Below are 71,076 nucleotides of genomic sequence, written 5' to 3'. Positions count from 1 at the left end.
ATTGCTGGGTCTTGAGGTAGGTTGTTTCCTAATTTTCTGAGAAATCACCATACTGATTTCCAAAGCAGCTGTACCAGTTTGCACACCCACCAGCAATGAAGGAATGTTCTCTTACCCCACATCCTCACCAGCATAAGCTGTCATCATTGGTTTTGATCTTGGCCATTCTTACAGATGTAAGATGGAATCTCAGAGCTGTTTTGATTTGTATTTCTCTGATGGCTGAGGATGTTGAGCATTTCCTTAAATGTCTTTCAGCCATTTTAGATTTGTCTATTGAGTTCTCTGTTTAGGTCTGTACCCTATTTTTTATTGAATTATTTGTTCTTTTGATGACAAATTTCTTGAGTTCTTTATATATTTTAGAGATCGGCTGTCTGTCCAATATGGGGTTGGTGAAGTTCTTTTCCCATTCTGTAGCCTGCTGTTCAAAGCTAGTTTTAATCTCTTAATACTAGTTTAAATATTTAATTATATTTTTTAAAAAACTTAAGTAGTTTTTTATCTAAGTTAATTTTCAAAGTTTGATATATTATAATTTACATTAGATCTTTAAGTTTTAATAGACTCTTTTACATATCTAGTCATATAAATATTGCCATATGAAAAGAGAGCAGTGAGCTGAAGGGCAAAGATAACCAAAGGACAAGATATTTATGTATGAAATGTTATTATGAGATCAATTATTTTGTCCAATTAATATATAATAAAAAAACAAATTGATATGGCTTTAATAGAATTCATATTTTACCTTTAATTTCAGCAGATTGTTCTGCACATTTTAGTCAAATATTGTATCAGGAAAACATTAGCTGATGCAATAACTTAAATGTTTGTGATTGGCCAAAATTCAAATGTGGATACTCTATTGCAATGGTCTTCCCAGAAGCAACTATAGGAGGAATATAGAGCCCTTGTGAATGGGGCTGGTACCCTACAAGAAAGTAGCAAAATTGGCTAGTTATTTTTTTAAGCACTACTTTTTTTTAAAATGTTTTTTTGAGGCAGGGTCTCTTACATTATGACTCAGGCTAACCTAGAATGAACTATGTAACCTAGGCTAGCCTCAAATTTTCTGCGGTCCTCTTGCCTCAGCCTCCTGAGTTCTGGGATCAAAGGCAGAACCTGTCATGCCCTACTCTTTCTGCCATCAGAATGTACAACCAAAAGTCAGTGGTCTGCAACCTGCATGAAGCCTTGCATGAGGCACCCTGACGAACCCTTGCATGGAGGCACCCTGATGAACCCTTGCATGGAGGCACCCTGATGAACCCTTGCATGAGGCACCCTGACGATCCCTTGCATGGAGGCACCCTGATGAACCCTTGCATGGAGGCACCCTGATGAACCCTTGCATGAGGCACCCTGACGATCCCTTGCATGGAGGCACCCTGATGAACCCTTGCATGGAGGCACTCTGATGAGCCCTTGCATGAGGTACCCTGACAAACCATTGTAAGAGGCACCCTGACGAACCCTTGTATGGATCTCAGACTTCAGGTTCCAGACTTGTGAGAATTAACTTCTGATGTTTTTAAGCCATGAGTCTGCAGGACTTTACTGAAGCCACCAACCTAAGATTAAGGCAGATTTATGCTTTTTCCCGTTCCATTCACTCACCTTTCTAGGATTCTTCCTGGGCCAGCAAACAGTAGAATGTTGGGCTATGGAGCTTCATCTTCAGCACCTCACTCAGCAGGAACTCATCCCCTCTTGGCTGAGGTGGGAGAAGATGAGCTGCTGCTTTAGTTTCTGTGTGTGCACTACTCAGTCCCTCACTTGTAATGATATTTCATCAAATTTTACTTTTAATAAATAAACTTCGCATGAAGATCAGAGAGTAAAACAGCCATACAAACCAAGCAGTGGTGACACACACCTTTAATCCACACTAGTTTGCCATAGAAACCAGGTGATAGTGGTGGCCTTTAATCCCAGCCTTAGCAAAGAATATAAAATGGGCGAAGACAGCTCTCAGTCTCATTCTGAGGATTCCTGGAGGCAGGATCACCATTTTTGAACTGAGATAGAGGTAAGAGCAAGTGGCTGGCTGTTTGGCTTTTCTGACCTTCAAGTTGAACTCCAATATCTGTCTCTGGGTTTTTATTAATTGTACTACATTAAAACATACTGAACATACGTTTCTAATCTTGTTCAAGGTATTGTACCTATACAGCTCATTTAATGTGACGCAAATTTCTAGTCTTGTAAAGTTATTATTACCAACTATTTAGGATAATAAGAAAATGCAGGTTAGTAATTAATCACCTATTATAATAGAACTCGTAGTCACATTAGGTATGCTTTCAAGGTCAAACAAAGATATATTTTAGATAGACAGGTCATCTTCAAACACTTCAGAGATCTATAGAATATGACATTTAAGGTATTTTATTACCATAGATTCTTTTTTACAGCAATGAGACATATCTGCTACCGGCAGCACCAATCTACTTCAGAGAAGATAATGGGCATCAAAAAATACTTCACACAGTTTACTTTTTTGTGGCAGTGTAAACCACTGGGCAAGAAAATGCCCTTGCCTTGACCGCTGACAGTATGCTGCCTTCATTGGACAAGCAGGATACAAAAGAAAGTAACTGCCAAACATTGTCAAGACAAGGAAGGATAACCCTTTAAAATATCCTGCTTCACAAAAAAGTCTGTCAAATATGCTAGGCCTGTAGACTGAAAATAGATGCCCCAATATTGAGAGGAAATTTGGGTGACTGTCCAGGCAGCCAACTGTTTCTGTCATTTCTCACATTTTTTTTGGAAGTCACTTGCTCACATTTCCTGCTTACTCAGCTAATATTATTTCTTTCTTGGGTCTCTGAGGGAGTCAAAGACTAGATAGTTATCCTTGTTTACCTGATGCAAAAAGCAAGTTATGATAGACAGTACAAGACTTTAGGTACAAGACTTTGAACTCCCAAGATAGAATAGATATGGAGTATTTTCTCTTAATTTGTCAAATACAAATGGACTAGAAATTGTTGATGTATTTATTGTCTGTATATATAGTGTATAGTCATTGTACTTATTGTATATAGTTCTCTTATATTAGATATATCCTTCTTTTTTTATTTTAGACAAAAAAGGAAAATGTAGTAATAGTTCATTTATATTTTAATAAATAAAGCTTGCCTGAAGATCAGAGAGTAAAACAGCCCCACTGGTCAGCTTTACAAACCAGGCAGTGATGACACACACCTTTAATCCCAGTAGACACACTAGTTTGCTATAGGAACCAGGCAGTAGAGGTGCATGCCTTTAATCATGCTACATTCGCTGTGTCTTATTTTGACCTTGGCCTTTTTACTAGTTTCTAACTATTTTGTTCCTGGTCCTGCCTTGACTGATGGCGTCAATCACTGTCCTCCTGGGTCAGGTCATTGCCAACCTTCTTAGGTTATCACTGCTAACTTTCTACCAAACGTCTCATGATAGCCATTGGCCTGGCTGCCTTGGTTTGAATGTTCTTCAAAGACCAAGGCTCGATTGGAGTAGTAGCTTGGTGTTAAAGAGTGTTAATGGCATTGCACAAGACCAGAATTCAATCCCTGGCACCCACTAAAGTCAACCCTGTGCCCTACCTCTCCCCAAAAATACAGACTGGCCTTCCTCACTCATTTCATATTTTATAATATAATATATATCATAATAGTTTTATTATGCATGTAATGGCCAATCATGATCATCAACTTGACAGGGTGTAGAATAATTTAGGAACAGACCTTTGAGCGTATCTATGAGGGAATTTCTAGACAGGGTTAAACAAGTTGGGGAGACCCATGCTAACTGTGGGTGGCAAAACCACACAGGGCTGGAACCCCCAAGTACATAAAAGAGAAATCATTATCTCTCCTTCCTTAGCACAGACTACTTACTGCTTTGGGTTCAGCCCTGCCTCTACTCCCATGCTGTCATGCCTTCCCAACCAGCAAGTGAGTAAATCTCAACCTGTCAGTCAAAAGAAACCACTCTTTTCTGATGTGACTGTCATTAGGTCCTTTGTCACAGCAGTGAGAAACATTAACAAGGCTGGCAGTGGTGGCACATGCCTTTAATACAGAGGTTCTCAACCTGGGGGCCATGACCCCTAGGGTTACAAATGGGGTGTTTACATTACGATTCATAACAGTAGCAAAATTAGAGCTATGACATGGCAACAAAGATACTTTTTTGGTTGGGGGTCACCACAGCCTGATGAGTTGTGTGGACTAAAGGGTCACAGCATTAGGAAGGCTGAGAACCACTGCTTTAATCCCAGCACTTGGGAGGCAGAAGCAAGGAGATCTCTGTGATTTAGAGGCCAGCCTGGTCTACATAGTGAGTTCCAGGACAGCCCAGGGCCACACAGAAAAACCCTGTCTCAAAAAAAAAAAAAAAAAAAAAAGGAAAAAGAAAGAAAGAAAAAAGGAAAAGTTAACTAATGCAATAAGCTCACCTTTCATTTCAGGGTAACATATAAATCATTAAACTAGAAAGAGGGGCAAACAAGATGGCTCAACAGATAAAGGCTTTTGCTAACAAACCTGAACACCTGAGTTAAATCCCTGGAAGCCGTGTGGTAGGAAGCACCAAGTCCTGCAAGTTTTCCTCTGATCTCCACACATATTGTGGCATGTGTACCTATACACACATAATACATATATGCACACAAAATAAACAGGTAGGATGGCATTGAAAAAAAAATTTAATCTAGAGAGGAGATTATCTAGTTCGACACATTCTTCTGACAACTGGGGAAACTGAGGCAAATGAAAGCAGATGGGTGACCCGCATCAGCCGGCAAGAAAAGTGAGTCAAGCTGCAGGCCTCAGGTTCCACATCACCCAGGGGGATAGCTGCAGCGTCCCACCCCAGGAAGTGTCTCCGAGCAGCCCACAAAACATTTGTCGTGAATTCGGGGTCACACACCGAGTGCTGGTGTGACAGGGAAAAGCACGAGAGAATGTTTCCTGTGTAAAGCTGAGCCACAGGGCTGCCGCTGCCCGCGTCTGCATGCCTTTCTGGAGACTAAACATTTTCATGGTTCCTTTGGCCCAAGAGCTATTTTCTTGTTGAAAAAGTGGGAGAAATTCCCCCATACAGATGGTAAGAAAAATAACTTCAGCTGGGCTAATCCAAAGACAAAGGCTTTTCTGAAGCAGAAGACAGATAGAAAGGTGGGTGGGCGGGTGGGAGAACAGCCGCTAATTTTAAATAAACACTGAAGGTCTCTTCTGGCTCTCATTCTATTTGCTCGTGCCTAAGAACTCCTACCTGGATGGGGGTGGGGCTGGGTGATCTGGGGCCTTTGTGGTGCTGGGTGGCCTGGAGCCTGCAGAAACAGCTCCAGCTCCCTGGGATCCCTCCCTGCTCTGCTAAGCTGCTGAGAGCTGTGCACCACAGGCCCTGATCTGAGGGGACGTTTGTCTTCTAGTAGAAGCCCTGTCTCAGAAAGATACTTCTAGTGATGAAGACAGTGGCAGACTGACCCTGTTTCTTATCTTCGAAATGCACCTTTGTCTGAACGAATGGGAGCTTCCTGGCACTGACATTTCTTCTGTTACAACTGTTTCTTGATTTCAAAATAATTTGTTAGCTAGGCATGGTGGTACATGGTTTTAATTTCAGTACTTGAAAGGCAGAGGTGGAAGGATTCCTATGAGTTAGAGGCCAGCCATAGCTTCATAGACTGTGTTTCAAATAATAATAATTTGTATATTTCATCCATTCATAATGCATGAACTTTTTATCTGAATTTTCACTTAGTTCTGGAGCTAAAAAAATTCCAGGTTAGAGCCAGAGAGAGAGTTCAAACCTGATGACCTGATAAAAGGAGAGAACCAACTCCTGAAAATGATCCTCTGACCTACACACACACACACACACACACACACACTCCATACACCCCCCCACACATACGCCTCATACATATACACCCCCACACACATACGCCCCATACACATACACACACCATACACACACCCATATACACACACCCATACACACATACACCCCATACACACATACACTTACACATACACTATATATACACACACACACCATACACACAAATAAATGTAATTAAAAATTTTGACTACCTTAGTAATAATGTTTATAATATTCACCCATGAGGCAAACTTAAAAAACAAGGTAACCTGAAAAATATCCATAGGTATCAAGCCACTTTTCTTCTTTGTGCTGAAGGGAGCCAGCTGCAAGTCCAGGGCACGCCTTTCTAGAGCCCGTGCTGCCTTGAAGGGATGCCTGCAACTGCACCACCCTGAGCAGCTGCGGGTGCTACCCAGAAGTGTATGGTTCTAGAGCTTGATTCTCTCAGATGGATGAAGCCACAAACAGGTGGTTTCACTTGGCAAAAAATGTTAGGAATTGAGCTGTAGATGTAGTTCAGTTGGTAGAGTCAAACCCCAGCCCTGTATGGTGACACAGGCCTGTAATCTCAGAACTGGGGAGGTAGAGGCAGAAGGATCAGAAGTTCATTCTCTACTACATAATGAATTGTGGCTATTCTGGGCTACATGAGAACTTTTCAATCAATCAATCAATAAATAGTAAGGAATTTCTCTGGAAGGCCTAGGGGTTCATAATAGTCTGGCCTGTAAACTGTGCAAGAGGGTTGGCTCAGCCTCCCAAGCATCCCTTCCAGATAGCAGATGCTCCGCTAATGAATGTAGACATGTGAACCCAGGCCCAGGCGTGATCACGTGATAAACAATGCCCAAAGTAAAGATGTCAGGGGTGGGTTGTGTGACCGTGAGCCAGGCTTTGCTGAAGGCGTGTGTCCTTGCTGTTTAAGGACTACTCTGAATTGAATTGGACTGGGAGTGGAAGCAAGCGCTTAAATCCCAGCCCTCTGGAGGTAGAGGCAGGTGAATCTCCACGATGAGCTCCAGACCAGCCAGAGCGACATAGTGAGACCCTGTCTTCAAAATAAGTTAACAAATAAATAAATGACATAAAAAAATAAAAGAGTGCTCTAAGTAGGTGTTGATTTTCTATAAGGCAGAAACCTTACAGAAGCTTAAATAACATAAAACATTTCTTGAGGCCGGGCAGTGGTGGTGCACGCCTTTAATCTCAGCACTCGGAAGGCAGAGGCAGTAGGATCTCTGTGAGTTCGAGGCTAGTCTGGTCTACAAAGCAAGTTCCAGGACAGCCAGGGCTGTTAAACAAGAGAAACCCTGTCTCAAAAAAACAAAAAACAAAAAAGCAAAAAAACACAAAAACACAAAAAACTAAGCCAAAACAAACAAGCAGAAAACAACACTCCTTGAAAGCACATTGTTCACTTGATTATATGCCCACTAAATATTTATTCAGCTGCTATGTGTGAAGCACCATTCCAGCACTGGACTAAGATAGTCTTACCATAGAGGCTCTAGGGCTAATCAAACAACCATCAAAGAGCCAGGATGGGACCCCCATGTCCCCTACACACCCTTACCTTCTGCAAAAGCTAGATACTCTCACAGGAAGAAACAAACTCCTTCGTAACAGGGCAGACTACCTGTAGGCTTGTGCTAACTACGTGTGTGTGTGTGTGTGTCTGTCTGTCTGTCTGTCTGTCTGGATCCCCTGGAACTACAGTTACCAATGGCTGTGAGCTACCATGTGGGTGCTGGCAATTAGATCCAGGTCCTCTGGAAGAGCAGCCAGTGCTCTTAACTACTGAGCCATCTCCCCAGCCCCTGTATTATCTGATTTTTAAAATAAATCGAAGACCTCGATTTTCCAGACATTCATTCCAAAAGTAAATTCTCCAAGAAAAAGTCAGTCAACTAAAGATCCTGCAAACTGGCCCTGTCGCTCCCCAGCAGCCTCCACCACCTGAGTCTCACCACGCATTGCTCGGGTACTAGGCATAAGAATGTAATGTTAGAACCTCATCCTCCTCCCACAGACGCTGACAGACACCCAACGAGGACATTGTGTCTGTGACTCCCAAGCCATCAGACCAGCTGATGACATGACATCTCTCACCTGGGAAGTGAGTTTGCATCAATGGGACGTCACATCCTGCTCTCTACTTCCTGCCCGGCTGCAGGCTCTTGCTGTGGACATCTCCCACCCTCAAATGCGTAAGAAAATCTACATCTCCTGCCGCAGAGGCCCTTCAGGGATGCTGCAATGTTGTCTGTCTCTGCTGCTAGGGTCTGAACTCTCCTCCAGAGTCTCTGCCGTACTGTTGCCCCTCTGTTCCTCTATCTCTGGTATTAACAACTCTTTTAATAAACTCCTCAGTCCCAATAATCCTCTTAAACCACTCAGACTATCCAAAACCTAACCCTAGTGTATCTCTACAGCACTGGTGTGAATCTTCCCATTCCACCTGAGCTATAAGCATAGTTAGCATTGTGAACATTTGTGAATTAAATCAAGCCAGGCTACAAATTCCCTATTCACCTGGCTCAGCAAGAAGTCCATGGTGTGTGTGTGTGTGTGTGTGTGTGTGTGTGTGTGCGCGCGCGTGTGTGTGTGTGTGTGTCCAGCTGTCAAAGCCTTTGTGGTCCATGAGAGAATGATGACCAGACTGCAGTTATTGTGTTCTGATGTCCCAATGTGTGGGGTGCACTCAAAAAAACCTGGGGTGGTAGATCTTATGATCTCCCATTCGATAAATGAGGAAACTGAGGAGCCAGCAAAGGGAAGCCAGTCTCTGACGAGCCTTGCCTCTGGAAGTGAGAAAACAACCTGGGGTCAGAGACTCTCTTGCTCAATTGTCACCGCTGGCTGACTCATTTCTACTCTTCCTGACCTCCAAAGACCATAGCACATGTGGATGGACAGACGGACACACACACACTCGAATGTGTGAAATCTGACCCTACGTTAGTGGGACACCTGAGTCTTCGTGGTCTGTAAAGGTTTTATTGTTCCTTCTTTTAGAAGCTTGCTAGATCTCCCCAGTTCTCATAAAGGATATGGCTTCAGCCGCTGCCCCCACCTTTTGTGACCGTAAGTACCCCTACCGTGGGTTGTTAACCTATCATCCATCTGCCCCAACTGCGTAGGAGGAAGTTGCCGTAGCCCATGGAAATGCCCAAGGTCTTTTCAAACTCATCTTCCATTCTGTCTGTGAGTCTCCTCAGTGTACCAAATGACCTTTGACTACTTCCCCAAGATCCACCTTCTCCCAGTTTGGGGGTCTTGTTGTTCTCCCACCTGGAGTGTTCTTCCTTATTTGTCTGATTACTCCTTCACGCCTTTCTCCGTTTTTTTCTCCTGAGTGTATGACCTCCGCTTTCTCTGAAACGCCACAGAATCTTGCCTGTTCATCTAACAGTGTTTACCATTCTTTGCTTCTACGTGTTGTTCGCAATTGGGCCTTAGAAGTTCGGAGTCAGAAGGTTGAGTCCGTGTCTCATCTCTGGAAAAACTGGGGACGCGAGGCACAAGAAAATCATCTGTGAAAACAGTTTCATGAGGGTGGAATGAGATAACAGAGAGGAAAGAGCAAGCTTGATTTATGCTATGCTGGCCCTCTCTCTGCCTTGGCTTGAACGCCATATATGGTGCGCATAAAATGACCACATAGTGAGGCGGTGAGTTCTTCCCCTTGGATTAGCCACAAAGATTAATTGGGCTCGTGTGCACACACCACTAAGCACCCTCCCTCACCCATCTCTGGCCCCACACGTACACAGAGTCCGGGGCTGGAGGTGCGGCTCAGTTGGTAAAGGGCTTCGCTAGCATGTCCCAAGCCCTGGGTTTCGTCCCTAGCACCACATAAACCTGTCACAGTGGGGCACGACTATAATCCCAGCAGTTCAGAGGTGGAGGCAGGAGGATCAGAAGTCTACGGGCATCTTGGGCTTCATAGCAAGTTTAAAGCTACCCTGCGCTACTTGAGGCTCTGATTCAGAAACAAAGACAAAAATGAACAGAGCCTGGGCTGGACCAGTGGTCTAGTCTTCTCACTGGCTGAGGCCTCGCACAGGCTTTAGATGCGGCAGCAAACTGTCCTCCACGGGTGCGGCTTCAGGAACCTGGGCAGAAATTCCCTTGCTCTGCAATAATCATCATCATCATAAGCAGTTGGAGTCTCTGCATCCAGGAAATTGGTTTTCGGGGCCCAGGTCTGTGCTGTGACCGAGCAGTGGGAGAGAGGCTGCAGAGCACGTGACTTAAAAAAAAAATCGCAGCAAATCCCCATAAGTGAAAGAAAAAGCCACAGCTGCTGTTGCTACAGCCCCAAAGGTGGCCAGCCACAAAGGCAGCATGGAGTGCAGCAGCCCTAGGCTTCTAGGACCCGTGTTGTCTGATTGTTCTGGATCAAATGCTCTGGTCTTGATCCCTACGTGGGCTGAGATGTTGGCTTGGGAATCTGCAATTGAAATGACAGAGACACCATAAACCACCCAAGGAAGGAACCCACACAGGCCAAGTTCCTCAAGAGAATCTTTAAACTGCATCTTTCCCCTTTCTTAGCAGCTTTCCTTCATTCCAGGGGTAGGTCTCCAGGCCTTTCTACATCACACGTGCAAACCCTTGAGTCACAGACAGTGCCAAAGGGTAAATAAGCCAGGCCTGTGAACTCTCTCCTGAAGTTCTGGAACTGCGCAACACTGGCCTCTGTTGTGATCTTTACCCAGGAAGTCCCACTTTCAGAGATAGGATGGAATCCTAGACAGAAAAGAGAGAAGTCTGGAAATTTCCATCTTGGTTCAGAGAGACACAGGTCAAGGGGACACATGGGGAAAAAAACCACAAACAGAAAACATCCCACGAAAGACACCGACTTTCTTTTGCCTCATTGATTTAGGTAACTTGCATGGTGCCTGGCACCATGAGTGAGTTTCTTGACACTTAAACTAGTTGTCCAGGACAGATAGAGACTTAACCACAAGGTACATTTTAGAGAGAAATGCATAACTATTTAACTGCTCAAAACCAAGCGTAAGACTTTTCAGTTCAAACACAGGAGAAAGCTGTTTGGAGTAATGGTCACTTCTAGCAGAGGTAGATTGAGAAGGAGAGCTTCTGGAATGTTCTGGTTCTTGATCCGGGAGCTGATTTTACTTAATCTGTTGAGTCTAGTAAATTGAGATCTAGAGATTCAATGATCTACAAGTATTTTGCGCATGTTTCTTGTGTATGCTTTATGGTCGCAAAAGATTCAAAAGTACGAGGCTGGAGAGCATGTCCTGCTGTTGCAGAGGACCTGAGTTCCAATCTCAGCATCCATATCAGGTGGCTCAAAACTACCTATAACTCTAGCTCCAAGTGATCAGACACTCTCCTCTGGCCTTCACAGGTACCTGACTCATGTGCACATCCCTACACACATATGCACACACACACACACACACACGATATTAAAAATCCGTTTTTGTTGTTGTTGTTGTTGTTGTTGTTGTTTTCTTGCTTTTCCAGAGAGGGTTTCTCTGTGCAGCGCTGGCTGTCCTGGAACTCACTCTGTAGATAAGACTGGCTTCAAACTCACAGAGATCTTCCTGCTTCTGCCTCTCAAGTCCTGGGGTTAGAATTGTGTGGGACCATGCCTGGTTTAAAAAACAAATAAATAGACAAACAAACAAAAACATTCTTAAGGTTCAAAAGGAAACCAGTAAATCAGGTGTTCAGAAACCACCTGACACTGTCCTAGAACAAATTAGCTATTCTACTTCCCTAACCTCCACCCGCAGATATATCTGATTCAAATAAATGACCAAAATTAGCCTGGGGATATAGTTCATTACTAGAATGCTTGTCTAAGATCCACAAGATCCCAAGTTCTGGACCCAGAACAATCAATAAATCAGCAAGCAAAGACAAGCAGGAATCTGAAGATACATCACCATAGCACAATGGTGTGGGTGTTAGTGTTTTCTCCATTCTTCAGGTGAGGAAGCAGATTCTCTGAGAGACTTAGTGGCTCGACCAATGTTGCACAACTAATAAGTAGTCAAATCTAACACTTCGAAAAGGTACAAAGATGTTTGCCCTTGAGTCCTCTGTGTGAAGGGTAAAGCAGGAAACGTTTGGTTTTGTTAACATGTGGTTTTAGCTACAGAAACATTGTGTCAAGACAAGTGAGCCTGTTTACTTAAATGAGTAAATAGTCAATCTGCTGATCACTTTCCCACTTATGAAGGGGAAACTACAGATGTGGGTTCTAGACCACACTTAATACAGCACACAACTTTATACAAAATGCATTCTTATCTGTAGATTCAGGAGATGCTGAGGTTGGAGAACATTTGAAATCCCTTATCAGACTCTTGCCTAGGTGACTCCAAATGTCATCTATGCCCAAGAAAGTCATCTATGTCCCCAAATTAACCCCTGAACTGTCCTCAATGGCAGACAGGTTGACCTGGAAGGGCTTTAGTATAAGTTGGTCCAGCATTAAGTCAGGTGTGCCCAGGGACATGACTCTTGATGTCTCATCTGCTTGTCACCAGTCCTTGCAAGGTGGTAAAATCCAGCAGCCTAGCAAGCAATGATCATACCATAGAGAAAACCCACCAGGCGCTCCCAGATGGAGGAACCCAGGACAGAGAGCAGACGCTACATAGTGAGACCCTGTCAAAAAAAAAAAAAACCGAGGGGAAAAGAATGGAGGGGAGCAGAGAAAATTTATAGCTCAATAAAAAACAATAAATTTTTTTTAAAAAGCAAAAACCCAAAACATTTAAACTTTAAGGATATTGTTTCATACCCTTTTGATCACTGATTTCATACCTGATTCTCATCACCCCTTCTCCCTCTACCTTCTTCCATCCCATGAGAGGTGAATTAGTCACCATATTCTTCTGCAAACTTCCAAACATGTTTTTATTCTGTGTGGGTATAGAATCATACATATGTGTGAAGCACATTGCATGTCCATCATGTACATTATTTTAGACTAAATTTTACCAATGTGTGTATGATTTGTTGATTACATTTTTCATGCGTCAAAATGGAGCTGACAACTTGAAAGGGGATGAGCCCATTTCAGTCAGTATTTCAGTTCTGGTTCACTTCTTTTAATGAGAAAAGGAAAGAAAGAAAGAAAGAAAGAAAGAAAGAAAGAAAGAAGAAAGAAAGAAAGAAAGAAAGAGGGAGGGGGAGGGAGGGAGGGAGGAAGGAAGGAAGGAAAGAAAGAAAGAAGGAAGGACGAAAACCTCAGCACAGTGGCACACACCTTTAACTCTAGCATCCCGGAGGCAGAAGCAGGAGGATCTCTGAATTAGAGGCCAGCCTGGTCTACAGTGCAAATTCCAGGGCAACCAGGATTAGGCCGAGAAACTCTGTCTTGGGGAAAATAACAACAACAAAAGCAAGTTCTCAACTTAATTCTCGTGGCATTTTATATAATCGCATTTGGAAGCACTGAAGATAGCCAGAGAAGAGCTGTATGGATGTAGTTCAGTTGGTGGAGTGCCTGTGTAGAATGTGGCATGGCCTCAATCCCTAGCATCAAATTAAACTGGGTGTGATGATGGCATATACCTTGTAATCCTAGAATTTAGGAGACGGGAGCAGGGGAACATCAGAAGTTAAAAACCATCCCTAGCCACATAGTGAGTTGAGACTAGTCTGGTCTACACAGGTCCGCACTGGGTCAGCACGAGAATTCATCATCCCGCATTGTACTGACTGTGACATCAAGGAATACTGTGGATGGTATGGGCTGATGTCAACCGCCAAGATTAGAGCTATGCCGAGACACTCGTTATCCTGCGTGACCCGCAACACATCTGTCCTCCACAAATGTCCCAGGCTTCGTGAGAACACGCTTCCAATTCCAGCTTGTACCATCTTTAGAAGGCAATGAATTGAACCTGCCGTGGGAAGGAGGTTTGTGCCCTTTGCCGTTGAGCTTTGTCTCATTTTCAGGGTTATCAAAAAGGACTTTGCTTTAGGGAAATATGCAGATACTCTATGTTGATGGGAACACTGGAGGGGGGAGATTGAAGTGAGAAGCAAATGGTGGCAGATCTAGCTGCTACTCCCAATCAGGAGCTGTGATAGCCCTGTAGTTTAGGAAGAAGTGAACACGAAATGGCTCCCGTTAGAAACCCGTCTCCTGGGTGGTGGTATTTTAGGACATGAGCTCAGGCGGCCTTGTCCTCAGTCATCTCCCTGGCATTTAAACAGCCCCTTGGGTTACACAGCATGGCAGGTGCTGGGAAGAGAAGAAGGCCATGCTAAAAATACCAGCCTCTTCTGGAACTCTGCCCACCAACAGCCCAGAGAGGGAAGTTCCCTCCATCAGCTACAGGACCCCAGAAAAGGAACAGTCAGTTTCCTCTGCCTCCAGCCCTAAGAAAGGTCTGACCCCCTCTCTTGCTAGAGTTGCCAAGGTGGAATGAGTTCTTTGGAGAAAACCCTGACGGAGGCATTTCTCTGGAGCAATGGCAAGGCCCATGAAAGCAACAAACAAACAAAATCACAGGCACTCATAAGGACAACACAGGAGCCCAGTGAAAGTCTTAGGGAAAAGGTCTTCCCTATCACCAGAAAGAAATATTTACAAAAGCAAAAAGCAAGGCCACTACTCACTTTCAGTTATCCCAGTTCCAACCACATGCTCCCAACCAAACCACCTCTGCTAAAAAAATAACCTGTTGGCCCTCAGTCTGACAGAGACCCAGAAACAGGAGGCCAGACATCTGAATTTGAACTTGATACTTGGTCCATGTCAAAATTGGGAGCTTCTAGATTCTTGGCTTCATATTTGGGGAACTAAAATAAAAGTCCATATAGATTTGCAAAAGTAGCAAGGAACGTGTGTTTAAAACAAAGCAACAGAATCGAATACACACTAGAAGTAATCACACTTCAGGAGAACAGTGGGCCACAGGAGCGAACAGGAGATGAGGTTACTACATGGGACCTCTTCTTATGAGGGTCAAGGAAAGGAAGACGCGTTTTACTAAGGGATGTGGCTTGGGTGGTTCTCTATTCTGATTGACAGATCAGGTCATAAAATCATTTTTTTTTCCTACTGAACAGGTCCCTTTCCATGATGCATTTGATTTTAGCTGTGTGCACACTCAATTATAGATAGGCATAAGACAGTGCATAGTGGGGTTGGAGAATTGATGTAGCCATTGAGAATACTTGCTCCTCTTGCAGAGGACCCAGGTTTGATTCCCAATACCCATGTGGTGGTTCACAACTACCTGCAACTCCAGTCCTAGGGAACCTGATGCCCTCTTTTGGCCTTCATGGGCGCCAGGCACACATATGGCTCAGAAACCTACACCCAGATAAAAGGCTCATACATGTAAAACATTAAAATTTTAAAAATTAAAAAAATAATGGTAAGTAGGGGATTCTCCCAAGAAATTGACTTGAAGAACAGAGTTTGCTTCAGCACACATGCATCCGAAGCCAGTTCAGCTTGAATTACCCTCCCCATTCTTCATAGCTGGATATGTGAAAGAGGTTGGAACAGAAACTGTTAAGTTTGATTGTTGTTTGGGGAGGAGAAAATTATTTCACTTCTCAGAAAGAGGCATATGTGTAACTCATCCAGGTGGGGGTCCAAGGCTGCCTGGTGTATGGTTCAGAGAGGGGTGTGTGTGCACAGTTCCTGCAGGCGAAGGAGACAAACTACCAAGTGTAATATTAGAAACAGGAGTGTGTGCATAACCCAGGCAGATAGAGTCCCAGGTTTCTCAGCTGCTCCCTGAGCTTGTCTGCCTCAAACTTCCTTAACATGGCGGCCCTCCTTGAGCCTCAGTGGGGGTGGGGCAGCTGTCATACAATCCTTCAGCAGGTACCTGCGGTGCCCTCCTCCACTTATAGGAGCTGTAGCTGGATGCTAGTATAGTGTGTGAGACAGCCACCCGAGATGTGTGTGTGTGTGTGTGTGTGTGTGTGCGCTCACACACATGTGTAGAGGCTCTAAGTCAATATTGAGAGTTGTTCATCAGAGAGTTTTATTAAGCCAGGATTGGGAAGGGGCACACACTTTTATTTTCAGCACTTGGAAGGCAAAGACAGGTAGATCCTTATGAGTTTAAGGTCAGCCTGGTCTACAAAGTGAGACCCTGTCTCAAAAAAGAGGGGGAGGGGTAATCTACCGGCCTGGACCTTTCTTCTGGGCGGGCAGGCCAGCAAACTGCAGGAATCTACCTGTCTGCATCTCCCCAACACTGGGATTACAAGCATATGTCATCACACCAGCATTTTAAAACACGGGTCCCGAGAATTGAACTCAGGTCCTCATTCTTGCAAGGTAAGCGCTTTATCGATGGAACCATCTCCCCATCTCCTTCTCCCCCTGTTTGAGACAGGGTTTCACGCATGCCAAGCTGACCTTGAATTTACTATGTAGCTAAGTATCATCTTGCACTTCTAATTTTTCTGCTTCTACCTCCTGAGCACTGGGATTCCAAGCCTGCGGACACACCCAGTTTATGCTGTGTTGGGGACTCAACTTGGGGCATGCTAGGTGAGCACTTTACCAACTGAGCCACATTTCCTGCCATCTAAGGTCATTTTGCCCTGGGTTTTATACTCTGCGGAGTAAGATTTGAGCTCTGCAGAGGTCACTTCCACATGTGTTACTGTTAAGTACATCAGTGGAAACTTGAGAACCAAGTTCATATAGAAATATATGAATGAACAGGTGGCTTTCGATATGAAAAGCATGCCGGGCTCACTGGGGAGTAATGATTAAAGCCATCCAAGCTTAGATGTGAGCCCTGCAGTTGGCCGGAGTCTCTGCTCTACAAGGTCTAGAGGCGCTTTCATTTCCTAATGGGTCTCTCTTGAAGAAGTCCTGAATGCTGTCCCTCACTGTAGGTTTTTCATTCCCCTCCCCACACACATTACTTGGATGCTGAATCTTCAAAGACAATGTGACTGACTTAGAACCCATTAGGAGACGGTGAGGCTCACTTCTGGGTGTTTCTGGGAAGGCCTTTCCAGGAGGATTAACTGATAGCAGAAGGTGATCCTGAATGGGAGCACTGGCATCCCGTGAGCTGGGGCTGGGGCTGGGGCCACGCAAAAGCCAGCAGAGAGTGCCGGCCAGCGTTTTCTCTCCCTTTGCTTCCTAGCCTGCCATGACAGGAGCTGCTCTGCTCCACTGCACCTTCCTAGCCATGATGGACTGAATCCTCTGAAATTGTGAACCCAAACAAACCTCTCATCCCCCGAGGGGCTTCTGTTAGATATTTGGTTACAGTGGAAAGAAGAAAAGCAAAACAAACTAACAAAAGACCTCTCTGGCGGTTCCTTCTCTTCTGATTTTTACCTTACAGTGTTTTAAAACATGAAATGAAATATGAAGACTAAAGTAGGCTTAGGAATGAACACAGTGAAGCTTTGCTGTTGGGAGCAGAGACTTTTGTCTCCTTTTCCCTGAACTGTCACCTCCCAGGGAGGTGGACGCAGATAGCTCACTGCCATTAGTTTTCTACAGCACAGCACAGAGGCGATGACACCACTCACCCTAAAGTTGTCAGGAGAGGCTGTAAGCAGGGAATGAACTTAGAGTGTGCTCTAACACTTTATATCAAAAGGGAGGGCTGGACAGATGGTGCAGCAGGTAAGAGCGCTCACTGCTCTCCCAGAGGACCCAAGTGAAGTTCTAGCACCTGCAGTGGCATCTCTCAACTACCTGTAACTCCAGCTTCAGGGAATCCAATGCTCTCTTCTTGCTTCTGTAGAAACTCACTGTACACACATGCACGCATACACATACATAAAATAAATTAAGCTTTTGAAAACAATCGTTCTTGAGATGGCTAAATTTCATCACTAATTGGGACTTGGTTAACCCGATTAAACCCACACATGGGTACTTCTGTCTAGAGGCAGAAGAGAAAACATAATGCGGGAAAATCCTTGTGCTCTTTTCTTCTTCTTCTTCTTCTTCTTCTTCTTCTTCTTCTTCTTCTTCTTCTTCTTCTTCTTCTTCTTCTTCTTCTGCTTCTTCTGCTTCTGCTTCTTCTGCTTCTTCTGCTTCTTCTGCTTTTTCTGCTTCTTCTGCTTCTTCTGCTTCTGCTTCTGCTTCTTCTGCTTCTTCTGCTTCTTCTGCTTCTTCTGCTTCTTCTGCTTCTGCTTCTTCTTCTTCTGCTTCTTCTGCTTCTTCTGCTTCTTCTGCTTCTTCTGCTTCTTCTGCTTCTTCTGCTTCTGCTTCTGCTTCTTCCTCTTCTTCCTCTTCTTCCTCTTCTTTGTATTGGGAAAATGGTTTTGCCCATGTGGAGGGTAAGAACCCTCCGGGGTCTCAGCAGAGTCAAGGCCAGCTGTGGTCACTAACCAATGAACACAGGGAGCCATGATGGCCCAAAGATTCCGAAGTGTTGTGAATGCTCCACCCTTGCCCCTGCTCCCGGCAGAGGCTGTTTTCACAGCCCTTGGTGACCCTTGGGAAACAACAGGCTCCAGTGTATGATGAGAACATGCTGTATCTTGTCCCAGAGAACAGGGAGCCATGAGCATAACACGCTGCATTCCAAAACCTAGTGGAAGGCACATTGTTTCTGGATTTAATTACAGATTCTTCACTTTCTCTTCATTGTGTGAGTCAGCGCAGCGGACTCTGGGGGAGTCGCAGCGTACAGGTAGCTCTTGCTGTTAAACACCGTGTGACTAGCGGGTAACGAGAGTTTTGTTTTGTTTTGTTGTTTTTTTAAAACAAGCAGTGCCTCACGTACACATTCAAGTAAGCATTCCTGTTGAGGGTGTCAGTTAGGAAGCTTTGCTCGTGTTGACTCTCTTTTGTAATTAAATATTGGGGAATGCAGTACGGTAAGTACAGGTGCTTTCCCGGAGGGAAAGGGGCAGTATGTTTAATAGTCAAGCTCTCTTAGGAAAACTGAACCAGCCTGTGTGCTGGGACAGGCCTGCAATCTCTGTATTTGGGGAGGCTGAGACAGGGGGATGGCCTATATAGGCTACATGTCAGTTGAGGGCCTAAACTTAGCTTAGGGCCCAAGTTTAGCTTAGACAATTTAGCAAGCCCCTGGTTCAGAAAGAAAGGTAGGATAGAAGTGAAGAGAGGAAGGAAGGAAAGGAGGACAGCGTGGGAGAAAAAGGAGGGGGCAAGAAGGAAGGGGGAGGGGAGAAGGGAAGAAAGGGGAAAGTGGCCTACCTATGTTATTCTCCGGACTGGAAGAGATCTCAAACAGTCAGCTGGGGCAATGGTAACAAAATTGGAAATAAATGCATCAAAGAGAGAGTTTTACCCAGCATTACATGGAGGTATTTTTTCCTAGAGGGAAATACCCATGTAGCATGGACTTTGGATGTCTCCCCCAAACCATGCATTGAAGACTTGGTGGCCATTTGGAAATGGAGGAACCTTCAGTTGGTGAGGCCTAGTGGAAGGAAGGTGCAACATTAGAGCACACCCTTGAAGGAGCTATCGGGACCGCGGCTCCTTCCTACCGCTTTGCTTTGCTTTCTGACTGCATGGAGACCAGCCCTCTTCTAGCTCACTTCCCCACTTTTCCCACGAACTGATCACAGGCCCAAACCAACAGCCAACTAACCACGAGTCTTTGCTCCTTGTGTCTAGTTGACTGTCTCTGGCTTTTGGGGACAGTGATGGAAATTAGCCAGCCTATCTCCTTGCCAGGTTCCTCAGTGCCAAAAGCCCTAAATATTTTACACATTAAATTATCCAAAGATAGCCTTGGTGGCTCAAGCCTGTAATCTCAGCACCTAGGATGCTGAGGTAGGAGGACTGCCATGAGTTTGAGTCCAGCCTGGACTACAGAATGAAACTTTATCTCAAAACTAAAGGGGGTGGGGGCATAACCCAGTGGTAGCACACTCACAAAGCACATACAAGGTCCAAAGTTGGATTCTCACTACTGATTTTATTTTTAAGGTGTCTAATGTTCCTGACACAGGGTGTGAGGCCTCAGTAGACCTCTTGTATTCCTTCTGAAAACAGAAGTCCCACAACACAGGACAGCAGCAGCATATCCAGGAATAGTCCCAGCGAGGGCCCAGTATTAATGGTGTAGCAGAAGCCAGGGGCCTCGAACCAGACTAATGATTCTTTGCAACGAACACCTTCGTGTAAAAATGTGTGGATAAAGGGGTTTACTGCGTGACTCACTGTGTCACACTGCAGCTTCCAGGATGAGATTTTCCTTTCTCCGTTTTTTCTTCCTTTCTTCTCTGAAATTTTATTTTGTTTTCTTTGGGGGTTGAGGGAGAGATAGGCGGGATCAGGAGGCATGATGTGAAAAACACAAAGAATAAATAAAAAGAAAGTTAAAAAATAGATGTTCCTATCTTGGATGGAAATGTGATCTTTTGAAGGCTGTTTTGATACCTCACCTTTACGCTGACTGCCAACTGACTGGCATTTATAATCACCATGGGAAAAAAATCTCTGGGCCCGCAAATGAGGCAATATCTAGATAACGTTAACCGAGGTGTGAAGACTCACCCTGAGTGTAGGGGGACACCATTCCATGAACTTGGGTGCTAGACCGCACAAACAGGAGAAGGAAAGCTGAGCACAAGTGTTCCTCATGCTTTGCCTACTGGTCGTGGACATGAGACCAGCGTGTCAAATTCCTACTGCCATGCCTTTCCCTCCACGATGGACCAATCACCTCACACTGTGAGCCAAAATAAAGCTCCCTTCCTCAAGGATGCTCCTTGTCAGGTGTCTGGTCACAGCTGTGAAAAATGTCACTAATGTGTTCTCCCCAAACACTAGTTCTCCATGACTGTGATTAAAAAGCTATTCAACAGATACTTGTGGGAAAATGTCTGAACGCCAGGTTGGGATGAAGTATGGACATTCAGTGTTCACACAGAACCTCTGAGCCAAGGGTGTTGTTCTTGTTACCACGCCACCATTGCTGGGTGACTTTTTTTTGTTTTTGTTTTGTTTTTTGTTTGTTTTGTAGGGGGGCATTGAGACAAGGTTTCACTGTGTAGCTTTGGGGCCTGTCCTGGAACAAGCTCTTGTAGACAAGGTTGGCCTCAAACTCACAGAGATCTGCCTGCCTCTGCCTCCAGAGTGCTGGAATTAAGGGCATGCACCACCAGCATCCAGCTGTTTTTTAATTTTCTTTTTAAAGTCAGGTTTTTTGTTTGTTTGTTTTACGGTCAAGAAACACAGGCCTTCTCACATGCCTTTGGGAAATAAGAAACCTAGGCCTTCGGTCTCTCTCTGAACTGTATTTCTGTTCATCTCAACACAGCTGCCACATCCTTCTACCCTGTGATCAGAGTCTCTGCTTCTTGCTACTGACGTGGTCCAGAGTGGTGGATTTGTCACATACAGCTAGCTCCGTTTCAGTATCAAACAAGCCCCAGACTTCAGGGACCTAAAATCACAAAATATAAACCCAAAGGTCTTGGTCTTGTTACATGTCCACCAAGAGCTGGTCATGGGGAGAGGGGACGGGTTGTGTGGGAACCCAGAATGGCAGAGAAATGGCAATCTTCAAAGATAAATCCTGTGAGGCGTAGACTAGCTCTTCAAGTGTCCACTCCGTGAGGCGTAGGCTAGCTCTTCAAGTGTCCACCCTGTGAGGCGTAGGCTAGCTCTTCAAGTGTCCACCCTGTGAGGCACAGGCTAGCTCTTCAAGTGTCCACACCTGTGAGGCGTAGGCTAGCTCTTCAAGTGTCCACCCTGTGAGGCATAGGCTAGCTCTTCAAGTGTCCACACCTGTGAGGCGTAGGCTAGCTCTTCAAGTGTCCACCCCGTGAGGCACAGGCTAGCTCTTCAAGTGTCCACCACAGGTCACATATGCTCTGCCTTGACTAAAGCAAGCACCTAGTGTACTTGGGTGAGGATATATAATCCTGTCGAGGCACTGGCTGGCAAGAGGGAGCCCAAGCGCCCTTAAATAACTGTAATCACTTTTGCACATGGCCCCTCCAGTTCAAGCTCCAAATCTTTTTCATTTCATCAGTTAATAAGTCCTGTTTTCTGTGTTCCTTAGTGTGAGCTACAATGGGAGAGAAGCTGAGTGGCCCAGTTCACCTTTGCCTCACAGGCCACGTTAGCTGTTGGCTCGTCTTTGTACCTGGCCTTACTAATGGCCAATCACTGGGGCACAGAGATACACCATACAGCAAGTGACTATCCAGCCCTCTCTTCATGGCCCACTTCGAGGATCAGAAAAACCTGTCCAGTACAGAATTTGTTGTTGAAATCATGACATTTGGCTTGCCATATCCCTTGATGGAAGAAAGGTCATGGGTAGGACAATCCATGAAGCTGGGTGGTATGTGGCCAGCTGTCAGGCCACTCAGAGAACAGAAGTCAACAAACAGGGGTGAGACAGTAATGACTGAATTTCAATTTAGGAACCCACCATGGCAACCCACCAGTGGTGACAACATGGTAGCTCTGGGGCTAGGGAGCCAGCTTAGTGAGCACTTGACTCCCCCAGAATATACGCTGAAAATCCAGGTAAGTTGGTACACACCTGCCATCCCAGAGCTAGAGCAGAGGATCGCTGGTGGTCTTCACCCAACAAGCCTAGCCTATGTGGCAAGGCTCCAGATCATTGTCTTAAAACCAAAGCAGGTGGCATCCTGAGGAGCAGCACCCAAAGTTGACCACACACACACACACACACGCACGCACGCACGCACGTGCACACACACACATACACACAGAGTTAGCTCGTTGTAACTCCATTTCTATGCTTGAGCTCCATTGGTTCCATCTTTTGTAGGTGACAGCACCAGGGCTAAGGAGAGGTGGAAAGAAACACGTAGCTTCTATCCACACAAGAGCCATGGACTATGTAACCCCGGGACTCATGGGGCAGAGGAAAGAGGACAGGAGCTCAAGGACAACCTAGAATCCCATGTCACCTTGCCTTTCCAGCCTAATGCCCAAAAAAAACCTGCTGCCCATCCACTGCCAATGGCTTCCGGCTCCCTCTGGTACTCTCCTCCAAGATCTGTTTAAAAGCTTCCCACAGCAGGCTCTTCTGTCTGCTCTGACCTGGGTCTTCCTGGGTCTTCCTTTCTGAGGTCTCTCAACATCCAGGTGAGAAAGACAAACGTCCCCCGATTTTGAGTTCAGATTCTAATACAGCCTGTAGTGTGTGTGGCAGGTATCCAGCTGTGCTATGTCTAATGAACTGTAGCTTTAGTTCATTTCAAAAGGCTTTAGTGAGTTTTTCAGCTGTGCCTAGCACGTTGAGAAAGTCAGTATCCACTTCAGCACCCCATTAATATAAGAGAAAATGGAGAAAGTTTTACCATGGTTAAGGCTATATTAAAAAGAAGTGGCCACGTCCATTTTTGATCTCAGCTTCTAACTCCCGAGTCCCTGTTCTTCCCTCCTCTGTTAAACCCCAGGCTGGAGAGTCCACACATCTGAATACTGCCCAGGGTTTATGCCCAATGTGTCAATGCTCTGAGCCATTTGGCACGTGGCAAGCGAAGGCTCTGGTGAATTTACTGTGCCACCAAGTCCCTCTGTGCATCCTGCTCCGGTGCATCCCACCCTGGTGTTCCGCTCTTTACAAGTGGGTGTGCTTTCCCTCCTGGGCAGTCAGAAACCTGAGAAAATCCTGAAGAGGAATTTGATCATTCTTTCTTGGAGGACTTAACAAGTCATTTGGCCTGCCTAATCTGCTCGGACACCGTCTGGGGAATATTAGATATCCATGTAGTACAGGGTGTAAATTATTCTGCAGGGACTGTTCACAAGACCCATGCAACCCTGTCTCAGCTGGTCATCGGTAAGGTTGGGGGACAGACCCCTTCTCCTGAAAACTCATTGAAACTGAAAAGATCAGGCTTTCCTGGGGGGGGGATGAAACGAGGTACGTTTAAACAGAGGGGAAAATCCTCCTGCCCTCTAGCCTCACCCACAGAGCAGAGCTGGCCCCTTGCCTCTGCAGAGTTCAGGCTGTGAATAGAGCCCCGTTAGACTCATTTGTACCATGTTTTCAGCACCCTGGCAACCAAGTGCTTAAAGGAGAGATAAATTCTGTGTGGATCAGCGCGAGGAAAAGTGAGATCTGAAGGGGCTTTAGGGATCGGATCCTCTGCCCTCTGAGGAAACCCGACCAGCAAGATGGCGCAGCAGGTAAAGGAGTCGGCAAAACCCGAAGACCTGTGTTGGATCCCAAGACCCACAGGGTGGAAAGTTGTCCTCTGACTGTCACAGTCCACCAGGGCACCAGTGTGCCTCTGTGATGAGTGCGCCCCCTCCACCATGAGTAAATGAAAATAATCAAATATTCAAATACATAAACAAATAGAGGGAGCTACAGAATTAAGGCTGTTACTAATCACGGCTACACAGTAGATGGGGCTAAAGATCAGACGCCACGATGCCCTAGTCTAAATTCAACACCCCCACGCGCGCGCGCACAGCGCGCAACTCCCACAGGAAAAAAAAAAAACAACCCAAACCTCTACACACTAACACACTCCCTCACCCTTCCCAAAGCACCACACACGCGCATAACTCAGTCAGCTGGGCCCAAAGGCCCTAAAGTATTTTATTACCCACCCCATTTTGGTGAAAAGACTCAAGAGACCTCAGGAATTATCCTCACACCTTCCTCCAGCTCCGTTTCTCTGCTCTGGTTGAACTTTCCAGAACGTAAGAGCCCTGGTCTACACCTGGTAGGCCGCGAGCTGCCAGAAGAGCAGAGCTGGGTACTGAGAGCTCCCAGGTCCAGATGCGAGTTTCAGAGATTGTGACAGGCGGGCCCCAGGCTTTAGGCTGGGCACCCCAGAATCTAGATGCCAAGTGAGACCAGTGCACACGCGCCACCTGCCCTGTTCCCAGGATCCCGAGTGGTTCCGGGCGGGCTCTCCTGGGGATCCTGATGGCCAGGCTATGGCTCTGGGAGGTGGCTAGAGACTAGCTCAGCGCCGGGCTCCGCTCCAGCGAGGTCCGGGAGCTCTTTCCCAGGCGCAAAGGTTTAGAAATAGGACGGCCTTGCCTGGCCGCCGCCTGGGAGGCTCGGGTCCCCATATATAGTCATATCCACCGTCAACTGGGAGGCCGGCAGGAGGCAGCGAATGGGCGTGCGGGCCCCGCGGGAGGAGCGAGGAGGGGGCACGGGGCGGAGGCAGGAGACTGGGAAAGGGGGCAGGAGGAACAAGCTTTTCCAAAAAAGTATTGGCTGTCCTAAGGAATGCGGTCGCCCCCCTGGGAAAGTACATATCAGAGAGCAGCAGGCAGCTCCGCGCTCGCACTCCGTCTCAGCCACCACACCGCGCTCGTGTCTTTGCTCCTGACGCTGCCTAAGGGCCCCTCGCCACTGCCACCATGGACGCCATCAAGAAGAAGATGCAGATGCTGAAGCTCGACAAAGAGAACGCCTTGGATCGAGCCGAGCAGGCGGAGGCTGACAAGAAGGCGGCGGAAGACCGAAGCAAGCAGGTCTGCGTCTACCCCGCCCCCCACCGCCCCGACTCAGCCCCCGGGACCCCAGCGGGCACCCTTTCCCCGTCCCATCCCAAGCCCAGGGTATCCAGGGGCGCGCATCTTTAAAAAAATTAGAAAGGAAGGAAGGAAGGAAGGAAGGAAGAAAGAAAGAAAGAAAGAAAGAAAGAAAGAAAGAAAGAAAGAAAGGAAAAGAGTTAGGCTGATTGGCTGACTCTAACTTTTCTGTCTTGTCCGCCGAAGATACTGGTGGCCCTTCCAGAGTCTGCGAGGTCCATAAACTCCCTAGAGAGGCTCTTGACCCTCGGGTTTGGGAACCAGTTTTGAAAGAGGAAGGGAGAAAGGATACCAATTCCCGATGTGACTGAAGGGAAGGGTTGGGAAGTCCGTCAAGGCTCAGGTCCTAAAGTGTCCGAAGTTATTTAAACTTTTTGGTTGGGGAGAAAGAGCCCCTGGACAAGAGATGGAGACTTTGGAGGGAAGAGGGGGACTCAATTATTTCCTAAGAACAAAGATGGGACAGAATAGAAGACACAAATGGAAAGCTAGCCAACCAAACAGGGGCGTGTTTCTGTAACCCTTCAAGTCGGGGACCTGAGCTCTCTAAGCTCTCCGCAAGAGAGTGTGGTCCTGGGAGCGGGGGGCGGGGGAGGAGGGCGAGTTAGGGGAGGTGCGAGATGAGTCACTGAGCGGTTCCAGCTCTGGGAGAGAGATTACCTAGGGTCCCTTAAGCCCCAAAGCAGCAATCCCTCAGCCCCAGGGCCCCAGCCAACCTGGCACCCGTTTGTTGTGTGTCTCACACCCGGTCCATGCCGGCCGCCCGCGCCCGCTTGCCGCTGCCCCCAGCTCGAGGAGGACATCGCAGCGAAAGAGAAGCTGCTGCGGGCGTCGGAGGACGAGCGGGACCGGGTGCTAGAGGAGCTGCACAAGGCGGAGGACAGCCTCCTGGCTGCAGACGAGACCGCCGCCAAGGTACCCGGGCGCGCGGCGTGGCACGGCACACGAATGGCTAACTTTCTCTTTCTCTCTCCCTCCCTGTCTTTCCCTGTCTCTCTCTCTCTCTCTCCCGCTGTCCCTGTCCTTTACTGTCTGTGCACCCTCACCCCGCACCTTGCGGGATCACGCTGCCTGCCGCACCCCACACCCTCCTCCCCTCCACCCGTACTCCACCGCCAACTCCCAGCTGGAAGATGAGCTGGTGTCACTGCAAAAGAAACTCAAGGGCACTGAAGATGAACTGGACAAATACTCTGAGGCTCTCAAGGATGCCCAGGAGAAGCTGGAGCTGGCGGAGAAAAAGGCCACAGATGTAAGTGCACGCTCACACTGCCTCCCTCACCTCCTGTCCGCGTGACCATTCTGGGGGTCACCACAGGGACTGCAGAGCAAAGGAGGGGGGGGGGTAAACCTCCTCCTGCCGGGACACCTGCACACAGCCTGGCTGTGGCCCAGAGCACTGGATGCCGCCTCTGACTGCCGCTGCGCACATTCGTTTATATTCCATCCATTTCTTTTTCTCTTTTTCCTCTTCTTTACCTCCTCCCCTTTGGTCGGAGGTGGGTGGGTGAGAAGCTGGGAGAACACAGCCTCCGAACTGGGGACTTGTGGAGGGGAACTTCGCCTCCTGCTGGTATAAAACCTCTGAAGTGTGTGTCATCACCAAGGTTTGTGCAAGACAGAGTTTTCTTGTTTGCCACCCTCAGTGGCCTCCATTGATGAGCCTAGTCTGGATACAGAGAGCCTGGTCTTAAAATGTACTCACATTCTTACTTCAAAGGCTAATCTTGCAGGCTACAGGGGACACTTTGAGGTGCTCTTTCTCACTAGGCAAACCTTAAGACCTGCCCAGGGAAGATGATACTTGCTTGGGTCTGCAGTCTGAGGCACTAGATCCAGAAAGTACGCAGGGAGTTATATATAGCTCAGTGCTTTATAAGGCATAGAGAGCTGGCTGCCCCCCGCCCGCCCCACCCCCACCTGTCAGCCCTCTAACAACCACCGCAAACTCCAGGGGGTGATAGACACAGCTCCAGCTCCGCTAACACCCTCTCCACTGCCCTTTGGAATCTTAACTACAGAGCTAGCCTCTTCTGTCTAGAAAGTCAAGCTGAGGGTCAGTTTTCCAATGGACTGACTTCTTTTCACCCCCACATTCCCCTGGAGAAGCCAGTTAAGCCTAGAGGCCCAATTAGAAAGGAATTCCTTGGGAAGCTGATAACAATTCCAAGAATGTGTGAGCAGCAGACAAAGCTACACCCGAAAGTTGAACCCCCAAGTCTGACAGCAGTTTGTACATATTTGGTTTTGTGTTTTTGGATAATGTGTAATGCAGATTATCCAAGGGTTTTGAAACTGGCAAGGCCTTTTGTATCACGAAAGGCTTGAGATTTATCTAGTGTTCTTGGTAACTGAGTGGTCTAGACAACCAACAACTGGGATCAGACAAAAAGAAAACTTTCAGTGACAGTTAAGTTCCCTGGAAAGGAGGCTTGGGGAGCATGGTTTAGTGAAAACTCACCTGGCTTTAGAAAAACAACAACAACAACAACAACAACAGCCTCCACGCCTTTCTGAGCCAGTTTGTATAATGTGGATCAGATGTCTGCTTTGTCCCTGCTAAATGGAGGATGCCCACATCCCCCAAATCCTCCTGCAGGACATTTATTTAGGTTTTTCAAAAGAGCCGCTGATAGATCTAGGGGAGATATTCCTTATAAGGAAAGGAATTCAGAGAATTTGCAAATAGCCCAGTGTGAAAGAAAGCAGGAGGAAAAAAAGTTACTATAATTCTTAAGGGGGGGGGGAGATAATAATTGTTGTAACTATGGAGTGGTAATCTTGTCTTCAGTGAGAAATTGTGGAGGGGGGGTACTGGAATGGGGTGGGGCAGAAGCAGAAAAGAGGCTATTTAAAGTCAGCTGTGGGGTGGGGCCAGGAGAAGAGGGAGGTTCTTAACACCAGTTTTGGTTCTCTCTATGTGCTGGAAAACTGTCTCTAAATATGGTGAGAGTGTGCACATCTCTGTTTCTTTTGGTTAGTGTATTTCTCATCTACCTCTGTAAAACACCGTTGGCTCTTTGGAGACTAGGAATGTTGAAGGGAGTTTGTGACGTTATATTTAGAGCCATCTTGACTCACTTAAAATAGCTAAGACTTGAGGAGGAAAAGACAGGTGTCGCTAGAGGGAAGAGGTGGAAGTGAAGTCGTCCTTCTGAAGAGTTGCAGTGAGGACGTTTTACTCTCTACTGTTAAAAGTACATTTTTGATTATTATTATTACTAAAATCATTTTCCCATTTTACCAAGCTACTTTACAAGCTATAGTCTTCCAGAAATGGGTTTTTCCCAGTTTAAAAGGTTCTCACTCAGGAGCTAGCATCCCTAGCAATCTGTTTTGGATTTTTACTGTTTTTTCCACCTACAGGAGGCTGAGTCCTGTTAAGACTCCGTTATCTTGGCTCCTTTCCCCCAATAACTGATGGAGCTGATATTTGCAGGATATGAGTCTTTATCCTTCTAGGTCTCCTTCCTGATGTAGTGACTCAGGCTTAACTAAACTCCGGTTTTCCCCTGGGATCTCTTGGGATGGGACCCAGCCACAGTATTTCTTAAATAACCAAAGGATTCCATCCCATAGCTAAACCTAACAACTAACTGCCCGTAGCTCTTCAGTAGTGACATCAGCTTGAAAATAAACTCCTGAAACTGACTTCCTAGTGTTTGAAAAGCCAGACATTAAATCACTAGGGTGGCTGCTTACTGCACTGGCAAGTGACCAGCATTTTCCCTGGCTGCCTTTGGAGGGTGCAGATGCCCTGTCTGGGTATCCTCAAAGTGGGAGACAGATGGTCTGGGAGCTTTGGGGAGGAGTTGTACCCACTGCTGCTCAGCAAACCAACAGCTTGGAAACCAAGCAAGAGTCTCCACCTACAGGACTTGACTGAGGGCCTAGCTGGAGTTTGTAGGCTTGCTTTCTGCAGCATAGACTGGAGGGGACTAGGAATTCCAGAGGTGTTCTGGTTTTGGAAGACAGCCTTGGCAGGAGTGTTTTCTTTTTCTACCTTTGTTTATAACACACACACACATGCACACACACACTTAAACAAGGACTGACTTTAACAGCTCTCTTTGGCCAAGATGCAGGAGGATATAAAGCCCAGAGACTTGACAGGCTTTTTTAAAGCACAGCACAGGAGGGAATGGCCGAGATGGCTTCTTACAGATTGTGTCTGTGTGACTTTGCAGCTGGTAACCAGAGGCTCCTGTAGTCTTGTAGGTGGGTTCATCGGATTCCAGATATCAGGCTGAATTAAAACCAGGAAAGGTTAAGATGCTTGCCTTGTCTGAGATTGCATAACTGGATAGGGGCCCAGCCAAACTCCAAAGGCAGTGCCTGTGATTGTTTAATTATATCGTTTGAGTCTTAACTGTATGTAAGGCATTGTTCCGCGTTTTATAGTATCTGATAATTCTCAACAGCCCCGCGAAGAACCCTGTGCTATTATCCTTGTTTTTCAGAGATGAGGCCTTGAGAAGTCAGTCATTTGTCCAAAGCTACACACCCAGCAGAGACCTAGAAGCCAGATTCAAATCTAGAAATGCTGTATTTAGAAAAGATTAACCACTCCGCATTGTCAGATAGGAATTTACACTTGGCGAGATAACTCAGGTGTTGGGGTTCTTGTAGTCAGAAGCTTGTGTTCTGGGATTCTTTACAAGAACCGGTTCCCCTGAGGTATATTCATACCATAGGCTCCAAGTTCCTTTTTGGGATTCTGGGAAGTCGGGATTACAGAGCGCTCCGGACTGCCAACAGGAGTCGCCATGGCTTTTAGCATTCGGAATGATGGCGCTCTTTATGGCCAGAACAGTTCCTTTAGGGAGCATTCAGGTTTTGGAAGGTTCCTACCCTGGCCCAGCTCCAGAGTAATCGGGATTCCGGAGCTCTCCAAGCGGCCAGCAGGAGTCGCCATAGGCTTTTGCATCTAGGTCCTTTCCTTGGGGCCACCCAGGCGCGGCGGCGGAGTGGAAGCAAACGCCCTCCTGCGGTGGCCTCGCTCCAGGCGAAGCAGCCCAGAGCCAGCCGTCCCCGCGCGCACGCGCAGTGGTTCCACCGGCTGCCTGTTTCCCGGGGTCTGCGGTGCCCCGCCCGCCTGCCAGCCGCGCCCGTCCACTGCTCTCGCGCACCCGCCCGCGGCTCTCTGCGGCCCCGAGGCCGTGACTTCCGGGCTGCTTCTGGGCCGCAGGGGGCGCCGGCATTGCAAAGCCGGCCTGGGCGGAACGCGCCGGACTTGGGCTCGGTAGCTGCAGCAGCAGGAGCAGCAGAAGCAGCAGTAGCAGCTGCAGAGCGCTGAGACAGAGCGCAGCCTCAGCCACCGCCTGGCCATGGCGGGTAGCAGCTCGCTGGAGGCGGTGCGGAGAAAAATCCGGAGCCTGCAAGAGCAGGCGGACGCCGCGGAGGAGCGCGCCGGCAGCCTGCAGCGCGAGCTGGACCAGGAGCGGAAGCTGCGGGAGACCGTAAGGGACCCACCCATCACCCCGAGGCCCCCCACGCCGCACCTGGCGCACCTAGGCCAACTGGAACCCTGCTGCTCAGTCATGCCTTTGTATCTCTCTAGTCTAAAGTCAAAAAACCTCCGGGAGGTAGCAGGAGTGCTGTTGAGAAGGTTCCAGGGAGCGGTATTTTTCCCCTAAGAGGACTGCATTTCTGGGGCGATCATGAATTGTGTCCCAGGGATGTGCACTTTGCGCTACTGGCATTTATTTACTCAAATTGGGGTTGGAAGGAGGAGTCCCTCCTTTTAAAGATCAGTCTCTGGAGAGAAGCACTGTGGGACTTCGGGGCCTTCAGATGCTGGTCTGTGTCGATCCTGTGGTTCCTAAAAGCTATTTCGCTATGGAGGAGGTTAAAGACATTGACCGTACCAGGTTCTGAGGGAAGAACTAGAACTTGCAGAGCTTGCATCCCTTATAGCGTTAGGTTTCTCAGCCTTCCCATCTCCCAAGTAGATATCCCTTTACAATAGATATCCTTTTGTTGCGAGTTTTGGAAAAAGTTGGCCAGATGTCAATGGGTTACTGGTTATACCTCTTGCCGGCTACCCCTCCTCTTTGTCTAATGTAGTACCTGGCTTCCTTTCTTCATAAAGCAAATGTATCCAGCAAACAGAAACAAGGTTTCAAAGGGAGTTTAGGTATTAGAATTTATCAGATGTGTGTGTGTGTGTGTGTGTGCGCGCGCGCGCGCGTGCATGTGTGCACTTATGCGTTCGCATGGGTATTCGCACATGCCTGTGTCTTAAATCAAGGTATTCAAACACCTTGGGAATTTTATGACAAACTATAATATGGTGTCCAGCTGTGCTTAATATACACAGGACTATTCCAAACTGAGTCATTCCTCCAGGCTGAGTGTTTGTAATGGTTGCAGGGCTTGCAGAAACTTCACAATGTGTTTTGTAGAAAATACAGAGAACCAAGGGAGTCTTCCTAAGAGGAAGGCCCAACTAGAGGAAGTTTAAGATAAAAATACAGATAAAGATTTTTTTAAAAAAAAGTCAATGGGTAAAAGATAACAGCATTAGCTTGAGAGGACTAGTTAGCAAAAGTCCCACTGTAAAGGACTCAAGGTAGCTGTAACGCTGATCCATGCCTGGCTAACCACTGTGAATCAGTGAGCTAAAAAGCAGGATGCAGAGCACTGGGCCCAGTTTGGCAGTATTTGAATCCTGGCCCATCTCCTCTCTGGCTGGGGACAATTGTTAGTGCTTTGGTTTCCTCTGAGTCAAATGTGGCTAGTATGTAAAGAGATCACAGCCGGGCTTAGCAGACAGAGGTGGTGCTACTTACACTGCCTTTTCTTAGCAATGTCCAGCCCTGCCTTGCCCAGCATTCTTTACAGTAATGGCTTGGCAGTGGCTCCTAAAAATGGCCTTACTCACTTCATTACCCATAAAATTCCCCCATTTAAGGCTTTTAGTCAACAATTATTTTTCTCAGTTTGAGGAGGGGAATTAGGCAGGCTGGAAGGACTGTGGGTTGAAAAGGCATTAGTGATGGACCCTCACTGGACTCCTGGCCTAGTGATTGGTGGCACACACAGAAGACACACCTGCCGCCTAGTACCTTGTTTTGGTTTGTTTGTTTTTGGTTTGGTTTGGTTTTGGTAACAGCATTCGCAGGCTAGTTTGCTAAGGACAGAGCTTTCATTCATTTTAAAACTTTATGCCTTTATTTAGAGCAGTTTAAATCCTTCCTAAAGAAATTTTAAGACAGTTTTTCAGGAATCCTCTGGCAGGGTGATTGGTCAGGATTCACCACAGAGACCGAGTATGGCCAGTGAGACAAATGCAAACTGCCGCTCACTCCTGACTTTTAGGCTGGAGCTCATGTATGGATGGAGCTAATTTAAGTCGTTATTAGGCATGGCTTAGGCTATGAGTTAAGCTAGCAGTTTCTCTTAGCAGCAAAGATTAAGGTTTGGTGGCAAAGCCATGAGCCACTGCAAAAACTTATTTCAGTGTAGAGTTGGCTCCAGTTCAGGTACTCCGAGGTTCAGGCAGACCTAAGGGGCCCTCTTAAACCGGTATGTACCTTGGAAAAAGCAGGTATCGCTTACTTCCTCCTTGTTTGTTTTCCCAAGGTGTGTGGGCCCTTCAGAATCTTGGAATGAAGTTCCTTTCCTTGCTGGAATGCTTGACTCTAGGTCTCGTGTCCTAAGGGTTCTGTAGGGTGGTGAGAGGTGTGTTTCAAGTAGAAAACAGCCACTTCTCTCTCCAGCTCTCTGGGTAGAACCTGGCAGATGAGGAGACTTAGAAGTGCAGGCAGGTTCTCGATGGATAACTTTATTAATCATGGGAAATAACCGATTTCCAAAACTTCCCAGCCCTTTCCTGACTCTTGAGCATTGGCAGCTTCTTCTGGAACCAGGAAACAGTGTGCTCTGCTTGCCCTGCCACGTCCAGGGTGGCTGTGACTGAGGGGACTCTGGGTCAGCCACAGCACAGCCCCTCAGGACCTTACTCTCTTCCCTGTTGCTACACTAGCATGCCTCCCAAATTACAGGCTTCGGTCCAGATAGAGGAGGTTGTGTTTATCTGCTCTCCATGGGAGTGCCCCTAATGTCGTCCGTCCATCCGTGTGTGTGTGTGTGTGTGTGTGTGTGTTTTCCCTTTCTTGACCATATAAGGGCAGAAGTTTCGCTTGGCTCTAGTCACTTTGGGCTTGCACAGCAGGCTGGGTGAAACCCTCTCTGTGTAACTACAGCTTACATGAAATAAAAGACCTGACCTTTGGTCGTTTCGGGCTCCGCTCAGATTCAGTCAGGACTTTGAGAATATATTCCAGAGCATGGCTTTCAGAGTGAAAGGGTTTTCTTCTGTCTGTACTGGCTCACACATGGGACTTTCATGTCACTCTTAGATTTTTATTCAGGTCTGGTTTGGAATAGCATTTTGCAGTGCTCAAGTGGAAACACGGCTTTCTACACACATATCCCTTGTTGGGTCAGGCAATAGCGAGCGCCTGTTTTATCTGAAGGTAGCCACTTCCTTGTTTGGGGGCAGGGCAAAGGGTAGGAATGGTGAGCTGGCAGGACTTCCTTGGTGGGTGTTAGTACTTTCAGGGGCAGGGAATGTGTACAGCACTGAGGTTCTCACACATGTGAGCACTGGGTGGAGGTTTAGCCAGGGCTCATAATTCCCGATATAACAGTCTCTTTCTGAGTAGCTCACTACATGTTAGGTTCCAGGAGCACTTTTGAAATAAAAGAAACCAGCAACTCAACTGGAAAGGCTTCACCTGCAGGGCCACTCTGAGAAAAAAACCTAACTCAGTGCACCAAGAGTGATCTGCATGCCCAGTAATAGTTTTGCATCTGGGGTCTTGACCCTCCCCCAAATGCCTTACTTCCATCTGCTTTTGACCCATAGGCACAGGGCAGACACATGGCAGCAACCAATACTTAAGACAACCTGGGTGCTGTGATGCCGAGACCCTCTGGAAATATCTAGCAAAGCTTCAACCCTGAGAGAAAAACCAAACTGGAAATAAGCTGGTGAAGGTGACAGGTGTGGGCCTGTGGAGCACAGCACCTAATAAATCAGGGTAACTCATGCGTGTCATCTCTGCACTTGAGATGGCCAAGGCAGAAGCATCGTCTGCCAGCCTAGACATCAGAGTCTCAAAACGAGGGTAGAAGAATAAGAGACGGGACTTCTATTAGAAAATTAAACTTGTCTTGGGGTCTGTTATGCCAGCATAAGAGAGCCCTTGGAGCAGAATGCAAGGTTCCCCCCAGGAAGGTGGTTTGTCAGTGAACCCAGGTACCAGTCTCAAGCTCTCATTCTTGAGGGTTAGAGGGCAGAGTCCTTGTGTGAGCTTCTGGCCACCCACTAGGACATTTTGTCTTTTAAAAAAGAATCAAGATGACTTGCTGATTTTCTTGCAGTAACTGCTTTGCTGATGTTAGCCAGGATCTATCCAGACAGTCTCTTAACTTACTTGGGGTACTGCAGGTCAGGGGATGGTAGGGAACCTTCCACTCTGGTGTCTAGGAGCGAACCCCCAATCCCAAAGCATCCGCAAACTCATATTTGAGAAGCCAAAGGGCTTGGGTTTCAGTCCTGCCTCACATTGCCCTGATGGAGCTCTCCTGAGCTTGCCTTAGCCCTCTGGGTCAGAGGTCCTTCCCTTGGTCTTAGTAGAGAGCTTGCTGGGCAGCTCCTGCAATCCTTCCCAGCTTCCTTGGGTGGTGATGGAAGAGAAAGGCTTGCCATTTACATTGTGGGTCCTGCCGCTTCGCACTGACCTCTCAATCTCTAGGCCTGGGAACCGGGAGTCTCTGTTTCTATTACACGTCTCCCAGTGGGGTCGTACGTCCAGCTAGTGGTGGCCCCTGTGTGATGTTCAGGTTCTAATCCAGTTCAAACAGTAAGGCTTCATGACATATACTTAAGAGTGTCTCCTCCAGATACGGTCTCTGTAGCTTGGCCTTATGCTCTGCCAAAACTGGCCCAAAGGAACCAGTCCTAAGTCCGGACACTGCATAGGCACCCTGTGTGAACCCCTTAGCGGGTCTTGTTGGAGGTCGTTAAATAACCCGACTGCGCTGGGGGAAGGATGCGGGGGGGGGGGGGGGGGGGGGGTGGATATTTACAAAACAGTACTCAACTGAGCTGCCTCAAGAGCCAGTGGAAGTGTGTAGAGGGGGTGGGCCCTTGTGTGCAGAGAGGCAGGAACGAATATGAGCTGCCATGGCTTCTGGTGCTCTGTGTGCCCCCGTTCATTCCCACCTCTGCACATCAGCAGTTATCCTGTGAGCCAGTCGGGTCCTCGAGGTTTGGTTCCACTGTAGGGAACTTAGGATTTCACACGCAGAAGTGTTTTTAAAATCCTGCCCGTGTTTATCTGATTCACCAGCAGCAGGTATAGTGAGGGCACTTGCTTTTATCTTAAATAATAATGATTTTATTATGTAACACTATAGTAAGAAAGGGTCTTTTGTACATGACCTAGGCACTCTAGAGAAATTCATACTAGCCCTTCTGGGCCTTTTAAAAAATGATTTACATGACTTGTCTAATGGCTGGTATTCTTGTAGTAACTAATGCTGGTCAGGATCTATCCTTATAGGTTAGACTATTTGGGGCCCTGGGTGTTCGGAGGTAGCCCAGGGGTCTTGAAACCACTGATCCCAATCGATTTTCTGTTTCTGTTTTTGTTTTCTGTCTCCACCCCACCATCCTGTTTGTAAAAGGAATAGATTTTTTTTCTAGAAATGAAATACATGTAAGAGGAAGAAATTTAACCCGACCCAAAGCTATGACCTTAATATGTATATATTTCCAATTAAAGAGACTGAGGGAGATGGCCCAGAGATTCAAAGCACTTGCTGCTCTTGTAGAGAACCTGGGTTCTGTTCCCAGTACCCACATGGCAGCTCACAGCCCTCTGTAACGCCTGGCTCCGGTTCCAGGTGCTCTGGACTGACTGCAAGCACACGTGTGGTATAATGCACACATGGAGGGAAAACACTAGTACATACAAAATAGGAAGAGTGAGGAACGGTCGTTCGAAGGCAGTTAACTCTCTGTAGTTAAGCAATTGGTTACCCCATCCCTCCACTCTTCGAGGAGAAACTCATCCTTCAGGACATTTCCAGCTTGGCCCAGTTCCAAGCTGTTCTCGGATAATGATTGACCTTGTAGGCTGGTTCAGTAGTAACTGCTCCTCCCATTCATTCCACACTGGCCCTGCTTCCTGCCTCAGGCAGCAGTTACTACATAGTAGCTTTTTTCTTTGAGATAAGTGTGTCTAAAATGTGTGTGTGTGTGTGTGTGTGTGTGTGTATTTTTTTAAAGACTGCAGCCATTCATGGTGGTGGGAGAGTCCCTGTTCACTGCCATTGCTCAGATAAGACCTACACAGATCTACGTGGAGCGCAGAACTGTAGGGTCTCTTTTTCCTGTGACTCAAGGCTGTGATTGCGGCTTCTCTCTAACTGCACACGCTTTCCTAGTTCCCTCGGGAGCTTTGGAAGCTGCTGCTGTTTAAATTAGGGTGCTTTCACTTGCTCAGTTCAGTAGACATTTATGGAGCCCAAGCCTCTGTGGAGAGCGGCCTTGAACTTAAAGACTGGTGCGTAAGTAGAAAGTTGTGGCAGGAGCTCTGAAGAGTGGATTGCCATTGTGAGAAAAATGGCTCCTAAGTATCCTAAGGGCTCATCAGCCTTTGGTGAACACTGGTTGGGAATGGGTGAGGATAAATAATGCTGCCTAGTTAGCAAGGCCCACCTTCCCTTCCAGGCAGCCTAGGCTGGGGCTCAACCACAGAGAGAGGAGGACTCAGAGCAAAAGTACTTACAGCAGGCAGCAGTCATTGCCTACCCAAGAAAGAAACACTTTAATTCAAAGCTTTTTTAATTAAAAGATTAAAATAAAAACAGTATCTATGTTGCTTTTCTCCTTAGACTTGTGAAACTTCTTGTAGCAACCTTGACTTTTAAGAAACTCCAATAAGCTTAGGAAAAAAAAAAATAAACAAACCTTGGGGCAATTTATCTTGGCCTCATTCCAGGGAGGTCAGTTATTCTATAGAGGTTACTGAAAAGGTGGGGCAAGGGGGAAGTTTCTAGATGGTATTAGATCTCCATTTGGTATGGTTTGTTGTTTTGGTTTCGGGTTTTTGTTTTTTTTTAATTTTCCTGGTATGTGTATTTAAAACCACTGGATTTTAAAATATTCAGTCTCATTGTAAGGTTCCTTTGAGAAGTCACATAGAGAAAGGATAGTTGGATGAAACGTGGCATTCCGACTTCCGATCATACTGCTGGGGACTCTGCAGCCGGGCCTGGATATGGCCCAGTGTCCCCTTTTCCTCCCGCAGGGAGCTGTGAGGAAGCTTTTCTTCAAGCAGCAGGTGAAAGGCAAGGCATGGAGACTCGGGCAGGACAGAGCTGTGTGAGCGTGTGTGAGCATGTGTGTGAGCGCATGTGAGCATGTGAGCGTGTGAGCACATGTGGGCGTGTATGAGCGTGTGTGTTGCTGATGGCCCACTCTCTGCTGAGAGTTGTTTCTAGGTTTTTGTGTCTTTCCAAGTGTGATGCTCATGTGTGAGGACCTCAGCTGGTCAGGACTTGCAATAACCTGGAAGATAGTTTAAACCAGGCCCCAGACTTCTTGTCTGGAACCAGCGCATTTCTGAAGGTACCACCCTGGCTTTCTCCCAGTTCTGAAGTGTCTCACTTTCTGCCTAGGCTGAAGCTGATGTAGCTTCTCTGAATAGACGCATCCAGCTGGTGGAGGAGGAGCTGGACCGGGCTCAGGAGCGTCTGGCCACAGCTCTGCAGAAGCTGGAGGAGGCCGAGAAGGCTGCAGATGAGAGTGAGAGGTGAGACTACACAATCCAGCTCCTGTGTGTGTCTGCACACTGCCCAATACATACACACACACACACACACACACACACACACACACACACACGAGAGAGAGGGAGAGATGGCTTAGCACTTAAGAACACTAACTGCCCTTTTGAGAACCATGGTCTGAGTCCCAGCACCCACATGGCAGTTCATAAATGTAACTCTAGCCTAGGGTATCTGATATTCCCTTCTGGCTTCTGCAGGCACCGGGCATGCATATGATACACAGATGTACCTGCAAGCAAAATACCCAGATACATAAAAAAGTAAAATAATATAGCCCAAGAAGTCTCAGACCTAGAGAAAGGAGCTATGGTAACCAAATAGGTAGAAGAGAAAGCATAGATAAACCAGATTCAACCTGTAGGCTCTGCAGAAATGAAATGTTCTGGATTTAATACATGTGTACACACAGACATGGTCAGGGGCTTCTGTGTTTTGCACCCACTCCTACTGTAACCTGACCTTAAAGACCCAGCCTTGTCATAGTAAAGGGAGCCATGGTTCTTGCAGGCCAGCTTTGTTAATTTCTTTCTTAATAGTGGGATGGAACACCCGGCAAGAAGCAACAAAGGGACACAGCCCATCCTGGTGGGCAAGTTATGGTGACAGGAACATGAGGCAGCTGGTCACACACTGGGTCCACAGTCTGGAAGCAGATAGCAATGAATGCTAGGGCTTGGCTAGCTTCTCCTTTTTATGTAGTCAGGGACTCTTTGCCTGTGGAATGGTGCTGCCCACATTTAGAGTGGGTCTCCCCACCCTTACAAGCCCCATCGATAAACTCCCTCACGGGCGTGCCCAGAGGTTTGTTAACCAGGTGATTCTAGAGCCTGCCAAGTTAACAGTCCATTTTAACCATCCTACCACACACTAACCTCATGCAATCTGAAAGGCTTTTGTGTGCAAGTCACAAAGTGTGAGACTACTTCATGAGACTATTGGCATTCTGTTGGTCGAGGGGTGGCATAGCAGTGTGAGCTCAGAATAGTGCAGGCATGCTTTACCCCTGCGGGGAACTGGGCAGGTGAAGGTCCATTTCTCCACCACTACTTTGAAGTGAACCTCTGCCCTCTGGCACTAGATACAAAGAGTCCCTGCAGACTTTAGGGCTAAGGAAGCTTGTTAGCTAAAGTTTTCCTCTTGTTCTTTACTACGGCTTACTTTTCTTTGCTGGTCAAGAGTAGTCTTGTGCATAACTCCCTCCCGGGAGTGCACTTTGAAGGCAATCTGGCAGAACAGGGCTGGAGGAGAGGGGATGTAGAACTCGTTTATTTTGATGATCTCTTCTGGCATCTGAGGGCATTGCACACACGTGGCGCATATGCAAACACGTAGACAAACATTCACAGACAGGAAATAAAAATCAATGCCTTTTAAAGAATAATACTTTATTAAAACTGCTTACTTAAGTTTTGCTAAGTGAAATCCATTTACGGTTTGCTTATGCCACAAATCTATAAACTCTAGATCAGCTAACATTTCCTGAACTGTAACACCATGCTACCGTATCCGGTGCCGAAGTCTTGCCTCCCAGCACCTAGTCATCCATTTTCTCTCTTTCTCTCACACCCTGGATAGGGTTGCTCTGTGTGGCTGTCCTGGAACTCGCTATGTAGACGAGGGCAGCCTCTAACTCAGAGACCCACGTGCCTCTGCCTCCTGAGGGCAGGAATTAAAGGCGTGGGCCACCACACCTGGCTGTTCGTCCATTTCCAATCTGAGGCTTCCCTCAGGAAGAGGGAGAAGGGGCACAATCACTACATTTAACAAATAAGCATGGTAGCTTTCCTTGTTCCCATGCTTCCCAGATGCATATAGGATCCTGACATAGCACCTTCCCACTTAAGAATAGGTAACTTAGGGGCTGGAGAGGTGGCTCAGAGGTTAAGAGCACTGGCTGTTCTTCCAGAGGTCCCGAGTTCAATTCCCAACAACCACAAGGTGGCTCACAACCATCTATAACGAGATCTGGTGCCTTCTTCTGGTGTGAAGCATACATGTAGGCAGAACACTGTATACATAATAAATAAATCTAAGAGAAAGTTTTTTTTTTTTTTTAAGAAAAAAAGAAAAAAAAGAATAGGTAACTTAGAAGTTTCACCAGTACCCAAAATGTTATCATTTTGCTGACCTTCCCTGATACCTGGGTACCCTGTCCCTTTAAGAGACAAGCTCTGCCCACACCCAATCATGCCCCCCCTTCCTGCTGATGCAAGCTGATTTTGAACCTCACTTCAGCCCCTCTCTCTGTTCATCCCTCTTCTGAAGATGTAACTACTGCCTTTCCCCTCCCCCTACCTTCCTCCACAATCCCCTTACACGCATTAAATAAACTCTGTGCCCAAACTCTCGCCGCATAGCGTGTCTGTGTCCCACCACCATGAATCTCGCACAGAGTGCACCCAAAGAGCTCATCCACAGTGAGCAGAGAGAAATACGTGTCTTTTCTGCAGTTTTGCTCTGTGCTCTGTTGAATGGGGCCGTGTTTGCAGAGCCCCATGTTCCACAGAAGCAGTGATTCATCTCTCCGTCTCTGGTCTTCCCCCTTGCTTGTCTTTCCAGAGGCATGAAAGTCATTGAAAGCCGAGCCCAAAAGGATGAAGAAAAGATGGAAATTCAGGAGATCCAGCTGAAAGAGGCCAAGCACATTGCTGAAGATGCTGACCGCAAATATGAAGAGGTCAGTTTCTGGGACCCAGAGCCTTACAGACTCACAGTGGTGACCAGGAATAGGATACTGTCTGGGTCCCTGGGTCTAATGGTCAGCTTTCCTCATAGAAGTGGATGGTTCTGGGAAGCAGGATTCCTTTACCTGCAGAAACTGCTTCTTATTGTGATGAAGCCGGCCAGTCAATCTGCACTGGGAGGAGAGACCAATACCTTCCATACCCTAAAGGCTGGGACAAAAACATCTTAAGCCAGGAAGCGAGAGAGCTGGGCCCTTAGGAAAGGAAGCTGGCCTGCCGTCATGCTCCAGATGTTTCAGTTCAGATACTGTAGAGAACATGGACCCCAGAGCTCCTTGGGAGATTTCACATAGGCCTCTCCAGGGTGGTAGAAATCCTTCGTTAGCCGGGCGGTGGTGGCACATGCCTTTAATCCCAGCGCTCAGGAGGCAGAGGCAGGCGGATCTCTGAGTTCGAGGCCAGCCTGGTCTACAGAGTGAGTTCCACGACAGCTAGGACTATTACAAAAACAAAGAGAAATGCTTCGTTAGCAAGGGCTCTATCTGCAGTGACGTAGTCCCCTATGGAACGACGTGTGATGGTGACCGCCACAGTGACTTAGGCTCCGGTTTCTCTTTCTGCATTTCATCACGATTGTCTGAAACTGCCCAGGGTTTGGAGCTGCCTCGGAGGAACCTTTCCTCTGGGCCGGCGTTTCTGGCTTCAGGTTTGACCTTGCAACCATCTCACTGGATCTGGCCTTCTGTGCAGATCTCCGTGTGGTGTAGTCGCTGGGCGTATTTTTGGTGCTCTCTCGACAGCCCCCTTCCTTTTCAGTCTAAAATGCCTCCTCATGCCTCATCGTCCTGCTATTTTTAAGATTGCAGATTTCATATTCCTCTCATTCCGAGAATTGCTCTGGGTGCTGTGTAATTATCTAGACTCCACCTGGAGCTAACCACTCCGGTCTCTGAGCAGGGGCCCCGGTCTCTGCTGAGGGAACGTTGCCTGTGTCTAGTCTGCGGAAAGAAGAGCGGTCCATTTGTAGTTGACTAGAATCCCTAGGGCCCGCGGATATGATCGGTACCCTATAACCACCCCTACACCAAGTACACAATACCTCAGTGTGTCTGCTGTGTTTGCCCTGCTGCAGGTGGCCCGTAAGCTGGTCATCATTGAAAGTGACCTGGAACGTGCAGAGGAGCGGGCTGAGCTCTCAGAAGGGTAAGCAGGCCCATTGCCACCACATGTGGGGATGCTGCAGAGCAGTGACTAAAAACAGCATGACCTTCTAGCAGCTGCACCTTCGCCCACCTCGGCTCCAGGCTCCTTGCGTGCTCAATGTGCTGTGGATGAGCCACGAGCGTGGAACATGGAGGAACCATGTGGGGTGTCTGTGAATGCGTGTGGCACTGCATGCCTTACCTGCACTGATTTTGTGAATGGCCTTGTGCATTTCCTGTGTCCACTAACAGCCAAGTTCGACAGCTGGAAGAACAATTAAGAATAATGGATCAGACCTTGAAAGCATTAATGGCTGCAGAGGATAAGGTACTGACGGCTCACGTATGGTTTTTAGGTTTAACTGCATCCCAGACAGCTTTGAGCTTGCAATGCCTACTGGTTGGTTTGCTGTAATGACTGTACCTTCACTACACCCTCTGCTGTTTATATCTTGCTTCAATTGCTTTCTCTTGGTCCTTTATGCTCTTTGTTTTTCCCTTCATAAATACTCGGAGGGGTGGCCACTAAGAAGCCAAACGATCACACCTTGGAGATGCTGGATTTTGTCCCTCTGTCCCTCCACTGTTGCAGTGGAAGGCAGAGCCTATGACAAAACCAAGCTTCATGCCTCGTGGTTTGGCTACTTAAGGCAGCCCCCACCCCACCCCCCGTCTCTAGGACTCAGTTTTCATTTTTTCCCATCCCTCTCCTTTTTTTCTCTCCTCGCTCCTTGGGCTTGTCTCCCACCTTTTCTGCTTCTGATCGAAAACATTAGCAAATGTGCCGAGCTTGAAGAAGAGTTGAAAACGGTGACGAACAACTTGAAGTCACTGGAGGCTCAGGCTGAGAAGGTAGGCCAGGCGCAGGGATTGGGGACGACACCTTTGGAAAGGGCTGCTCCAAAGAAGCCCTGCTGGTAGAAATAATGGCACAGGAGGCATTTTAGCAAGGGGCAGCATTTTAAGACAATTTCCTAATGGTCCTTGGATGGTAGGATGGTTTTTGTTTGGTTGGTTTTGTTTGTTTAGTTTCTTTATTAAGAAAAAGATTAACAGAGAATGTATCTTATGTTGGGCAAATCATCAATTCAATTTAAACAAAACGCCAAGTGGATAAGTTATCTCTCTCTCTCATCCCATGTAAAGCAATAGGCAAGAAAGCAGAGAATGTATTGTAGTGTGCCATGTGATACCTGAGGTCCTGTTACCTGCTAGGGGATCCCCAACATATGTTGGTTGGGCTGGCACGTTCCTCGTGTAAGAAGGCGTGAGTGTGAGAGCCGCGGCCTGACATCTGGAACGCTCTTTCTAATTACAGTACTCGCAGAAGGAAGACAAGTACGAGGAGGAGATCAAGGTCCTTTCCGACAAGCTGAAGGAGGTAATGCGAGAACCTGCAAGAGGCTGTCTGGATGGTGGTTAAGGTTCTGTGGAGTGGGTGAAGGCACCGTCCTTTTGAGTCGAACGGTCCAAGTCAGGCGTGTTGAGAGGTTTTCTGTGTACCGTGTTAGCTAGCTGCCGTCGCTCACAGGGACTGAACCTGACTCTCGCGGGTGATGAACACCTGAGGTCCATCCTCTGGTTTTCCCTGTACCTGTAGCTACTGGTCGGAATCTCCCTGACCTTGATTCAAATGAATTAAATCATCATTACAGGCTGAGACCCGGGCTGAGTTTGCCGAGAGATCAGTAACTAAATTGGAGAAGAGCATCGATGACTTAGAAGGTAAGGTTTTTAACATTTTAAAGTCAGACCTTGTTGTTGAATATCTGTCTTGATAAAGCAGTCATGCGATCCGAGGGCTTCCACCCTGACAAAACTCTCAGTCTTGCTCTCTCACTTCCTGTCTGGCTCTCCTCTGGGGTTCTCACCTGTGACACTGAAACTCGGACCCCTTGGGGTGGTTTGTCAGTACCAGACAGCTTACTCTAATTTCTTGGACTTCGGAAGTGGGTCTGGGCTGTTTTTTCACTGAGTGAATAATTATAGATGGATGTGACTCTGCTTTATTCTGTGTCTCTGGTGATATTTCCTAATTGTCAGAACAGTGTGGGTGTGTTTTAGACACGCCCATCTTCCAAGTGTGTGCCCGGAAGAAGGCTTTGGTTTTCTTTTCTTTTTTAAGCCATTCATTAGCAAAATAGTCTATATTCTGAAAGGACAGAGGCAGGAATCAATAGGGCAGCAAGTCTCAAGATTACACTTAAGCATTCTTAAAGGGAAAAAAAAATCAACCATACATCACAGGCAGAAGGGGTTGAAGGAGGGCTTGAAGGGTGTTTAATTACCAAGACAGCAGCCAGGCATGGTAGCATTCACCTTTGATCCCAACACTCAGGAGGCAAAGGCAGGTGGATTTCTGAGTTTGAGGCCACTCTGGGATATACAGCAAGTCCCAACCTAGCTATGGAGACTAGAAAAAGAAACAGAAAAACAAACTAACAACTAACAAGAAAAAAGAAGAGAGAATGGGATGTGGGTACAAGCCTGCTAATGTGTGGCAAGAACAAACCCACCACCATTACAAAAATTAAACTGCAGACAAGCCCCAAACTGTGGCTTCCTTTTCTTTTCAAACTTCTGGTGCTAGCAACAGGCACCTCAAGAGAGAGAACCATGAGAATAATTTAAGTACTGCCAAAAAAAAAATCAAAATCCCACAGTCTGGCCTGGGCAGGAAGCGAGTGGTTTGAAGGTAGCATTGCAGATTGTCATTGAAAACTGAACTTGCTGCCTTGAATACCCCCACCCCACACACACACACAGCTGATAGCTGCAGGTTGCTGACTACTCCAAGGGAAGCAGACAGCTCTGTGAAAACAAAGAAGTTCCATTGCCCACCAGAGGAGACAGTCTTCTGTGGGTGTCCTTAGGATTTAACAGTTCATTGGTATTACCTACCCTTGGTGTTGTGTTTTTCATATTGGGTCTTCCTCATTTTATCTTCTAATGGGTTTTTGTTCTCTTTGTTTTTGTTTCGATTCCTTTAAAAACAAATCGCACGCCTCCTGCGTTGGCCATCTGCTGCGGCACCAACCCCTTCATGCATTGCCCTTTCCTTGCTGACGTGTCGGGATGGCGCCCACGCCACTCTTGCTCACCCTCCATCTCTTGACCATTCTCCATGTCCTTGCACCTCTGCCTTCCACTTCCTGCTCATAGATGAGCTGTACGCTCAGAAACTGAAGTACAAAGCCATCAGCGAGGAGCTGGACCACGCTCTCAACGATATGACCTCCATGTAAATGCTCATGCTCCCTGCCTGCTCGCACCCTCACCCTCATGCTTGTGTGATGAACTCACCATGGCTCCCTTCTCAGTCTCTGCTCTCCATTTTTGCACCTTTTGTTGGCTCTCTTGCATAGCCTAGCGTAGCCACGGTCTTTTTCTCATTGTGCTAACAAAGACCAAATGGACCCAATCCACGCAAAACATTCCAGAGTCCTTTTATTTCATAAATGCAAATCTGGCTTCTTTCCACTGAGAGATGAACTGGACTCTGAATGGCCCTGAGTACTATCCTTTTAAAACCTAAAACCAGACTCAAATAAAACTAGAAGGCCATGTTGCAGTGATGCAGGAAGCTAGGAAGAAATATCAGGTTGTTTCCTGGGATTCTGTGAAGTACAATATGATCATTTTCACTTAACACTGTTAAGTTTAAAGTATTCAGATTATTAAAAATCTGAGGAAAAGGAAATGGGCATGACCAAGTACATATCTCTGCTTCCTGTTAACGAATTCCAGAGTATGACCAGCCTTGGTAGTACCCGACTTTTATCTCAGTACATGGGAGGAAGAGGCAGGTATATCTCTGAGTTTGAGGCCAGCCTGATCTATAGCAAGTTCCAGACCAGCCAGGGCTATATAGTGAGACCCTGTCTATAAAAAGAGAGAGAGAGAGAATTCTAGATAAAAAATGAATGGTTTCCTGAGGAACCAAGTCTTTTATTTGCTGTGTCTATTATATTGAATGGAATTAAAATACCCACAGTAAATGCTCGCCACAACTGACATCAGAGAAACAAGAAATAAAACATTTACACAATATGAATTTGTAAGTTAATGTTCATATTTTACTCATGTGAGTAATAGTTGGCCTTGTTTGAGGACCCACAGGCATACACAGCTAATTTACATATTACTAACCACATTTATGCCCCTTGGAATTCTAACCCCTGGAGTGTTTCACAGCGGTTCTGATACTGCTGGCTTCCATCAAAGCTGGGAATGGCGTTTCTCTAACCGTCCAGAAATATAGTAGCCTCGGGCATGCCATGCGCCTGCTGCCTTGGAGGTTCCAGAATATCCTTTAGGAACCTGGCTGTCACCATAGAAACAAGAGCATGCCTCTTCCCCACCACTTGTCAGTGAAGAGCGGAACCAGGTCACCTGTAGCCTGGTCCTCCCCAGTGCTCAGATGTGATGCTCTCTGGGGGAAACTCTTGAGTGTGACGAAAGTCCCAAAAGGAGGGTTTAGTTTAAGGTTTGTTTTTAAGTTCTGCTTTTAGAGTAAAGTTTGTAAGATCTTCCTCGAGGTTGGCCCATGACAGCCTTGGGTCCAGGCACTAGTTGGCACGGATGGCCTCCCCCAGGTGCAGCTGGCAGTGGGTTTTACACGCCTTAGTACTCGCTTGCATTTCCCGTACTGCATTCATCCGTGTGGTTTTCCTCCTTCCTTTTCCATTGCACCACTGTGTGTGTCTCTCTCTCACCTTTTGTTCCACACAGATAAGTTTCTTTGCTTCACTCCTTCCAAGACTCCTTCGTCAAGCTGGATGTCCCACCTCTCTGAGCTCTGCATCTGTCTGTTCTCCAGCTGACCCAGGTTTACTTTTAGCGCCCACCTTCGGGCCGGGCACATACTGTGCCGTCCGTTGTACAGGAGCTGTCCACCCAGTGTAAAATAAACACTGTAAGCTATTCCCGTTTGCTATTCTTTTACTCCTTATTTACTGACGCTTTCGTCTCAACACTGAATAAAGCTGCAGCTCAGCTTCATGCGTCTCGGGGTACATTTTTCTTCTGAACACTGTATGCTAACATCAGGAGTTTTTAAATAGTAGTTCCTTGTGCAACTTTTACAATAATACCTGGTTTTGAGATACTGGAGTAAGGGCCCAGCTATCTGTGGTTTTAGGAACTGTGATGGTTCTGACAGTTTGGGTTCAGAACCTCCACACAGTAGATAGTGGGAATCAAATTCTGGCTTGAGCAATGTCTTCCCTGCCAAAAGTTTAGTTTGGGGTGTGGCGCCCTCTCTGTGCTGGTACGGAGATGGCTCCATCTGGCTCAGTAATTGAAGTCTGTGTAGCCATCCTGTACTCTGTAGCCAGGGAATTTGCATATTGTGAAGAACTAGGATTCTAGCATTGTAAATCATGGTTATTATATTGTCCTATTACACAGAGATGAGTCAAAGCATTCGTCTTTAAATACGTTCATTACCCAGATACATTCATTTTGAACACAAAAATCACATTATAGAATTTCTAAATATTAGCTACATTTGAACTGTGGTTTATTTTTGGGATGTGAAGCACAGCATATATTCTACAGAAAGTGTGCTTATATAGGGAGTTTAACCCCTTCACTTATGGACCATTGCAGCTGATTCACAACCCACCCAGCCCAAGAAGCAATGCTTGATATCACTCACAAACAGCTAAGTAACCTTTATTTGAGAATTAAGACTTTAAAACAGTGTGACCTCTAGCATCTTAGCTCTTAACATCAGCCTGGCTCCGTTCCTGTGTCTTAGCATGAGTAACCCTCTGGCTCATGTGTGGTACTTGTTAGCCTAGTAAGACTGGCATACCACTCTCCTCAAATCAGTTTGGGCAAACTCTGAAAATAGCCATTTACTCTGAACTCTTCAGAGCAGAGCGATTTTTTTTTTTTAACAGAGAGTCTGGATTAAAATATTTTAATTAATGATATGGTAGACTCTAATTTTAGGATCCAGGCAGTGTCTCTTCACCAAAGGGTGCAAAGGCTTCTGCAGTTTTCTGGGGTTTTTTGGGGGAAGGGGGATGTTTTGTTTTGTGATTTTTTTTTTTTTTTTTTTTTTTTTTGGTGAGGGGTGTCTTGTTTTGTGTTTGTTTTTCTTTCCCTGAGGCTCCTTGGGCCTACTTTTCAGTGATTTTGGAACCTTGTTCTCTTTAAAGTTCAGAATAATAGTAATGCCCTTTCTCAGAGCATTCTGTCACAGAGGAAACGAGACTCTTGGAGTTCTGCCAAGCAGACATTAAAGCATCTTGGGATACAAATTTCTTGACTTTCCCCAAGATTTCTCACTCCTATGAGCATTCACTGCAAGGGAACTAGGAACAAACGGATCACGAAGGCCTATCCCGGGTAGCTTAAGGTATGTACATCAGGAGCATAGACAGCGAGTTTATCGAGAACCTGCTTAGTGGCCTTCTAGTTGAGCAAGGGCCAGGCTGTGTCGGCAACTCTTTCAAGAGCTACAGTTGAACCAAACCAACAGCATTGCCAGCTCTGAGACCAGAGGCCTCAAGACGACTGGGATGCGTGCAGAACAGGAGAGAGCCCTTACGAATGTGTCTGGTCCCCGCCTTGAGGTCGTCTCAGTCTCAAGTGCTACCTGGAGGAGGTGACAGCTGACTGGAGTTTTGGATATTCAGCAAATTTAGATAAGAGGAAAAGGCATGGCATTTGGAAAACATAGTTCTTCGTAGTACGTCCGCAACAGACATCAGGAGTGTAGCAACTTCCCCCACCTCCCACCATTTATGAGAGAAAGTTGACAGAATCGCTCTGTTCCCAGCAGTGAGCGCCGTGGCTGCTCACTAGGCAGTAGGATTCTTAGCTCTCCATGATCATCAAGTAGAATGTCCAGGTCCGCATGAGAGTTACCGTCATTCAAAGCAACCACACACACCCTGCTTTTCCTAGTAGGTGCTAGCTTCTTTGTCACCAGGTGTCCCCTGGCTCATCAGACACAGGCTGAGTTCTGTGGTTGACTGCTTTGCCGCCTGAGTGGACTACAAGGCAGTACCTAAAGCTTCGATCACACTGGGCAGGTGTAGATGTGTGAGAAGGTCTATTGGGGGCGGGGGGCACATACCACATTGTACATCCGGAAGTCGGGGACAGCTTGTCCGAGTTGGTTCTTTCCTTCCACCGTGTAGAACCTGGGGACCAAACTGTCATCAGTCTCTGGCACAAGCACCTTTACCTGCTGAGTCATCTCCCTGGCCCAGTTTTATTTATTTTATGCATGCCGTCAACACCCAGCATGAATCTCATCCTCTTGAAGCACACAGATAAGTTCTGAATCAGTGTTGAGTGGAGATAAATACTTGCTTGCTGTGGGTAACACACCACTGAAATCAGAGGAGAGTTCAGACTTTGCATGTGCCCCTGTGTCTAGAGGGGAGTTTTTCGAGACATGTCCTTATGGCGGAAATGGTAGTACTAACTCAGCACCACCCTGCACCTGAGCAGTGAGGATGAGGTTCAAGAAGAGTGGACAGAAGTGGGCTGGTCAGGGGCTCACCTAGAATCTCTGCGGAGCTCTAGCAAGGCATGAGTGGCAGGGCCTGGCCTCCAGCCTGGCCTTAGTCCCCAAATCTGTTGTCCCAAACTACACAAAGCTCAGGTCACAGGATGGTTTTAGTGAGGTGCAAAAGGAACATTGGTTCCTTCCTGCATCCTGCACCTCCTTCCTTCTGCTCTACATCTCCATCAAGGTTCCAGCACTTTCTCCATTCTCCCAGGCCTTGCCATGCACTGTCGCAGGGCACACGGTATAGGACCTTGGGTCAGGGTACACCACTGCTGTCCTGTGTATCCATGTTTTCCAGTCTGTTAACTGCCTCTCACTGACTCGAGCTAACCTCTTCTTCCTTCTGTCTCCTCTTTTCTGCTAACCCTTGCTGACCTGTCCAGACCAGCTCTACCATCAACTCGAGCAAAACCGCCGCCTAACTAACGAGCTAAAGCTGGCCCTGAATGAGGATTAAAAATTTGTGTGGAGAAACTTGGGCCAAGTTCTAGGAATGGAGCCCATGTTCAGGAAATCTATGACTCATGGGATTGAAAACGATCGCTTTCTGCAGAAATGGGAAGGAAAGGCATTGGTTGGAAGACCAGTCTTGCCTTGTTTTCCTCTGTATGTCTCAGTTAAATCCCTATTAACCCCCCAAAGTTTTTATGATATATTATGTATATGTGAAAATATTTATACCAATCAATTCAGCCCTTCCCACATCAACAGGTCTACTTTGAACTGACTGATAATGAGGGCCTTTCCCCACCAAAAAAAAAAAAAGTTTTTCTATTTCCTCTTAGCCAGCTGTGAGTCCTGCTTTAAATATCTATTACAAATGTGTGTCCCTAACATCTTCATAACATGTATAGTGTTTGAACTGTGATTCAATGTACCTATGCTTGGGCAAATAGCTTTTGAAAGCAGGAGCTCATATCAGAAGTCCCTGGTTGAAAGGTATGCTTCGTTTAGCTTAACGGTGTTGGATTCTGATGGGTGTCATTCTAATATGTAGAATACCATAAAAATACTAAGAGACTGTCCTAATGAAGTGTGCATGAGGTGTGTCCATAACCATTTGTGAGCAGTAGAAATAAACCATTTAAAAAGTGGTTAGAAACCTATTTATGTCATCTTCGTTTCTGTGAGGTTGTGTGCTCACACAACTACCAGATCTTTAACTGCCTGTAACCCAGAATCCTCTGCTGGTATTAACTTCAGTTTGTGTAACAATGCTCTCTACCTGTATTTGGTTTCTGCCCCTCCCTTGTTCCCGCAGCACCCTGTGGGTGAGCCTTCACCAGACACACCCTGCCCTTGCCGTCAGGGTGGATGGATGGTGTAGGTGCACCCTGGGCCTTGTCTGGAAACGAGTGATATCTTAAGCATGTAGATTGTTGCTCCTCTTCTGTGTGTGCGACTGATGTTTGCTTACTACGTGTGCAAACCACTACCACGTCTGGCGCACAGCTACTCATGACTTAATTTTCTAATCCCATCACAGAGAAAGTGGCTCATGCCAAAGAAGAGAACCTTAGTATGCACCAGATGCTGGACCAGACCTTACTGGAGCTAAACAACATGTGAGAGCCTCCTTAGCCGCGGCCACACCCCTTCATTCCCCTGTCATTGTTTTCTTTCGTTTTCAAACACCCGCTTACCAGGAAACTCCTTCGACGCATTTTTATATACTTTTAACCACTGTCACCGAAACATCTGCAAAGAGCCAGCTAGGGCAGGGGGTGGGGAAAGACACGCAGAAAGGCAAGCCCCGGTTGGGGCCCTTATCACTTAATCGTGCCATTTCCCAGGATGATGTTGCCACACTTAGCGTTTTAGGCATGCGGTTTGCTTAGCCAGGGTAGGAAGCCTCACAGAACCAGAAAGATTTCCAGCCAGAGTGCCAAGGTAGAGTCACCAAGAAGACTGATGTTGGAGACAATCGGGTGCGGATTGGTGCTACTTTAAGCAAAAGGACCCCTGAGGGTCTTTTGTTCAATATTATACAATTTAGACCTCCGTCCAACACTAATTTATTTTCAGTTTTACCGCAAGACAAGACTATGGGTTTCTTATGCCTATCTTCATTAAAGCCGAGGGTCTGGAAGCCACACTGGTCTTTAAAGAGTTCCTTTCCTTCCCAACTGACACCCCTGCAGCCTCTTCCCGCTCAGCAGCGAGAGCATTCCGTGGGGAGTGCCCCCTTTGCAGTTCTCTATGTCAGGGTGAAAGATCTTAGGCACTACATACATAACTGGTAAAGAACCGGCATTTTCTGAAGAGTTATAACTATATGTAAACATTGTATAATGATATGGAATAAAATGCACATTGTAGGACATTTTCTAAATCTGGTGGGCCTGTCGTTTTTTTGTTTGTTGTTTGTTTGTTTTTTTAACTTCTTGAATTTTAAGACCGGTTGACATGCCTGGTTGTTTGCAGTGATGTTCCAAGCTAGATCCCCTGGCTACCCTCTCAGCCGTGATTTAAGTGTGTTGTGTTGAGGTGGCAGCGGTCAGGGAAAGCCCTTCCTAAAAGTCATTTTCCGTGTTCTTGGCGTAGCTCCGTGGACTAAGAGACCCTTTGTTGTGAGCTTACTGCTCTGGATGTTTCCCTCAAATTGTAGCTAAGTCTTAAACAGTGGTGTGTCCACATTTCAGTTCGGCCAGTGGTGGGTTGAAGTACCAAATCTCTGGTGGAGCTTTGTGATTATCCGCTTTCAAGTTCACACAAGTTCTCCACTTCACTCCATCTTATATTTCTCAGAGCTAGAAACTGAGACTGTTGTTTCCTAGCTCTTGAAGACACTAAGCAAACAGACTATAAACAGTGTTCGTTGGCTTTGGTCTTACTATGGCAAAATTTAAAGGGGCTGGGGGCAGTTCTCACCGAAAGCAAACATAGTGGGGTATAAAGCAAAAGCTCCCTTCATGCACAAGCATTAACTGTTCTGGTTGTATGGCAAAGATCCTAAGCAGGATCCTGGAGACCTGGCTGTCCTACCTTAGTAGAAAACTGTCCCCTTACCCTGGGTAAATAAGTGCTGGGACTCTCCGCCTTCCCCTATGTGCCATCCCCAGCTCCTTCAGTATAGTCATGGGAGTCTTCCCCTAAGCACAGGGCTGTCCCTTCAGAGCTGGCTTCCCATCAGGAGCTGCTGTGAAGGGCCTCAGCCTGAGGTGTCACACACAGATGAGGTGAGCACATGTCTACTGTGGTGACCTGACTGGAACCCAGGCTGGACACCTAAGTGTGTTCTATACCGCCGCTGCTGTCCTCAGTCTGTCACGTATCCAGAAGACCACCTCTGTGAAGCTAAACGAACCCTCCCTTTGCCCTGGATAAGGGTAACTGTTACTGTTCTTGGATAGCAATTTTTTTTTATGTGCTATAGTCTGTTCACCTTACAAATAGTAAAAGAACAAGTCAGGTATGCATAGCTCCACAGCTCACATGTGATGGCCAAGATCTCACGCTTTGTCTTGGAGACAGACACCAAAACTCAATTTGGATTCTTATACTCTTGCACCTGTCACAGCAACAGAAAATTGGGGAGAGTTGCAGGAGAGGCGCCCTGGAAGATGTAGGTGTGGCCTACCAGTTAGCAGCAGGCATAACCACGAGGGCGTGGCTTAACATCAGACCTCTCCCTGGGTCCCTGAGATCAATTCTCCTTGAAGCATCATGCCAATTCAATAATTTCCACATCGATCAGATTAACAGAACAGCCATGTCTCCCCATGGCACATGCCTTTTGTCTGACCCCGTGTGATAGCCTCCGGGCAGGCCGCCCAGTGCAGTCAGGGTGAAGAGATTAGGAAGGTGACGGCAAAGCCAGGCTGGAAGCCGACGGAGACCGTGAGGAGAGGACTGAAGATTCGAAGATTCACGATGCCAATGCCGTTGCTGAGACTGCAAACAGGAGGAGGGCTGGGTAGTTCAGGGTTAACTGTGAACTCCTCAGAGGAAGAAGATGGGCGAGAATATAAACATCTCCAAGACAAACTCACATGAGATCCGGTGTCCTTAAGGGGAAGGAAAAAAAGCACAACGTAGGTCATCCACTCTGAACTTAAAAGCTGGCCCTGAATAGAACACAGCCTCCCCTGACCGCTCCTGGGGACTATTCAAGAAAAACAAGGTCTGCCCGCCATGAATACCAGTGTGTTGCCGTGAATGCTGGTGTGTTGTCTTCATGGAGCCTGGTTTTTCGCTTTTTCCCCACGAAAATATTTTTTACTTGAACCAATATTTGAGTGTGTTGTCTCGGCCTCAGCACTTTATTAGATGTATTTCCTGCTACAGTCAAATGTACATAAAGGAAAATATATAAATTCTCCAACCAAGACAGAAAACACCAGTAGATTTGGGAAGCCGTCCTTTCCAGAACTATGGATTGGTTTGGAAAGTAATGTGTAATGCCAGGCAACACACGAAGTGTCCCCTCCTGTAACGTACGCTTCTGACATTGAGGGTTTTCAGAGCTATGCTCCTCCAAGAGGTGACATCAGTTTTCTGTGTCACACAATGAACAGGGCTGTATTGAGCGTTTCCTAGTAAGAACATGACTTTGTCAAATGTCTGACAGATGGGCACTGACCCAAAGGATAAGGCTGGTTCTTGCTGCCTGTGAGCGTTCACTTCCCATCTGCTGCCGAGCCTGGGAGAACAAAGAGTCAAGTCAGGGCCTTATCGGAGTCTGCCAAGGCTGGTCCCCTGTACACAGATGCTCAGACTGGGAACGGCCTCCTCTGAGGCTTGGTCCTCATTCAAGGCCACTTGGCCAGTTTACTTCCACTCAGCCGAGGACCTGGCTGCTCCTGTTCCTCATATCACAGTGAGACCTGGTTAATGTAACCAGTATATGTCTTCATCCTTTAAGGAAGTGGTTTCACCTCTTTCTGTGCCGTGAACTTCCTCAGGACTCAGTGCACAATGATGTAGTGAGTATCAATGCCACCTTCTCAGTCCCTTGGCTGTTCCTCAGCCCTGCACCTGTATTGAGCCCTAATGGAAGTGCTAAGGCCACTCTTCTTAAATAGAAGTCCACAGCTGAGAAGATCGTCAGCACAGGGTTTGAGGGCCATCTCCAGAACCCACTTTAAAGAAGGGACAGGAAGGAGAAGTGATGTCTCTCCGTCCTCCAGGGGTCTCCTGTTTTATTCTCAGCACCCACGTGACAGCTCACAACCATCTAGAACTCCAGTTCCATGAGATTCAGTGCCATCTTCTGGCCTCTGTGGGTACCACACACACAAGTGGTGCACAGACATACATGCAAACATAGCACTCCTATATATTAAAAAAAATTAATAAGCTGAGCACAGTGGTACACTCCTGGAATCACAGCACTGGGAAGTGAAGCCTGGCAGATCCCTGGAAACTGCTGGCCGGTCAACCAGCCACACCTGGCAGAGCCCTGGAAACTGCTGGCCAGTCAACCAGCCACGCCTGGCAGAGCCCTGGAAACTGCTGGCCAGTCAACTGGCCTTAGGCAGATCCCTGGAAACAGCTGGCCAGTCAACCAGCCTAGCCTATTTGGCAAGTACGAGGCCAGTGAACAGTCCCATCTCAAAGCGCAAAGTGGACAGTGGCTGAGGAATGACAGATGAGATTATTCCTGGCCTCCACACACTGTACTTGTCACATGTGCACCTGCACATACACACACGCGCAAGAAACAAGAGTCACTAGTGCCGCTCCTGTGGCTACCACCATGTGTGCAGCTACAGTGCCCCATAAAAGATAGAATTCAGTCATTGGTGAGACAAATGACCCAGAATGAAACACAGCAAGAGATGGTTTCTGCGACGTACATTTGGATTTCACTTGGCCTTTGAAAACAGGACGCTGGGCCTCTGTCCGTGTGTGGAGCAGCTGCTAAGTGCAGGCAGGCAGGATTCTCAGCGTTGCTAGGATAGCTAAGCTTTGTTGTCAAGGTGACACAATGTGGAAAACAAGAGCCTCAGCTGAGGAATTTCCTCCATTAGACTGGCCTGTGGGCATATCTGTTGGGGGCACTTGACTGTAGGACAGCCCAGCCACCTGTGGGTGTTTCTGGAGTGTCTGGGCCACATAAGTAGCCAAATGGTGAGCCCGGAAGCTCCTTGGTCTCTGCTTCTGTTTCGACCTACCTGTTTCAGCCTTGAGGTCCTGCCTGGGCTTCCCTCAGTGATGGCCGTGGCTCAAGTGTGTAAGCCGAAGTCAAGCTGAGAGGACCCAGGTTGCTTTTGGTCAGTGTTTATCACAGCAACGGGAAACGAACTAAGACACTGTAGGCCCAGCAGAGGGCATCCACAGGAGCAGTTCAGCCCTCATTGACCCTACAGGAGCTGTAAAGCAGGATGGATGCAGAATCCCCTGGTCCCCTAGATCCAGATGAAAGCTGATGGCGGGTGAGAAACACCCCGCCCCTCCTGCACTACTGCCTTTTTTGGCAGAAGAGCAGCCCATGGTGTTGGCTTCCACTCTATTTTCGACTCGGTGTTGATTTGGGATGCTACCCTCCCAGTGGGATTCTTGTTTAGAGTCTTAGATCAAGCATTAAAGTCCCCTGTGCCTATAATAGAGTAATAGAGCCCTTCCACCTCCCAGGGAGCTTCGCTTTGATGTGCTGACCACATCCCGCACCAGCTTCATCCCAAGCTTACTTCCTCTATGAAAACTATAGTTCACAGTAAAATAAAGCCCCATGGTTATTTACTAAGGACATCATTACCCAAGGTAAGCCCAATACTGTGCTTAAAAGAATCATTTCAACCTGTTGCTAAAAGTCCAGTGACCTTCACAGATGTGGAAATCAGAAATCAGTACCCAGGAGGCAGGAGTTTTGTTCCGAGGAGCATGCTGGCTCCACTGGGAGCTAAAAGGCCTGCATCCTGGGAACCCCAAGTCAGCCACATCCAACTAATGGCTGGCACAATCAGCATGAAGCCCACCATTGTGTTCCTTTCCAGAGAGTTACATAGACATTTCTTTCCAGAACACTCCGCTGCTGTCAGCCTAGCCCCTTCACACGAAATTCAAAAGGAACCAAGGATAGGCTGACCAGAAACAGGAATAGAATAAGTGTCACGAAGCTGCAGGGGAGATGGCCGCTGGATGAAGTGCTTGCCACACAAGCCTGAGGCCCTAAGTCTGGGTCCTCAGTACCCAGGTAAAGAGCAAGGTGTAGTGTGTGCCTGTCATCCCAGCACGAGGGAGGAGAATGCAGGAGGATCCGTGGAGCTCGCTACCCAGCCAGTCTAGCTAAATCGGTGAGCTCCAAGTTCAGTGCCAGAGCCTGTCTCATAAACATAGAGATGGGGAGTGAGAGAAGGCTGTTCACGCGCGCGCACACACACACACACCTTTGTTATTCTAATCTCTTGTTCTGCTCACATAGGCATAGAAAGGGCTCCAATGTTGTCTGTTTTAGACAGTGAGTATATATTGGAATTAAGCTTCATAATTTGACCTAAACGGCTAAGAATCCAGTCTCGTTCCCGTTTAAAGAATAGCATGCATCATGTGAGGCTGGAAGTTATAAGATGATGCAGAAATAGACTGGGCGATAGTGGTGCACCCCTTCAATCCCAGCACTCAGGAGGATCCACTCGGGTGGATCTCTGTGCGTTTTAGATCAGCCTGATCTACAGAGCAAGTTCCAAGACCGCCAGGGCTACACAGGGAAACCCTGTCTCAAACCCCACCCCGCAAAACAGATGATGCAGACGATGCAGAAAAGGTCTAAGATGGACTTCTGCCCTCCGGAGCCTAAGTAATCCAGAGGAAGCCACTGATGATGCACATACGGGGAGATCTGATTACACAGCAATTGAGAGTGAATGATACAGGCACACATCAAAGGCAGGCATGCCCCCCTCCAGGATGAGTTTGCCCACCTAAAAGCAGTACAAAGGGCTTTCTTGATCATGCTGTATAATTTTCTCAAAGGTACTGAGGCCATGGGCAGGTCGGGACTCACCCTTGCTTCCCAAACCATAGAAGCAAGAGATTTTCGGCTCAGAAACGCAGTTTTACTCTTTGCGCTGTCCACAGGGGTGTTTTGTTGTTGCTGCTGCTGCTGCTTTGCCATTTTTGTGGCCTTTTTCCCTGCCAGACTCCCTTAAAAGTTTCCTCTCCACTACCTCACTTGCCTTGCTTTGCGACACTGACCGTTTTCTCTAACTTGCGATCTTACCACACCTTTATTTTAAGAGTTCTCTTATTCTCTTATTAAAGGGAAGAGTCAAGCACAAATAACAAACAAGCAAACTTGGGGCTAGGCGAGATGGCTCAGGAGGTAAAGGCACTTGCTGCCAAGCCTGAGGACACGGGTTTAATCCCCGGACCCGAACAGTGGAAGAGAACCAGCTGCTGAAAGGTGTCCTCTGACCTCCACCTGTGCACCATGGCATCCGCACAACCACACTCATACACACGCATGCAAACAAATAAACAAGTGTAAAAAGAAATTTAAAAATAGTAGTTACATAAACTTGAGGCTGGGGATGTGGGATCAGTTCGGAGAGTGTTAGGCTAGCATGTGCAACGCCCCGGGTTCGAGCTTCAGCGTCATATAAACTAGATAGGGAGCCGGGCGGTGGTGGCGCATGCCTTTAATCCCAGCACTCGGGAGGCAGAGGCAGGCGGATCTCTGTGAGTTCGAGGCCAGCCTGGTCTACAAGAGCTAGGTCCAGGACAGGCTCTAAAAAAGCTGCAGAGAAACCCTGTCTTGAAAAACCAAAAAAAAAAAAAAAAAAAAAAAAAAAAAACTAGATAGGGAGGCATCCTCCTGTAATCACAGCACCTGGAGGTAGAGACAGGAAGATCCTGAGTTCGACAGTATCCGCAATTGCACAGTGTTGGGGGATATTTGCACACTGTGTGAAAATGTCTTGCTGTGATTGGTGTAATAAAAAGCTGAATGGCCAATAGCTAGGCAGGTGAGTATATGCGGGAATTCCAGGCAGAGAGAAAGGTCTCTGGGAAAAGGAAATTCAGAGTCACCAGCCAGCACAGGGGAAGCAGGATGGGCAGTACCGAGAGATGAGTTATTGAGCCACACCAAGGAACGTAGATTTAAAAATATCAATATCAGTTAATTTAAGTTATAGAAAATAGTTAGGAACAAACTTAAGCTAAGGCCAAGCTTTCATAATTATTAATAAGTCTCCATGTTCATATTTGTGAACTGTTGGCCCAAAGAAAAATCCGTCTACAGTATAGGGAGTTCAAGACCAGCCTGGGACACATAAGACCCTGGAATCCTTAGGGACTGTGAGGTCAGGATTCTGATACGTAGGAAGTTATGGAAGGAACCAGGGAAAGGTGAACGGTTGAGACTGTCCATTAGCAATTTGTGTGTTCTGGGGATGCTGCCAATGCTCCACCACCCTGCCTACCACTGAGTCTCATAGGAGAGGATTCAGTCACTTCCTCAGCCAAGCCCAGCACCTCCCTGACAGGTTAGCAGCTTTGGGCGTCTCCAGATCATCCACTTTCCACCCTTCCCCAAGAGATGAGAAGTAGGTCAGTGTGCAAGAGAGAATTGCATTTCGTTCCTGTGTTAGTGTGAGCCACTGGGCTGGGGCAAGAGTTTGTCCTTCGCTTTTTTAGTTTTGATTCCTGCCCAAGGGGGGTTAGAAAAGATTACTGATGTACATGGATAATTGATGTTGGATGGAAAAGACCTCAACCTGAAGAATTAGTTCCAATCTGTATAACAACAATAGATGTGCATTGCATATGTAAAGAGATATGCAAATTTTAGGCAGCAATTTGCTAGTGCAAATATAAAGTTGTTTGCCACAGATACAGGGTTGCCAGGTAAATAAATCAAATGTGCACTCAAGGCAAAAGCCACCATTTAATTATAGTTCCCTGATTTTCTTTCCTTTTCTCTTGTTCTTTTTATTTTCATTACAAAGCATTATAAATCAACAGAGAAAAATCTATACAGGAAGAAAAATCTGTCTATAATCTCAACCCGTGTGTATGTGTGTGTGTGTGTGTGTGTGTGTGTGTGTGTGTGTAAGGGGGGGTTGCATCTCACCATATAGCCCTGGCTGACCTGGAACTCTCTATGTGGACCACAGGGACCTACCTGCCTCACCTCCCAGCCACTGGACTTGAAGGTCTGCCTGTGCCTCTGCCTAGCATAAGCCACCCTTCGGACTTGACTCTGTAGCCACAGATGAGTGTGAACTCTTCACCCTCCTGCTTCTACCCTCCTCATGCTTGCTTTTTGTATTTTTCTCTCAACTAGAACTGATCTCAGATTCTTTGTAATGTAAATATTATCTAACTTATGGAAAGTGAAAATACACATTTGAAAAAAGAAGAAGAAAAGAAGAAGGAGGAGGAGGAGGGGGAGGAGGAAAAGAAGGAGGAGGGGGAGGAGGAAGAGGAGGAGGAGGGAGAGGAGGATGAGGAGGAGGAAGAGGAGGAAGAGGAGGAGGAGGAGGAGGATGAGGAGGAAGAGGAGGATGAGGAGGAGGAGGAGGAGGAGGAAGAGGAGAAAGAGGAGGAGGAGGAGGAAGAGGAGGAGGAGGAGGAGGAGGAGGCTGGGAAGATGGCTCCACTATTAGAGCCTTTGTGAGAACCCAACTTCAGATTCCCAAACCCAATTCCTGGAAAAAGGAATAAGGAGCATGCCCAAAGCAAGGAAACTAACAACACAGGCCTCTGTGCTGAATCGGTGTACACACAAGGAAGCTAACAACACAGGCCTCTATACTGAATCAGTATACACACACGGAAACTAACAACACAGGTCTCTGTACTGAATCGGTGTACACACATACTGCAGGTACTCCTGCGTGCACGCGTTCGCACACACCCAATGGAAAGAGAAACACTATTACTTTTAAGTGTGGGCACAGCCACCACATGGCATTAAGCAATTTTGTTGACTATATAATGATTCCTGCTCCAATCTCGACTGAGCAACACAATTTTTACTTCCAAGCTTTGGGTCCTACAAAAGAAACAAAGCACTTTTAACAAACTTGTTGGGCTAGAGGCCTCAGAGAAGTGTAGTTCTGCAGACAGGAAATGTGGATAGAGCTCTTGCCTAGCCCTTGCCCAAGGCCCTGAATTTGGAGCTCAGCACTGAAAAGAAAGAAAGAGAGAGAGAGAGAGAGAGAGAGAGAGAGAGAAGAAAGGTTCATATCCACTATCCATGAACTTTCAATGCAGAATGAGAAAGAAAACAATTTTATAAAAATGACCACATTCTTTAAAAAGATCTATAGCTGCCCATGTACGTTCTTTCCATTTCTCTCCTTGTCTCCTCTGCTCCTTGCCCAACACAACTTGATTTTTAAGCCATATGTCCACTGAGTCCACCCATTCTATCCTGTATCTCTTGTCTAAACTCAGAGTTGATAGAAAACCATACTGGGATCAGACAAGGGCCTTTTGGCAGGGTGGAGAGGATCCTTATTACTAGAGAATAAATAGAGACAGAGAGAGGAAGGAGCCACAAGGAAATGCAAACCATGTCCCCCAAAAGACAGCACAAACTGTAAGCGGAAAACCAGACCTTGAGGTAAGAACAGAATTTGAGTGGCCTCTGCACTGTGGAGCCTTCAGTAAGCGACTTCCCTAGTTACCTCCCCACCTGCAAAGCGGTGAGGATAATAATAATATAATAATTATAATAATACCTGCAGGATAAAATTCTGGACACGGTTAAATAAGTGCCAGACACAACCAGCTCCATGACGGACAGCTTTCTGGGCTATAACAGAAACATAATCATGTTTTGCATCACAGCAATCATTAAAATCATCCTCCCGGGGCCTCGGAGAAAAAGCTGCTCCTTACCTCGTCCCTACTCACCTGCACAGCTGCCACTGATGCCCATTGCTTCAGAGCCACCCATAAGGTTGTGTCAGGGCAGAGGCCCGTCAGCCTTGTAGCCAGTTTTTATCTTCCCCCTAAACTCACAGGGAAACAAGGGCTTCCCTGCCCGGCTGAAGGCCAGTGTTAGTGAACAGCACAGACAGCCCCGCTACAGGAGGGAGAGGAGGGACCCCCCCACAAGTGACTGGACTGTCAGCAGCTCTCCAAAGAGCCACCTCCCCCTGCAGCATCCAAAAGACAGTGCATAGCTCCAGTGTCTCTCCCAGGGCATGATGGGGGTTTGCCTTACAGAGTTAGGTTTCCTTGCAACTTTGTAATGACACTCGGAAAACCCAGCTCTCCTGCTTACCCAGATACTAGGAGTTTACCTGAGGCGGTAGAACGCTGACTAAAGATAATGCTACCCTGTGCTCCTTTGCTGAACTCCTCCGTTGCCTGAGCTTCCTGGACTCCTCAGCTGGCTGATGGTTCCGTGTCTGGCTGCAGCTTCCACCTCTAAGTCTTTAGCCTGTAAACAGTGCTGTTAGCAGGAGGAAACAGGCTGTTCTCAGTCTGAGCAGGTTGCATTCAGGCAGGACCTTGAGCTTCGTAGCTAGCTGTGGCTTTCTTTGCCTGTAAAATATTTCTGCTATGCCCCACCTCGCAAACCCCTCCAGCTAGCACAAGGCTTAAAGCCAAGTGTCTGCATTGTCCTTTTTGGTCTGTCTGGCCAGGCTATTCGACACCAGGGGACATCTTTCCTTTCACACTCTATTGTCCTAGGTCTTCAATTACATTCTCGACTGAGAGCCCGAGCTGGAGAGTGGGAGCTTTAGAAACCGTAACACAATAACTACATGAGCGTGCAGCCTCCCGCCTATTCTGATGATGGTGCACACCTTGGCTGCCTACGTGGAGGGTCGCTGCCTGTGCTGGTTAATTTGTTGTCAATTTGATAAACTAAAGTCACCTGGGAAGGGAGAGCCTTGGTTGAGGATCGGCCTCCATTAGCTTGCCCTGAGGGCATGTCTGTGGGGAATTTGCTGGATTTCTGGTTGCTGTGGGAGGGCCCAGTGCACTGTGCACAATACCACCCCTGGGCAAGTGGTCATGGGTTGTACAAGAAAGCAAACTGAGCCGACGGTGGGAAGAGAGCCAGGAAGCAGCCTTCCTCCATGGTTCCTGCTTCCGTTCTTTAAGCACCTGCCCTGGATTCTCTTAATGGTGGCCAATAAATGAAAGCCAAATAAACGATTTCCTACGCAAGCTGCTTTGGGCCAGTGTTCTGTCACAGTAACAGAAAGCAAACCAGGATGCTGCCATTTCCAGAGAGCTAGGGGAATAGACCTCAGGCTCAGCTGACATGAAAGGGAACAAGAGATCAATTTGCCACCCCACAGCCGAATTATTTTATATGGCTTTGTAGTGAGTACATTGGCAGAAAAGAATGTCTCAAGCAATGAGCGAAAAGAAAAAAACCAGATGGTGAGATAGGAGGATGACTCAGGAAAGTGCCTGCCATTCAAACACGAGGACCTGAGTTTGATCTCCAGAACCCACGTAAAAAAAATAAGCAAAGCTAGGCATGGCGATATGCATATGTAATCCCGGTACTGGGGGACTTTTTGCTTCCTCCTCTGATTGTAGCCATGCTTTGGTCATCTGGTCATTCACCCATACTGTCTGTGCTTCTGTGTTAGCAAATAAGATCAGAGCAAAGCAATAGAGGGAGCTTGCTAACCTAACTTTAAGCATAGCTAGACACCAGTTACCTCAGAATGTTTAGAATTCAATGACCTTAGAATGCAGCCCGTCTAACCCAGTGCCTGGTACATCCTTCAGAAATGGCTTGTTCAGTGAACTGGAGAATCCCATTATGGCATGAAAAGGGCCAGCCACTATTTGGATCTTACGTGTTATAGATGTGGTCCTTGGAGTGGCACTATTGGGAGATAGTAGACTGTTTAGGGGATAGAACCTAGCAAGGGGTCTTTAGGTCTTTGGAGCATGCCCTCATTGAGACCCAGGCTCCTTCTTGTTCCTTCTTTTGCTTCCTGATGCTAAGATTTTATTCTGCCATCTGCTTCCAACGTGGTGTTACTACCTTACCCCAGACCTGAGAGGAACAAGAATAACCAGTCAAGGACAGAAAATGTCTAAAATTTTGAGCCCAAATGAACCTTTGTTATTTATAACTTACTTGATTACCTTCGTCTCTTTGTCATACAGCAAAAGGAAGCTGGCTACCACAGGACGGTTTCATTATAACAGTTGCCCCTCTCTGACGGCGGGAGTTGATGTTTTGTTATCTGTGAACTCATTGTGTCCCTGAAGCGTAATCAGAACGAGTGGAAGTCTGTTCAGTTTGTTACAGATGGATTGTCCCCTACCTAAAAGAGAAGTTAGTGATAGTTTATGACATACCAAATAATAGCTGGGCAGCAGTGGTACACGCCTTCATCCCAGCACTTAAGAGACAGAGGCAGGCGGATCCCTGTGAATTTGAGCCCAGCCTGGTCTTCAGAGTAAGTTCCAGGACACCCAGAGCTATGCAGAGAAACTCTGTCTTGAAAAAAAAAAAAAGAGAGAAAAAGAGAAAGGAAAGAAAGGAAGAAAAGAAGGAATATAGTTTTCCCTTAGTCTTTTTTTTTTCCAAGACAGGGTCTCCCTGTTTAACAGTCCTGGCTGTTCTGGAACTCTCTTTGTAGACCAGGTTGGCCTTGAACTCACTGAGATCTGCCTCCCTCTACTTCCCAAGGGCTGAGATTAAAGGCAAGGCATGCGTCACCACAAATGGGCCTTACTTTCCTTTACAAAAAGTTTTAAAATTATATTTATTTGATTCTCTCTCTCTCTCTCTCTCTCTCTCCCTCTCTCTCTCTCTCTCTCTCCTCTCTGTGTGTGCATCTGCCCAATATGTATATGGAGGCTGGAGGACAATCTGCTGAACCTGGTCCTGGAGAGGGCTCTCGGGTACCTTTGTCCACTGAGCTATCTTTCACTAGCCCCCCCCCCCACCCTCAGTCTCGAGGTAATTTTATTAATCATTTGTTTCTTTGGCTTTCATTTGCCTTACCCATTTGTCTTCTTAATATGCCAGTGTTACCAGGGAAAGGCTATACTCATAAGAAACTAAATTTTACCTTTTTATACTCTTTCCTCAGGAACCATCTAAACCAAAGCCTGACAGACTGTGGCCTACGGGATAATTCAGCCTGTCACCTATTTTTGTACAATCTAAGAGCAAAGAATGGCTTTGAAACGTTTAAAAGGCTGTGGGGGTGGGAAGGTGGGGGAACTGGGGATCTCAACTCAAATGAGAATAATAGTTCGTGGGGTGGAGAGATGGTCCCATGGGTAGCGCCTGCTGTGCCTACGTGGGTGAGGACCTGAGGTTTGGTTTGGTTTTTTTTTTTTTCAAAACAAAGTTTCTCTGTGTATTTCTGGCTGTCCTGGAACTTGCTCTGTAGACCAGGCTGGCCTTGAACTCACAGAGATCTGCCTGCCTCTGCCTGCCTCCTGAGTGCTGGGATTAAAGGCATGCATTACCTACACCCGGCTAGGACCTGAGTTTGAATCCAGAGCTCCTGGTCAAAAAGGCCAGGCATGGCTGCATGTACCTGTAACCCTAGCACTGTAGGACAGAGCGATGGGCGGATCCTGGGAGTTTGCTGGACAGTTAGCCTAGCTGAAATGTCAGCTTCCTGTTCGGGTGAGACCCTGTCTCTAGGCACTAAGAAAGAGCATAGAGAAAGACAGCAATTGTCTTCCTCCAGCCTATATATGTGTGTGCATGTGGCGGGGGTGGGGGGGAACTGCATTCACAGTAAGAATAAAGTAAGAATAATCATTTATGCCAGGCGGTAGTGGTGCACACCTTTAATCCCAGCACTTGGGAGGCAGAGGCAGGTGGATCTTATTGAGTTTGAGGCAAGCCTGGTCTACAAAGCGAGTTCCAGGACAGCCAAGACTGTTACACAGATAAACCCTGTCTCAACTCCCCCCATAATCATTTATGATACATAAAATTATGCTAGTTTCAGCGTTTAAAAGTAAAGTTTTTGGGAGGAGGGAGGGAGCAGGAGGAGAGGAGGGAGAGGGAACATGGGATTAGTATGTAAAAATAAGAAGAAAGAAAATTTTAAAAGGGGGGGATTTCATGGCAACGCCTTCATTTTCATTAAATGCTCTAGCTGCTCTAAGGCTTTGCAGACAGAGCTGTGAGCGCAGACACCTCAGTACTCACAAAGCCAGAACTATTTACTACCCGGTGTTCCAAAGGTAAAGTTGGCTGTAGGCTAGAGAGACAATTCAGTAGTTAAGAATGAACGCTGCTCTCTCAGAGGATCAGAGTTCGATTCCCAGCACCTGACTACAACCCACAATCACCTGTAACTCCAGCTCAGGGACTCTGAGTCCCCCCTGACTACACCAGCTTCTGTAGGCACCTGCACACATGTGGTACACATAAAGTCATGCGGGCACACACACTGACACATAACTTTTTTTGTCTTTGTTTTTGTTTAGTTTTTCAAGAGATGGCTTCTGTGTAACTTTGGAGCCTGTCCTGGAACTTGTTCTGTAGACCAGGCTGGCCTTGAACTCACAGAGATCTGCCAGCTTCTTCCTCCCGAGTTGCTGAAATTAAAGGCATGGGTGACCACTGCCTGCCTACATAACTTTTTAAAAAAATCTTTAATTTTTTTCAAGTTTACTGACTCCCAAGGGAGGCTGTTTGTACTCTTGGATGTATCCAAATGACACATCCCAGTCTCTGTTACAAAATAACTAAGGGATAATCACTCCTTAGCGAAGTGACTCTCACTCAGAAGATAGACTCCCAGAAAGTTACATGTGAACAGAAGTCTTAGCAATAGAGTACTATTTTTGCTATTTTTATACTTGTGGTTTAGATCATTCTTTAGGTTTAGAGAAGTGAGAATATACTCTCTCTGAGCCCCAGGGACAGGCTTGTTGGAGATGAGGATTATGCAGGTACTGCTTCATCCTGTCTGTTCTCTGCGCATAACTCTTGGGGCTCGATCCCATCGGCCCAGGAACACTCCATCCTTAATCCTCGTGTCTCCGCTCAGTGGCGGCAGAATGTTTGAATTATGACCAGTGCAAAAGACAGATTCCCCCAGGGGTCGTGGAGGAAGTGATTTCCTCCAGGTAATCCCAGCACCAGGCCTAGGAAATCATCTGTCTCCACTAAATGGTTTCCATACTGTAAGGGGGGGGGGGGCGACACCGAGTTGGGGGTGGGAGAAAGCAGAGATCCCGGAAGGGGAATTCTCTCGTTCTCCCCCACCTCCAACGCAATAAATTGCTAGATGTGTAGCTGTCATTTTAGTCCCCAAGTCTCGGCGTGAACTCACGCCGCAAACACTTGCTGCTAGGCAACTTTATGGAGAGTGAACCCGGTCCTGGTTGCCACCACAAGGATGTTCAAGTCAGATGTTACCCCTCAGTGGAGGAAGCCGACGGAGTCCAGGAGTCCACGAGTGAGACTCCCCGTGGCTCTCTGGAATTCCAGATTTTCCCGGATTTGCCAGAGGGATTTTGTTGGTCTCACTGATGCGAGCTCTAAATCTGTCTTCCTTTCTCACTTGGAGTGTCCCAGAGCAAGAAGGTCTGAGGCTTCCCAAGAGAGGAGAGGTATACAAGGCTTCCGGCTTCATTCTGAATGACTGAGTGTGTGTGTGTGTATCTCTGTGTGTGTGTGGATGTGGATGTGGTGGATGTGTGTGTGATGTGTGTATGGGTGTGTGGGTGGGTGGGTGTGGGTGTATGTGTGTGTGTGGTGTATGTGTGTGTGTGGTGTGTGTGTGTGTGTTCACGTGTGTGTATATGTATGCACAGCTGTATGTAGAGGTCAATGTCAGGTGTTTCAGTTTCTCTCCACCTTATCCTTTGAGACAGGAGACAGATCTCACTGAACCCAGAGCTCCACAATATGGCTGGACTGGCTGCCCAGCAAGCCCCTGAGGGTCTTCCAGCCTCCACCTCCCCAGTGCTGGGATAACGGGCTCATCGCCACATCCAGCCTTTTTACATGGGGGCTGGGGACTAACCTCAGGTAGTTCCTTGTGCTCCAGAGCAAGCACCTTATCAACGGTGCCAGCCCCACTGAGGGACAATTATTTTAAAGTCGATTCTGCCTCGAACATGTGCGATAAGGATGTTCGTGGAAGGCAGCAGATGTGCCGCCCGCCTGGAGTGAGAGTTTCACCCTTTCTGTGTTCGGAGTGTAATGGAGTATATTTAATGGCATGCCTTTAGACGAAGTAGCCACAGTGAAGAAACTTCCCAAGTTGTCCAGAGTCATAAAATCATCAAACTTATCAGAACTGGAAGACAGGCCTAATTTTACAGATGTGGAGCCAGAGGCCAGATGGTTGGTCTCACAGCTAAGGGGCAGCGGGGCTGGTGTTTGATCTAGGGTTCCTAATGTTATATCCAGAGCATTTCCTGTGAGGCTCCTCTGTCTGCCTTCTCCTAGCTGGTGGAAGTGAGGCTGCATATAAAGTTAAGAAGGCAGCTAATTGGTGGATGGGACCACGTCATTAAAAAGAAAAAGGGGAAGGGGTGGCTTGGAGGGTAAGAATAATTTGCCATGCAAGGACTGAAAGCTGAGTGTGCCCACACAGGCCTGTAACCCTAGCACTGCAGGGAGGGTCACAAGGACTTGTGGACCACCGGCCTAGCCCCAAGGTCAGTGAGAGACCCTGAGGGATGCAGAGAGTATAAAGCAGGTAGGGTACCTGACTTCCTCTGACTTGACATGCATACATGTGGGCATGTATTCTCTCTACATATACCCTGCAATCATACACCACACACACACACACACACGCCAAGACAGAGAGCGGCTACTTGCCTCAGACAGAGGAAGCAACAAAGGCAGTTCATCCTGTAGTTGCTCTAGCTAGGGTCACTGAATGAAAGCACTTACGCCGAGTTTTGAGACACACCTTGCTGCCAGACAGACAACCCTAAGCTCCCATGGTTCTGTGGTTTTACGTAGCATATTTTATTTACATCAGCTATAACATGAACCAGCAATGCTATCCCAATTTTAACTGACAGCCAGGCTGAATGTCCAAAAGGACACAGGGATGAGAAACAACGGAGCTGGAACTGGGGCTCAAGGCTGGCTGGGTTTCTTCTTAGGCTCTGCTAAGAATGTGTGAGTTGTTGAGCAAGGGAGGGGCCTGTAGGAGTGGTCAGTGTGAGGTGGGGCAGTGTGAAGGTCCAGGACTTTCTGATGGTCTATCCAGATGTCCTTCAGGGATCCAGATGTCCTTCAGGGATCCCAGAACTGAGCTGTAAAATCCAAAGAAAGCTCCCACCAACAAAGAGCCAGTCCCCTTTGTGCAGGGCCTAGCCTAGCTCAGCTTCCCCGTCCCTTTGAAACTGGAATGGCAGGGCACCCTCGGCCACTGACTTGATAGGAGATGAAGAACAGGTCTGGTCTGAAGCCAGGCCAAAGTTTTCTGCTGATTTCCTGTCCAGAAGAAAAACAAACACCCTGAATGACTTCTCTGCCTAAGAAACATTCCCCAAGCAAGCAGGGCATTGGGCCCACTGCAGACTGACTATGCTGACAGAGCCGGCCTCCTCATTACTTCGGCATTACTGGGTCCAGCTCTGTCCCCTAAAAAGCACACCTAACTTCTAAGTAGATCCTCGCCTGTTAAACAGGGCCATCCTGTGACTGCTATAAACCCTGGATACTTTTGCTTTTATGAGCCTCTTCCTCCATAGATACATGGAGAAGCTGTCCTGCTCTCCCCACACGGGCCCTTCCTTTCACACCCCAGGGCACTGTTTGCTTTCAGCAAGCAGCAAGCCTCTATTTGCTGAAGGAAATTCAAAGTGAGGAAAAGTCCAGTAGTCAAAGGCAGCGAGGAGGAAAGTGGCCTTTAAAAAGGTCCAGAACCAGGCCAGACAATGGCGGCGCACACCTTTAATCCCAGCACTTGGAGAGGCAGAGGCAGGTGGAACTTTGTGAGCTCAAGGCGAGCCTGTCTACAGAGTGAGTTCCAGGACAGCCAGGGTTACACAGAGAAACCCTGTCTCGAAAAAACCTGAAAAAAAAAAAAAAAAAAAAAAAAACAGGGTCTGGAACCTGAGGCCTGGAACTTCTCTAGGACTTTTCCACGCGACTCCGCAGTGTCTGGAGGAATTACAAATGTGCCTTGTGAGGCTGAAGTTCAGAGGAGCCGGAGGCAGGAGGAGATGCAGGTGAAATGAAGCCAAAATCCACATTCATCTTGCTACTTCTTGTGAGTGGGAACATGTCAAAAGACAGACAGGAGTGTCACCCCACAAGTGGTGAGGTCCCAGTCCTGGTGGCAGCTCCTGCCTCAGAGCTTCGAGAGAGAATAGACACAGCAGTCAGGCTTGTGACAGATGGAGTAGAATATCATGCAGATTCAAGGATGCTGATCCGGATAGGATCCTGTGTGACAGAGAAACCTGTAGAAAAGAGAAATGGACCCTGCAGCCTAAGCCCATGGAAAACTACCCTGAGCGGGGTGGCCACACTATGGGCAGGCAGGTCGAGAGGTGCGGAATGAGGGAGGGTATAGAGAGAATGTAGACGTCCAATGGACAAGGGTGGAGCCAACCAGATGGCAAAAGGCCATGTTACAAGAGTGACAGCTGCCCATGCCTTGGGCTTTGTCCACTTGCCAACTGCATGATGCGTCCAGTGAGCATCGTGGCCAGGTTTGGCAACCCTGCAGCAGGAACAGGCAGATAGGAGGACCGAGGAATCAGAAAGCCTCTGGAGTGGAGGTGAGGAGCAGGCCAAAATCTTGACAGTTGCTATTAATAGCCACAAGCAGGACCATCTGGTCAATTGGCTCCCTGGCACAGGGCCCCCAGCCAATGAGCTTAGCCCAAGAGCCACACAGCAAAAATTTATCGGATCTAAAACAATAAAGCAGGAACGAAATGAAAACTAAGGTGTTTTAATTAAGTGTCCGGAAAACATGTAAGCACGTCAACCTCATGCACGTTTAACTTTAGCAACCTCTAAATTCTCTGGACGTAATGCTGAAGTTTGTTTCCTGCTGTCTCGCACATCTGTGTCTGTGTGATGATAGCCAGGCAAATGCAGCCACCTGTGTAGTGAGCGAGTATTTGTGGCTGAACTATTTCAAAAGAGAATAGTAAGATCCTGGAACTGGGGAGATGGCTCAGCTGTAAACTAATTCCTTAGCAAGTGTGAGGACCTGAGTTCAAATCCCCAGTAACCCACATACATGGCAAGTGGGCATGGTAGCTCCCTTGTAATCCCAGCCTTTGAAGGCAGAGGTGGAATCATTAGAGCAAGCTGGTAGCGAGACTAGTCATATCCACCGACTCTGGGCTTGACAGAGGGACCCTAGCTCAGTAAGCTGGATGAGCAATGGAAGATGATTCCTGATGTCAACTGCTCCCACACACGTAATAATCATATGCTCACACACACATGCAAAAAGCATACACATACCACGCACACATGAAAAAGTGAAAAAGGCTTAAAAACGGAATAGCAAGGTCCTTTTGATCTTTTCCACAGTAAACATTTTCTAGTTAATATAAGAGTGTGTTTAGTGTACCAGATAATGATAT

General features: G+C 47.1%; 1 protein-coding gene across 20 annotated transcripts; it reads left to right on the top strand.

Moving 5' to 3' along the window:
- Positions 1 to 25,059: 25,059 nt before the first annotated feature.
- On the top strand, positions 25,060 to 51,973 carry Tpm1 (tropomyosin 1). 20 transcript variants are annotated; one of them, XM_038321292.1, is made up of 10 exons: positions 25,060 to 25,297; positions 26,484 to 26,609; positions 38,054 to 38,187; positions 40,784 to 40,901; positions 42,041 to 42,111; positions 42,887 to 42,962; positions 43,429 to 43,491; positions 43,766 to 43,835; positions 45,273 to 45,351; positions 49,265 to 51,121. In XM_038321292.1, exons 1-10 carry the CDS (start codon positions 25,184 to 25,186, stop codon positions 49,401 to 49,403), a joined length of 990 nt encoding a protein of 329 aa, XP_038177220.1. In that variant the 5' UTR covers positions 25,060 to 25,183; the 3' UTR covers positions 49,404 to 51,121. The 20 variants fall into 20 exon arrangements, with proteins under 20 accessions (XP_038177220.1, XP_038177218.1, XP_038177239.1 ...); XM_038321290.1 differs by lacking the exons at positions 26,484 to 26,609; positions 42,887 to 42,962 and adding exons at positions 26,147 to 26,272; positions 42,363 to 42,438 and having other exon boundaries at positions 25,064 to 25,297; XM_038321301.1 differs by lacking the exons at positions 26,484 to 26,609; positions 42,887 to 42,962; positions 49,265 to 51,121 and adding exons at positions 26,147 to 26,272; positions 42,363 to 42,438; positions 46,842 to 47,035 and having other exon boundaries at positions 25,068 to 25,297.
- The last annotated feature ends 19,103 nt before the right edge of the window (positions 51,974 to 71,076 follow it).

Source organism: Arvicola amphibius, chromosome 3 (assembly GCF_903992535.2).
Source record: "Arvicola amphibius chromosome 3, mArvAmp1.2, whole genome shotgun sequence".
NCBI classification, from domain to species: Eukaryota; Metazoa; Chordata; class Mammalia; order Rodentia; family Cricetidae; genus Arvicola; species Arvicola amphibius.
This window is presented reverse-complemented; position numbering and strand designations above follow the sequence as displayed.

Coding starts and splice junctions, on each gene's coding strand:
- Tpm1 (XM_038321292.1), top strand. CDS start 25,184: ATGGACGCCATCAAGAAGAAGATGCAGATGCTGAAGCTCGACAAAGAG. Junction 26,610..38,053: donor CGGAGAAAAAGGCCACAGAT/GTAAGTGCACGC, acceptor CTTTCTGCCTAG/GCTGAAGCTGATGTAGCTTC. Junction 40,902..42,040: donor CTGACCGCAAATATGAAGAG/GTCAGTTTCTGG, acceptor GCCCTGCTGCAG/GTGGCCCGTAAGCTGGTCAT.